We start from the raw sequence: 72,089 nt of genomic DNA on the forward strand, positions 1-72,089 counted from the left end.
GCATGGCATTGTGTCCATCACAGCCTGCTGTGGAAAACTCTATGTGCATGGGACATCTGTGCGCACTATTTGAGTTGAAGTCTAATTGGCCAAGAGGCCTTCCTAAGGGTAATTCAGTTAATCCTATTAGGCAGTGAAATCTACACTGAAACGTGAGGCTTGTATTTGCAGCAATATTAGAATGTGATACTTATGCAGATGTCTGAGGCATGGCTGTTTATTTATAACTCTCTCCTCTGGATGGAGTGGAGAGAGCTTAGCTAGAGAGGGGTTAACGTTCATGCAAAAATGATTAGGAAACACCTCAGATGGCCTTTGGTTCAAATACCCCAAGATGGCCATTGGGTATGCATGAGCGGAGACTCTGGCAGTGCCCATCCCATGTCCTATCTGGCATGATAGACACCATGGCAGATAGGATTAGTAAATGTAGCCCAGGTGAACAGCATTCAAAATGCCTGCACTGAAAAAGAATAATCAGTCTCAGATCCATACAAAGGAAGAAAGTGAATTAGCAGAGTTGGTTGTATGGAAAAAGCTGCCTTATATTTGATCTAGGACAGTAGGTTGTGTTGTTGCCTACCGAAGTGTCAAGTGTTGAAACGTGACCGGGATCAAAACAGGTCAAGGATTAGAGAGCCACTAGACTGATGTTGGCCAGGTCAATGTAAAGAAATAAAAAAAAGAGAGTGCTTAGAGGCCTCTACTAAAGCAGACTGGAGAAGAGGAAAACCTCATTTTGGATGTGGGCCAGTTGAAGGCTCTAGGTGGAAAATGGGAAAATCTCTGCATTGAATGAAATACTTAACAATGATCTTCATACATGCCTGAAATTACACGGATTATCCACAATCAGCATATAGCAGTGACTTCTGTTTCGGTGGTAATCTTGCACACAAGTGGCTCTTGTAATCTAAATGCAGGATCAGAAGGTTTAGGCGGATTTGGCATCTGTGCCTAGAAGCACCTTATGCATGAAGCGATAGATCTGTAAGATGAAACAAGTGGCTCACATTTCCTTACTGCTGCTGGTCTGAACTGATCAGAGATCAGCTGAGTTTGGGAGGAGAGAGTCGACAGCAGGTGTGTGGATCTGTTGTACGTCAGCGTGTGCCTCATTCTGTAGATTGGATAGACTGAAAATAAACCAGAAAGCCAAAATACAAGGTATTTAAAAACTGCAGTAAAAAAACACTGCCATGACTAATATTGTAATGTATAATGTGTCGTCTAATTTGACAATGATGGTTTTCTATATATATAAAAACTATTATTCATAGAAATATATTTTATATTAATACATATTCATGCAATTTAAATATTACTTTGATACTTTATCTGTTTTGTTCCAACCATAAAAAAATGTTGAGAACATAGCCACAGCAAAACTATTGCAACACTGCTTTATTAATGCATGAATTGCATGAACAAATCGAGTAAATTATTCATTTATTCTTTCATTCCTGAATTTATCTGAATTTTTGAATTGATTCTTTACTTTTTTTTTTTTGAGTGACTGATTAAAATGAATCACTCTCGAAGACTTGTCACTTGTCGTCAATGCTTTATATAACCTGCAAAAAGTTTTAGTAATATATAGGTATATTTTTACAGCTGCAAATGTCTATAAAGCTGCTTTGAAACAGTACTGTGAACAACAATATAGAAATAAACCTGAAAAAAAAAATCTGCTAAAATATTGGATGATTCATTATCGTTATCTTGGAATTATAAGGTTTTATCTGCATTCTGAGCTTCAGATTTTTTTGCATTGCATATACTTTGTAGATAGAACCTTTTTGTTTTATAAATAAAAAGTCCCAAAATGTATGTAACTTAAAAAAAAAAATAAGAATAACCTATTGTAAATCAGTTGTCACAGAATAAGAATATGTTACTAATTTATTTTGACAAAAATGTCAGCACCTTGTAATTCCGAGGTGATGATATGTAGGTCATTGGTGATTGTTCCACTTAACAGATGACCAGTTTAATTCTGTTGCTCTTTTGTAAACCAAGCTTCTGCCAACCTGGCTGTTTCCCATCTAGAGTAGTGGGTTACTGTGTCTGGAGATAGAGAGCTGTAGTCCTGCTAGATAGTTCACTTGAGGCCCATTAGGAAAAACAGCTCCAAATCTGTTGTACATGACAAATAGAGCATCTTAGCCGTTTCATCCGTTTGCTCCTGTGACTGAGAAGTGAAGTGTAAAGTGGGACAGTTTTTCTAGCTGAGTGAGACACAAGGGAACCTGGCACCAAGAAGTAGGCTAACAAATTTCCACCAACAGGCCCTTTGTTGTTTATGGAAATGACACAAGGCGGAGACGACAGGCATTTTCATGTGACGCAGACGTGTAAGCACTGTGACCATCCACACAGACCCTGCGGTGCCCCACTGACCTAAGATCACTTCATAACATTTTGTTAGCACCCTTCATTGTACTTTTTTTGGGGGGGACATTTTCAAACACTCAAGCAAAAATATCTGATTGTTTAGTAATTAGTTTAGCATTCACTCAACAACTAATGCCAATAATCCTTTGTAAGTTGTCTGCTATAAAGAAAAATAAAAAAATATTTTCAAATATTTACACTTTTATAGACTTTATTTCTCACAGTGAGCTCTTATCCCATAACTCCCACTCATATCTCATAATGTGTCTTTATATTTTACAATTGCAACTTTATTTCTCATAATTGCATGTATGTATTTCATAATGTGACATTATTTCTTAACTTGAACTTGATCAAAATAAACATATTTTGAAGTAGAAATAGGCTTCTACAGATTTCCAAATCTAGTTGCCTAATAAATCTGACATTGTGTACTACAACGATGGTTGGTTTTTCGATGAATTACTTTGTTCTTCTTTTTTAAGTCACTTTGAATAAAAGCGTCTGCTAAATGCATACATATATAGATTTCTTTGAATGCTTTTACATAAAAAAAAGAAAAAGAAAAACAGTTGTTTAGACACAGCTGCACAATGACAGAACTGACTACAGTATGCATGCTTGATTGTTATATTGATTTATATTATTATATTATATATAGATTTTGGAAAGATGACGTCCTTTCTTCATAATATCTTACTCATCAAACGTCACGACCTTCGACTGAAAGTCCTTACCTTTCGACAATGCTTTTTAATCTATTTTCCTTAGAGTATGAGGCTTTCTGCAGAACAGGGGAAATTCCACACAGAATCATGTGACCTACCAGAACAGTAAATGGCAGCTTTATTGGCAGTTGAGTTCCTCATTTGTGAGTTTACTCTGATGCTTTGATTTCACCTTAATCTCTTAATTATATTAAATGCAGAATCATAGAGCTTCATCTGATTTAACCATTGTACTTTTAATGGCTTGCTTTGTCATATACAAGAAAGTAAGAATATAACTACTAAAGTTCTGAACTTGAAAAACACATTAAATATGCTTGAAAAATACATGAATAAAATGAATAAACTATGATGGCAAACTCCCCTCTTGTACTTTCCGTGACATGGTGCATCACCATAGAAACATTCCAATTTAGTAAGGACACTGTTACACGCAGACTGGAAAGCGACCAAGAAAGAGATCAAATGGTACACCATGAACATTTTACATAGCCTTATGGTGTAAAATTTTATGATAGTAGCATTTCAAATGTTCCTGAGTCTATCTACTTTTTATGTTAGGTCTTAATGTTAATATAACACCGTCTCTTAAGCTACAGCACCTAAATTCCACTGTCTCTTGATAAACTGGAACATGTCGAGCTGTCTTCTGGCCTGGCAGGAGGGGGACGGCATGCTAACTATACCTGAGCTCCGATTGGAGTAGCTTATGTAAGCATATAACACTTTAAATGGCCATTTCATTTTTCCATGCACAAACAAAGCTAGAAAAATGTCAGCATTTATCTGTGTGTGTTTGGTAGTCATATCGGGCTGACTACCAGTAGCAGGAAGTGGCTAATATATGGTAAACACTGGTTGAATTGGTTAGGTGCAGTGGGTTCACACACACATCTGTCCACACAACCAAGCCAAGTCAGTTTTCTAAAGACTACGTGTGAAACCGAATCCTTCTCCCAATATAAAGTTCTCCACTGGGCTCTGTTGTTTTTAGCTTTTGGGAAGCAAGCATGACTGAAAGCAGGTTGCCGTAAATAGACTCCGTAAATGTGGCTTGGCTCATGTGCTCTAGACTGAAGAATTCCCTGCACATTTGAAAGGAGCAGACAGGAGAATACAAATCTGTTTCTGTTGCACTCCCTTGTAAGTTGCTTTAGAGGAAAGCATCTGCTAAATGAATCTTATATAGACTGTGTTTTTGTATGAAGTTTAAAATGCTGTGAAATGAGAGGAATAGGCAAGACTACGAGAAAAAATAAAACATGGGCCTTTGGTGGATTTAGTTGGACACCAGCTATAAAAAAAAATATATATATATATATATATATATATACACACACACACACACACACACACACACACATACAAATGTATATCCAACATTTAAAAAAAAAAAAAGAAAGAAAAATTTTTTAGTCCTGACTCATAGCCAAAGCAACTGTGATCAGAGGGATTTTCTGTGCAAAATGTGAAATATTGTTGACACACTGATAACAGCCACAGGGCCCCTTAAAAGTGTAAAGCTGTGTGTATGTGAAAATGAGAGCTGTATGCTTAGTGAACCATGTGAATCTTGATTAAATATTTGTCAAAATAACACCTACATCTCCACCCAAAAACGGAAAGCATGTTTTACAGTTTGACTTTTGATCTGTTTATTCAGAAGTCGGCAATAGAGACATGTGAATTAACAACATTTTACAAATGGGAATGTCAATTCAGTCCGTAGAAGTTGCCATGTGATTCTGGTTGTTTGTAGCAGGTTCACATGCCGATGTTTTGCGTATAATTCAGTAAAACTCACACACCTTTTAGACAGCTAATGGTAGTAACAAAATCAAATCAACAGGTATTATTTAGGCTACCAAATAGCAACATTTTAATAAAACATGCCCCAAATCATTCACATAAAAAGGAAATGATACAATTTGTAATAACCAACATGTCAGAGTTCATTTGTTTTCTAAATGAGCCCATGCATGACACAAAACATAGCCGGAGGTGACAAAAGGAGGATTTTCGGTCATTTCTCAATAGAACCAGCTGCCTATTGAAGCTATTTGTGAATGAATCGGGCTTTTTGCATTATAAAGTCTATAAATCTGTTTCATAATACAAAAACAAGAGTGTTGAAATGTATGTTCTCAAATCTGTTGTTTTCAAAGGGTGTACTAATCTAAAGCTCCCTCTTGTTATGATTGAGGCCAAGAAAAATTTTATAACTTTTTAAAAGATGAGTGTTATTATTATTATTATTATTATTATTATATATGTGTTTTAAATGTTGTTCTTTTAAATAATTGATTAAACTGTATTTTTTAAATTATAATTTTATTTTCACAAAGAGTGTGAATATTTTAACGCATGCAGATTGCGCCCTCTTGTGGCTATACATATTTTTCTAATTAAACTTTTCTCTTTAGATTTACACAACAGCGACACCTGTCGTTATTTGCCAAGATTAAAATTAAAACCACTAAAGAAGAAAATGCAAACTTTACAGAGCTTCCATGTAGAGAAAATGACGACAGTGTTTGAATGAGTTGATTCTCCCTGCTTTAAGCTGTTTTTTTGTTATTGTTGTTGTTGTGCCTTGCTGGTTAAAACTACTCTCCCCTTTAGGCAGTAAAGTCTTTATCTGGTCAGCAAGGTTTTTTAATTGAAGTCAACAGTTCAGCATATATACATAATTTTATATAAAATTTTCATTATTAGAACTGCACTTTTGGCGAGGAATTTTCATTAGGTGACGGCTCCTTTAAGAGAGTACTCATTTCCACCGCTATGACGTCAGAACAGTAAGACGCTGGGCTGACCGAAAGTCGCGAAGGGCCAGTGCTCGTCTCACAGAGGAGTCGGGTTGGAGCACACACTATTCTCGAGTTTTTAATTCAATATTTGTGGTTTTAATTTGCTCCGCGGCGCTTTTGAAAAGCCCGAAACACTTCTAAGCCGTTTAACCTTGAAGTGGTTTTATGTAAGTCGTCTTTTTAACTCTCTGAGCCCTGAATTGCTGGGTTGACCCTCGACATGGATATTAGCTAGCTTTGCTAACGTTAGTAACCAAGAAACCGAAATAACGGCGCATCAGAGGGTCAGTGTCAGAGTTTTATCGCTTGAAACGTAGTTTATGTGCCTTGAGTCGAGCTCTCTGAGGCAAATCTTCGCCTTGGGTGTTGCCAAAGAAAGATTGAAGTTCGGGAGAAGTAACAGTTAGCTAGTTGTTGAAGTTAAGGAAGAAAAGAGGTGGGAGATGTTGACTAACGCCAACAGTCCGCCGAAGTTTCCAAACCAGCAGCAGCAGCAACAACAGAATCCAGCCCAATTCATGATGGGAAAAACCTCACTTCAGATCAAGAAAAATGCCATAACTGACGACTACAAGGTCACTAGTCAGGTCCTAGGGCTGGGCATCAATGGCAAGGTTCTGGAGATCTTTCACAAGAGGAGTTCGGAGAAGTATGCTTTAAAGGTAAAATTGAAACGCTTATAAATCTACTGTTGTACATTATGAGCATGATTCAAAAAAGGACATCTCTTTGTGATTGTGTAATAGTAATAACACACCTCAGCGGTGTTTTCTGATTGTTTAAAGGACCGACTAACGTTACCACTCTCTTATATTCATGTAGCCCTTAAATCAGTGTTTTATTCTTCATTTGGAATGTTTTCTTCAGTAGAGTATGTTTAAGGGATTTAATAGTAAGCAGGTAGGCCTTCTGCAGGTGTTCTTCCAGGGTACACAGTGATTTTGTGAGAGAGTTAATCATTCATTTTAGGAGCACAATGGAAATTGGACAGCCATCTGTTTTATTAAGAACCAGGTGGCAGGTTCCTGTTCCAGCTGGCCTTTGATAATAGCGACTGTGTTGGGCAGCATGGCTTGGATGAGAGGGCATATAATGACTTAAGACATTCCACCTCCATCAGGAGGAGTGTTTGCTTCCTTTAGACTGACGTAAATTCCCTCGTTTACGCAAAACAGGAATGTGAATCTTGTTTTGGTCCAGTGATTGTGGAATGGGTGTGGCACTTGACTAGGTAGTCAATTGTGTTGAAGTTGCCACGTGTTTTTTGGTTATTTGTAGAAGGTTGACACCAGCATTGACCTGCATTTGGTTGTCCCAGATTTAGTTATTTGGACAGTTACTAACATGTTTTTAATTTGGAAGTTTCCACCAAAAAAGTCACATACTTTTTACATAACCTCCTAGTGGTAGCTAACAAACTGGTTACATACTGAATTGACCTGAAATTATCAGGTGTCATTTAGACTATATACGTTAGGACTTAGTTCACCCACCCTCTAGTTTGCCCCAACATGACTTCTCAAAGGTCAGAACAATCCACTTCTGCGGTTGGCCTCTTCCCACTCACTGTCAGTGCTGCTATAGCAGCAGAGTAGAAATGCAGTGTTGTTCATTTACTCCCCATTTGTTTGGTTGAGGTCTTTTTAGAGACGTTCATTATTAGGGTTGAAAGTTATTTTGAAGCCACCCCAAAATAGTGATCACATAGACCGAAACAAATCTTCTTATTAAAGGGGACTACTGTAATATCCAGCTTCATCTTGGTGGGATAGGATGATTATTTGTTGAAGGAAAGCCCTGTTGATCTTCCAGGGCCACTGATGATGTAAGCACCCTGGCTGGGTTTCTGTCATCGTGCTTGATCTCTGTGCTCTCTGGTGACAGATCTGGCTCAGCCCCACATTCATCCCTTCCACACGACAGGGCTGTTTTTAGCTGCAGAAGAGAACTGGATGCTTATGGGAGGCTGGAAAAGAGAGAGGGTCTATAAAGCATGAGATGAATAATGACTCAGAGTAGTTTGGAGAGTCCATTAATGGTCTGTGTTAGGGACATAGATGTTCAACCACTACTGTGATTTAATGTCAGTGCATCAGGGTGCCTTTAATCTGTAGGATTGGGAAAAAATGAGTCATAGCGGAACTGCCTGTTAGTATAATTAATTAGACCTGATGAGCTGTCCACTCCACAAAAGAGCACAATTTTGTTAACAACTGTGCATTGCCTTGTGTACATGTTTGGGAAAATTCGCTTGTTCTTACTAGGGCTGTGACGGTGGCACATTTTAGTGGTAATGGACCAACTACCGTCAGTGGTGCGGTGTTCTAAGGCTATATATATATATATGTATGTATGTTTGTGTGTGTGTGTGTGTGTATGTTTGTGTGTGTGTGTATATATATATATATATATATATATATATATATATATATATATATATATATATATATATATATATATATATATATATATATATATATATATATATATATATATATATAATTATATATATATATATATATATATATAATTATATATATATATATATAGTGGGGATCGAAAGTTTGGGCACCCTTTGCAGAATCTGTGAAAATATGAGTGATTTTCAAAAAATAAGAGAGATCATACTGAATGCATGTTATATTTGATTTAGTACTGTCCTGAGTAAGATATTGTACATAAAAGATATTAACATTTAGTCCACAAGACAAAAAAAATGCTGAAATTATTAAAATAACCCCATTCAAAAGTTTGGGAACTCTTCGTTCTTAATACTCTGTGTGGTCACCTGATGATCCTCGGCTGTCTTTCTGTTTTGTGATGGTTGTGCATGAGTCCATTGTTTTTTCTGAACAGTTAAACTGAGCAGCGTTCTTCAGAAAAATCTTTAAGCTCCTGCAGATTCTTCAGTTTTCCAGCATCTTTGCATATTTGAACCCTTTCCAGCAGTGACTTTATGATTTTGAGATGCATCTTATCACACTGAGGACAATTGAGGGACTCAGACACAACCATTTAAAAAGATTCAAACATTCACTGATGCTCCAGAAGGAAACAAGATGCATTAAGAGCTGGGGGGTGAAAACTTTTGAACATGATGAAGATGGCCAAATTTGTCTTATTTTGTTGAAATATAATTTTTTTTCCATTTATTTCTGCCCTTCGTAAGCAACAGAAGATACTTGTATGTTTCCCGGTACACAAATTAAGTACAATTTACCTTGATCTTCAAATTCCAAAAGTTTTCACCCTTGGTTCTTTATACACGGTATTAAGAACCAAGGGTTCCCAAACTTTTGAGTGGGGTTATTTTAATAATTTCAGCAATTTTTTTGTCTTGTGGACTAAATGTTAATATATTTTATGTACAATATCTTACTCAGGACAGTACTAAATAAAAAGTAACCTGCATTTAGTATGATCTCTCTTATTTTTTTAAAATTACTCATATTTTCACAGATTCTGCAAGGGGTGCCCAAACTTTCAATCCCCACTGTAGAGAGAGGCCTATAATTTTTAAACAAATAATAAATGAAGCTCAATCATCTATTAACAAACATGCGCGTTTATTCTTGCACTTTCATCAATGAACATGCAGCCTGCAAAACATTTTTTTTTGTATTAAGCACAATCTACTTCATATAAACAACTTCATTTTAATGAAAAATAAGAAATGAAAAAATATATAATCATAATCTGAAAAAAATACTATTATAAACTATGTTCGTGGATAATTCAGCAGCAAAAGATGCTCTAGATTCTAGAAAAATCCCGGGTGCACAATTTTATAAAATCTAGTGAAATATTTTATTTACAAATAATTGTGAATAAATCTAAAATCTGGTAAAATGTACACATTGCTCTTTGTGTTGTAAAAAACATTAATGTAAAAATATGTATATACATTTATATAGAAATATTTTTATTTTTATTTTAAATGTATAGAACAGTAATAAAGGCAGCAAGATATCATAGATAGGACAGAATAGTATTATAATACTAAAGGCGCCAATACAGAGCGTCAGAAATATAAAAACTAATCTGTTGCTTTACCACACTACTTGAGGTAATCCAAAATCACTGTAATAAACATATGTACAGTGGGGCTCAAAAGTTTGGGCACCCTTTGCAGACAAAAAAAAGAAATGCTGAAATTATTAAAATAACCCCACTCAAAAGTTTGGGATCCCTTGGTTCTTAATACTGGGTTCTGTTACCTGATGATCCTCGACTGTCTTTCTGTTTTGTGATGGTTGTGCATGAGTCCCTTGTTTGTTCTGAGCAGTTAAACTGAGCAGCGTTCTTCAGAAAAATCTTTAAGCTCCTGCAGATTCTTCAGTTTTCCAGCATCTTTGCATATTTGAACCCTTTCCAGCAGTGACTGTATGATTTTGAGATACATCTTATCACACTGAGGACATTTGAGGGACTCAAACACAACTATTTAAAAAGATTCAAACATTCACTGATGCTCCAGAAGGAAACAAGATGCATTAAGAGCTGGGGGGTGAAAACTTTTGAACACGGCGAAGATGGCCAAATTTGTCTTATTTTGTTGAAATGTAATTTTTTCCCATTTATTTCTGCCCTTCGTAAGCAACAGAAGATACTTGTATGTTTCCCGTTACACAAATTAAGTACAATTTCAGTAAAGCCGATTCTTTGATTAGTACTAAATATCCATCACCTGCTTTTAAATGGAGCAGCACTTACTACACAGGGCCGTAGTTCGCTGACAAGCTGCGCAATACCTCGCAGATGAATCGCATGCGGTTATAAACGCGATATTGCATAACTTGTCAGCAAACTACGACTCTGTCTATTAATTGCCGCTCCTTTTGAAAGCAGGTGATTGGCATTTACTGCTAATCACAGAACTGGAGAACCAGAAGTGATAAACAAAGTGATACAAAAAATAAAATATGTTTAATGTTTAAAATGTGGAAACCACTCATTGCATCACACCATCTCCTGACTGCATTATATGTATTTGTAAAATAGGGGCTTTATGGAGAGTGTGTATACATGGTTATAAGTATAACAGTTTATAGTTCAATCTTTATAGTTATACTAGGGATGCACGATAATATCGGCACAACATCGGTATCGGCCGATAAAAGCTTAAAATGACCATTATCGGTATCGGCCGATATTAATATTTCTGCCGATGAGCCAAACCGATATTCTCCAAGTGAAATAATTGACCTGTTTTTCAGATGTGAATGTCTGTCTACATTTGTAAAATAATACATTTATGGTAGAATCAGTACAGAAGAGATACATGGATTTCTCTTCAGTAAAATTAAAGTTTAAATATATCAGTATATATTTGTAAATATATCAGTATATATTTTTATATATATCGATATCGGTATCGGCATCGGCCAAAATTATTTAGAAAATATCGGCATATCGAATATCGGCCAAAATCCAATATCGTGCATCCCTAAGTTATACATCAACTTTGAAGCAGATGCTGATTGATAGTTGTTAAATGATTTTAATGGAACCGGAAACGTTAGGTGGAACCAGAACTGGAAAATTTCTAACGATTCCCAACCCTAGTCTGCACACGCTCTCTTTGAAATGTCATCGTTCCCACATTTCTTTTTAACATCTTCCATTTATTGCTGTTTCGTTTGTATTTGGCCAGTTTGGAGAAAGCCTCACAAAAACCTGACCAGCCAAGAACTTGAAGACACTTGTACAAATGCGGATGGTTGACGTGAATTTAGATGGATCCAGATCGGTGATGTACTATTTGGTTTCCCAACAAGGTCCATCACCCAATGCAAAATGAATGTACTGAATGCAGAATAAACAATTTTTCCTGCGCTCAAACCTGCTAATCTAAATGAAACGCTTTTCAGATGATTTGTAAATAAGGCTACCATAGACTTATAGTCTAAATTAAATTTATATTATGCAGTTGTCACGGGGACTCTCACAGCCCTAGAAATGAACACATTTCCTGATTTCATATACCTGGAATTTTGGCTTGATCCACCAGTATCATCACATTTTGCAAATGTATGCATGAGCTAGAAAAATTCAAGCCAAGGAATAATTAGCTTCGAGGACTGATGTTTGTTAGACTGTGATGTTTAATTCATGAACATGCAGATTTAAACTTGTCAAGGATCTGTGAAATCTGCGATCAAAGTAATCTTCCCTTCTGACTTTATCAAAGGTCGGTTGGGAACACATCTACAATAAAAAAAAATTTTTTTAAAACGCACAAAATGAATCCCCTCACAAGCCTGTAAACCTGGAGATGCTTTTTTTATTGTTATTATTATATATTTTTAATTGATTTGTGGTAGCCCATTCTATAACATTTTGGGTGCAAGTAACAACATATCCTAAGAAGATTGCTTGACAGGTTCAGGATCTTGTTTTTTTTTTTTTTTTTTTTTTTTTCAGAGAATAGAAGACAGTACTTTTCCTCAATTGTTCTTTGTTTTGCAGATTTGACCTTAAATCCTTTTTATGTGATTATACCATATTTACTTCCTCTTTGATCCGTATATCAGACATATAAGCCTACGGTGCATCCTCTGATATATTTTGCTGATTAAATCTAGGATTAAACACCACATGGTGTCTGTTCTTAGATGCTTGTTTATAGCTTTCATTTTTCCTGTCAATGGGATCTGTAATAGTCTGAGGTACATCTGAGTTTCCCTTACCTAACTCTCTCGCTTATGGCAACATATCAGATTTTGATATCACTGCATTACAATAGAAAAGATTTTGACTTGCTTTGTTTTAATACATAATGATAGCTCAGAAAGTAACTTTCATAGAAGTCTTAAAGTAGTAAATGTTCAAATTATTAATTGGAGTTCGATAATGATCTTGATGAGGTTGGTATGATTTCAGGGGTGTCATGTAATGCAGCGCTGTTCTTAAGCACAGAAACTAATAAATATCACATCATCCTTTGTTTTAAGTACATGAGAGCTGTAAAGTACACTAATACAATGAAGACTAAAGATGCAATGTGCCCAAAATTATATCCTCCCAAATTGCTTGTATTTTTAGAGCAAAGGAAAATGTCAAACATTCACATGAGGTAACCCTGAATCAGCCTGATTTGGCCTGTATGTGTTCCTAGAAACTAGACCTAGTCTGTCGAATAGCCTAGATTACAGGCAAAATGTCAAATGTTATTATTATATACTGTATGTATCATTTCATATGTCAGGCCTGTGTTGCTTTTGACTTCCCACTGTTATGATTCAAGATTATTTCTATCATGGTCTTGTGATGAATCAATTCATTTGTTTATCCTTGCTTGATTCTATCTTTTGTTTATGCTATGCCCCCTGAGCAATAGGATAAAGTCTTCTATGTTGTATCATAACGCCCCCTGAATCTTACTTCTAAAATCAATCAATGAGGGAACTCTTTATTTTAAAATCTTTATAAAGAAAGGCTGCTGACCTTGAAGTTGTCATTGCTTGCAATTATGTAACTGGGATCAGCGCTAAGGATTTTTTCTATGTTATCTTATTCTAATAAATAAGCTTATGTGACACCAATATTTAAGATACCAATTAAATTTTACAATTCTCTATTTCAATTTCGATGCCAAAGCAACAATCAACTAGTCAATTAAACAAAGCTTAAACATTATTAAAGACAAATGACAGCCAGTAAATAAGAACAATTGAACCAATTACATGTAATAGCACAATTAAACATAGACCTATAGCAGAAAAATAGAAATTTAATGGTGCTTTAGGTTTTCATGTTTGTAGATGTTCAGGTACAGAGATTGAAAAATCTCACATAAAATAACAGCAGTGGCCCGATCGGACAAGTGACAAATCCGTCTACTGTCCTGAACGTCTTTCACGCTGGCCACCGGGCATCGGGCAGTCCTTATTGTCGAGCCCTGTGTAACGTTTAGTATTTGAAATGAGGCAAAATTTTCACTTTTTTTTTTTTTCTTTTCTTTTTTTTTTTCTCAGTTTCATGATTTCCCACAGTGTCACTATTAAAATGCTGAACTTTCAGTGGTTTATAATTTCTAGTTTGCCACTTGTTTCCTGTACTGTAACCACAATCAGGTCAGTTTTAGATAGCTTCAGCTGCAGTGGTGGTTGCTTCAGCTTGCCTTTCATCAACCTGTCACAACAGGGAATGTACATGTCAAGAGACATGTAAACTTGTTTACACAAGCCTTTTAAAACACTTTATCAGAAGAACATGGTTAAATGCTGGAATACACTGCACCCTGTTTTTGCCAGTTTGCATATTTCAGTTGACCGATTTCATAGAAATTGCTTAGTGTATGGTGGTCACAGACTCCATTTGATTCAGTTCAGTCAGAGCATATCAAACATGTCGATTTGAGAACACATTGTTTTCATGTCATGAATCTCTTACCAACAAGGCCCATGTTTCTGCGGGAGTTGGTTGTGATCAAAATGACTTTAAAGTCTGGTGGTGTCTCATCCTCAGTCATTTCAGTTTTTGATGCCCAGTATTTTAAGATCTGTTCAGTTCTTTAAAATCATGTAGTGTATTCCAGCCTGAAATCTGATTCGGGGAATGTTATATTTAATCTATGCTAGAAAGACAGTGACAGTTCTCTGAGGGGAAAAAAAGCTTGCGATGCAAGGCGATGGAGTGTCCTTTACACACTCTTAAACAAGGAAGTCATGTGATTCACCATCTCTGAGTGCTGGTTAAAATTGGTTTCACTTTATTTGATCTGCAAACCACAAGTATTGGACATTTATCAACAACAAAAACAACAACAACAAAAAAACAGGGTCAATTATTGTGTATTGTAATTGAGTTCTTTGAATGCTGAGAGGCTTTTAGGAAAAGATCAATCTTTATTCCATCTCTTTTGTTAATCCCTGTATATTTGCCGTTAAAGACTTTCTGCTCATTCATAATTTGTGGTTAGCAAAAGGCAGTCTTTCTGGCATGTTGGAAGGAAGTTGAAATGAACATGGTTTGTTGCTTTTATAGATATGATAAACAAATTGTGAGCTAACAAACAGTATGGACTTCAAGGTTCAGCTCTGATTGATAGTGTTACTAGATTTATTAGCTGATCTCAGATAAGATAATCGAAGGAGTGGATCATTCAGTCATAACAGATATATAAGGATGTGGATTTAAAGGAAGTAGGCCTTTTTTTTTTTTTTTTCCTCATAAATGTTTTTGTTGTCGTTGTGCTTATGTGCACATACTATTTGTACATTACAGCATTTGTGTGATATTCAGTTATTGAATAAATAATTAAATTATTTTGTTTTGTAAATTTAGGTTGTAACTGAATCAAAGTTGTAAGGTTTTTTTTCCAAATCAAATCAAATGTTGCATTCACCTGTCCAAGCAGAGTTTTCACAGGTCTGTATTGTGGCTGTAATAATATTTATATTAAGTGAGGGTTGCTATGGTGTTATTTAGCCTTAAGTAAGTAGTGGAAAAGCCACCTGGTATTTTTGCATGTGGTCTTAATGAAAGTAGTGACTTTGTTACATGAAAGGTGTCTAAGCGTTGCCCTGCTGGCATATGGCTGTACTTCTGCTGTCTCTATGACATTGTTGACTGTTAAAAGTTATTGTTCTAGTAGTACAACAACCACAGAGCCACACCTGTGGCTAAATAGGCAAATAGCTAAATCATTTTTCTATTAAGTATTTTAAGTTGTGTTTTGTTTTTGTTTTTCTCGGTGTGAAAAAATGACTTTATTGTGGTCATATTCTACCACTTTAGCTTTGTGAGAAGGGAATCAATTACCAATGTGCAACCTCTTTGTGAATGCTCCTTTTTTCCCTTATTACAGTAGTCTTCAATCACATTTTCAAAGTGACATCTCACATATCTCGCAGACATTTTTTTATTTTAGTAAAGATAAAGCGTTTTTACTCTGGGAGTCCAATCTAATGAATATGAAGTCAGCTTGTTAGACTTTGACATGAGCAGTCCCCTGTGTGGCCCTTCCTCCATTTCCATGGACGTTAATTGACCACATCCACTAAGGAGTTTCCCATCTCTCAACCAGTGAGACAGGTGGAAACCCCCTAAGGGAAAAGCGATGACTTAGCCCAATAGATAATCATGACTGCTGAAAGTATCATTATCATTAGCTTAGTGATGGTGATTTACACCAAAATGTCATCTGATAACGAAGGGAAAATACATCAGCAAAGTGTCATAATTTTTTTTGGCAGTTTTCAGATTGCACTTAAGAGGAGAGGGTATCAAATGGGTCAGTGTATTGAGCTGTAGTGTCTCAACACAGCTGCGCAGTCAACTTGAGGAAGTGGGGACAGGATGTTTGGCGGACTTGTAGAAGTGAAACTTCTAACTGTCATACTTATTCTTTTACACGCAAGGACACCTGGTGGAGGAATCTTGTATTGTGAAGAGAGTGACACTTCATGGCCACATTTGCTTTCTTTTTGCATGAATAATAGCATTTCATTAAAACTTGATTGTCAGCTACAGGGGTCGTCTTTATTAGCCATTATTGATATATTTGAAACTGTATTTGAAAGCATGTAAAATTGCTCAACCTTGCAAAGCTGTAATCAGTGCAGCATTTGATTTCATTTCGCCTTATTGAATTCCATTCAATTCTTTTCCAAAGGGTCAGTGCATGATATTTGAATTCTCTATTGGTAAAACTTCACAGGTCAGAGTTGAGCAAAATAAATGCACAGTGGAACTTCCCCTTATGTAATTATTCTTTTGTTTTCCAGTGTTTGCATGTGTATGACTGGAAGCACTCTAGTGTGACTGACAACTTTGTGTTAATGTACAACCTTGTAAGACTTTTTAAAGAGTAGGACTGGGCATTAAGGCCAAAAAAAAAAAAAAAAAAATCACAATAAAAAAGGTCATATCAGTTCAATAATTAATTGATAATTATCACAATAAATGTCACATTTATTTATTTCTTTGAAGTCTAAACACAGATTTTTGGTCTTAAAGGTTAGTTCACCCAAAAGTGAAAATTAACCCATACATTACTCACCCTCAAGGCATCCTAGGTCTATGTGTTTTTTTTGCTGTTTCAGACATTTTCAGTCGGAGTTACATTACAAATTGTCTTTGATCTATTAAGCTGTTTAATGGCAGTCAGCTGGTGTTGCAGTGCTTCAGTCTAAAATAAGTTAAATAAAAAGCACCCAATTTTAGTTGCTGAATATTTTGTGCACCCCTAGTGGTTAATAAACAGAACCTTATGCGTCTTGCGGAAGAACATTGTAGCCGGATCTACTTCTCTCGTTTTATGTCTATGGTGAATAACGCAGGTACAGGGCTACTCTGCAGAAGTACCTACCCAAACCAGTCTAAATAGTAGGAATATAAACACTTGTTATAGGTGTACCGTAGTGATTCAGGACAAGCCAAAAACATAGTTTGAAAATGGATTAATGGTGTATTCGCTTATTATATAAATGTAGTAAATTTTGAACACCAAATTTAAGGACTGCAGCTTTAAAACCACACATACCACACACACAGCACAAGACAATGGTAAAAGTGCCAATTTTCTAGGTAATTGTATGAAAAATAGTAGGCATGTCTAAATATGTTTAATATGCAAAAAAAAAAAAAAACGCTATTGGTTGATAACAAAAAACACATTTCTGCCACAATACCATGGCACAGCTTTACTAAATTAAATCCATGGTAAATAGCGATTTGTAGATTGAAAATCCTTCTGACTGTATCATTGTGCACCTTTTTTATGTATTTAATTCTTGTCTAAAGTCCTCTGGTCAGTAACTACATTTACTTTCACCCAAATAATCCTTTAATCTTGAATGATGGCTCAAGATGCATACACTCTACAGGGACTTTTTTCGCTGTTTGTCGCCGAAGGTTGGCAATGAGGTTGCTGGTGGATAATCTTACTAGTGGCTGTCTTGACAGTGAATTAGGTTTCTTGCCACTAAATACAAACATTTTAGAGGCAAAAGACTAAATATAATATAAAAATGAATTTTAGAGAAACAAAGCCTACTTTTTTCCATTGCATATGTTTATCTAGGGGCTGTGAGGAGAACGATCAAATGAGCTCTTCTTTCCTGTTGGTTGTTGCCCCAGAATGTCACTCTCCATTTGCTTAAAGTTGAAGGATTCTGAACTTTGTCATGTTGCTGGGCACACCCCATCCAGTCGCCAATTGCTGCTGTCGCGCTGGTCTCTGTTCCAGAGCATATGCATGACTGCCCAATCAGCACTGCTCTAGCCACTGCTAAACACCCACCATTTAAAAAATAAAATGAAAATAAAAACCTGGGTCAGGTCAATAGTAAGGCCAATTAAAACTAAAGAAAAACATAATGTAACTTAAGCTTCGAAACAACGATGGACAACGAACAAAAAAATTCCAATGCAGCAAGAGCATCCCTTATTGCATGTTCGCTATTCACAATTCAGAAGACCGTACACACAGCCTATGTCTCTGAATTGTTCTCATACTCGCTCCTCTCTTTCTCAAGTGGCGCGAATCCCACGTCACGGATGAGCCGTTCACACTAGTCGCACTCACGCAGCCTGTTTTGTAATGCTCGGTTATATTCGCGCGCGCACTGCACCGCAAATCTCCACAAGCTCATCTTGCAGTATGGATGAGGCGCAGCGCACACGCGCAACCTGCGTCGACTTGCGCCTGGCTCAGCATTTAAAACCATTGTAAATTCAGTCTAACTGCTTGCTAATTCCCTTTGGATGAAATGAAACATTCAGCACATTTTCCACTTGTTCTTAAAATCCCAAATACAGTGTAACACATGCAATACTTGAATAATTGACTAAAAAAATAGTTCTTTATTTATAAAAAAAACAAAAACAAATCTTTCCAGTGAAGTTCTGTAATTAACTTAATTCTGTAATAGTATGTAATAATAAAAACCTTCATATTCATTCGGAAGGAGGAGGCGGGAACCGGCGGTTACAAAAATAAACCCAAAACACAAATAAAAAGCAAACACAACTAAAAGCCCAGGCCTGGTTCTCTCTCGTCCTTCACTGTCATCGTTCCAGTCTTATCTCCTTCCATCTCCTCTGTGGGACTCGAGACCTGTGGTGGGTCGCAGGTGTCACTCATTTCCCAATCACTCCACCGGCCTCGCTCATTCCCACATCCCTCGGCCCCGCCCCACTCGTCACACAGTAGTTATACCATTATAATCTTGTCTGCTGATTTTTATTTATTTATAATAAATAAAAATATATAGAACCCCTCCTAAACCACAATTGAAAAGTGAATGGATTTCAGAGTTATAATGGGAATTGAATTGGTTTTAATGTAAACTATAATGGAGTCTATTTGATGGAACAACAGTAATTCCTATTGGAATAATGCTAAAAACTAAAATTTTGTAATGGTTTAATGGAAACTGTAAGCACATTTTGCTGCACATTATTGACTATTGAGCTGAAGCTTGACTTTGCAAATTTAAAATCGCAAATCAAATCGCAATATGTCAAAAAAATCTTCAGTCAGACTGAAAAGCCTTCATGAAAACATCTCAAGTGATTTGATTAAGCTTGGTCTGAATAAAACCGAACTGTGAATGGGGTGTGTAGATCAAAAAAACAAATTGGATTCATTCTGATTGGCAAAAATTAGTAAATGCTAACATGATGAATGAAAGTGTGTTCCTTTTTTTGGTTAGAAGAACTGTTAATTCTGGATCTTAAATCTACTAGAAGAGCATGGTTTGTTAACAAATAAAGTTATTTGCATACTTCAGTTGGCGATTAGTTCAATCTGGTCCTTGACCTACAGTGGTTAAGAAAGTTTGGGCCATCCTTAAAAATATTATTGTTTGCCATAACCCGACCGACCCGGTCAATTTAGCACCGACTAAATGTTATTTTTATTTTTTTTGCTTTTAGACCGACCGACTTGCCGATTGTAAATTTGCGGTCTTTCTTCAAAGTCATACGGGTTCGGGCACCATAGTACATCTAAAAAAAATCATTAAAACAGCTAGACACCGCTTTTACTTGGCACGAAGTTCTTGAAAAACTGTGCCCAGATCTTTTCTCATCCATTCTTCACGTCTAGTTTAAAACCGTGACCGTGTCGACTGTCACTTTATGTTCGAAAATCTATTGCACGAATCAACCAACACAAGTTTCGAGAACGAAAATAGGAAATTAATTTTAACGACCTTCTCTCGGAGCGCGTCCAGGTTTTTTTTTTTTTTTTTTTGAACAGGCGTCACAGCAACTGCAGCTTGGGCACCGTTTAGTTTTCTGTTGTGCCAGGACACACACAAATAACAGCAAATAATACTTCTGCACAATGTTTCTCTTTTTACAACAGAATCTTTACATTCCTCCTGCCTGTTGTCCGTGGATTTACCTATATTTTGTTATTTGCCATATAAAACTTATTTAGACATGCAAAATCGGTTCAATGAACACTTGTCACTCAAATCAAACAGGATTTTTTTTAACAAAAGTGACAACTCAAGAAAGCGAAGTAAACTGTCTCTCATTGTAGGTAGCATGTAGCAATTCTTCTCACCTGAAATTCATGCAGTAAACATGTTTTTGACAAAGATTTTAATTTGTTTTTTAGTCCATATAGCCTGCATCAAAATGAGGTTTGCAATGATGCGCTCGAGGGTTGAAGACCCAGTCAGTGACACCACGATATGCTAATTTGTTTAAATTCATACTTACGTCATCACCATCACAAAAATGTACTTTTTTTTTACATTGAAACTCAAAAAAAAAAAAAAAATAGACCGACCTACCGACCCTTTAAAAAAAAAAAAAAATACTGTTACTGCAAACCAAAATATTTTTTAAGGATGGCCTTGGTAGACCCATTTTTAGGGGATCTGTGCATTCGGATACAGTTGACACTCTAAAACCAATTCAATAATCTTGTGAATGAATAGGTTCCTTTTCTAGGAAGTTCAGTTGTCATCCATTGCCTGCAGTGCCCGTAAGTACTGTTGTGGGTTTCCAGATATTATGTTGCTTTGGCAGCAGGGTAATGAGCTCTAGACGCATTAAATTTCCACCGCTTTTCATGTGAGTACAAGCCCAAGTGTCTGGCCCTAAACCATGCGTACGTCACAGGAAGAAAAGAAAGGTGTAACACATTAAAGAGCTGTAGTGTAAGTGTTACAAGCTGTTGGTCATGGTCTGGAATGGGATACGAATGGAATCTGTGATAACAGGAAATCTAACAAATAAGAAGACTTTTGTAATGTTATTATATGTCATAGACAAAGCTCCTTTTGAGTTAAGTCAGAGGGGTCAGTGGCAGATGTCTTTAATCAGATCAAGACATTTTGACACAAACATGTTTACTCTGACATGTGGATGGCCAGTCATCACAATGAGCAATAGTCTGGCATCACAAACATGAATGTATCCCAAACACGTACTCGGGCACAAAGAGCGGATAATACTAAAGTAAGATAGTAAGTAGCTTACAGGCTGTTGTCTCCTCAGTCCCTAAACAGAAGCAGGTGGAAGATGCTGGCCCTCCAACTCCAGCCCTCCCTTCCCACCCTCTAGAAACCTCTCACCCTGCTCTTTTGTGTACGTGCGGAGGAGATCTTTTGTATTGGGGCTCAGGAAGGTGAATGGGCCACATCTGCTATTCTCCCACTGAGCAGGCGGAAAGAAAACCTCTGATAACAGATGGACATTATTTTCCTGCAGATCCTCTGGTATTAAAAGAGTGGGACTAAAGAGCAGAGATAAAAGAGAACTTTTCAAGGCTAACTCAACATTTTTACTCATTTTATGTGAACTTGTCTCTTCATAGTGTGAATGATATGTACTTACCTGTACACAGATGTGAAAAATTGACAAACGTAACAAACAAAGGTTCTTGATGTGTGCATTGGTACAGTAGTCTTGCTTTACTGTAATGCTGTGTTAATGTGCCTGTAACAAACCTTAGGGTAAAAAACTTATTTTTGAGTAAACTATCCCTCTACATGCACTTTAAAAGTTTGATGTCAGTTGGTGCAATACAAATTTAATCTATTTAAGATGCAATTTAAGCACTTTGTCTGAAAGACAAATATAACATTTAATTCTTTAATTACACTTGTTTTCTTTGTAAAACTGTATTATACAAAAAAAACTGCTTTTTCTTTATAACTGTACTTGTACTTTATAAGCGCACATTTTATTGCAGGTGTTTGCAATTTTTGTAGAACTGAACATGACTGGGTTTGTTAGCAAAAGCAGTTTTGATTAGAACCTTTTAATTGCTGTTAACATGACTACTTTGTATGTTTGCCCCAAACGTTGTGCCCCTTTGCCACCGTGGGTGTCATATTTGTTTGCATTTGTATATTTTGAAGTTTTAGCAGGTTGTTGTTGATTGTCAGGATATTAGCAGGATATCAAGGGTGCTTTGGGGTTTGGCAGTGAAATTGGAGCACCCTCGGCCCCACCACATGTTTCATTTGAGAAAACCAACACCCTCCCCCTCTCACACGACACCACACGTGACGCCAACCCTTCTTTCCTATCCCCTTCACATGCAAAACAAGGCTCGTGCCACCTGCCATATGTCCCTTCCTCCCTGTCACTCACTCACAGTGATCCATGTCAGATTTGTTAATGACTTTTAATGTCTTAGTCACTACAGTCTAATATAGATGTTCCAGTTGCATTCCTATTTACATAGTCACAGTATGCACAGTCTTTAACCTTACTCAGAATGACCAAAATTTAATCCATATTCCTGGTGTAACAAATTATTTAACATTCAGGTGGCAGATAAGTCTTTGTTTCATTTTATTTTGATTTACATTTTTAATCGCAAAGGAGTGCTTATATATATATTATATATGCATGCATGCTTTTCAAATTGGCTCTTCGAAATGCATTCTTGACGTTTGAGAAATATTGGTCTTCATAAAAAGCAGGCATTAGTCCAGTGACGGCAAGAATTGGTCTCTGTTGGCTTGGCAACACTTTCCGTTCATCAGCTTGGCATATAATTACACGTGGCGCTTGACAATAAGATGTCTCACCTTACCAGACTGAGCTTTATTTTATACCTAGATCCAATACCCTCAGTGTGTTCACACCTGCCACAGCTTCGTGTCATCTTGTTCTTCTTGCATAATTAGGGCTGTACAAATTATGGAAAATATCTAATTGCGATTGACAGATATTGCAATTTGCAAAGTCAAGCACATTCACTGAATGAAAGTACATTCACTCTCTGACAGCAGATGGCACTAAACCGCAGAAAATGAAGCCCTTACCCTGGAAACCCCCTAAATAAAGCAACTGTTCTACTTTCTAAAACATATTTAAATAATTTTAAATAGCCATTCAGATTTTGTGGATGCACCATATGGTTTTCATCACAGCGCCAAATACTTAAATGTTTAGACTAAATAGGCTATTTATTTTCAAACCTTTTTCTTTTTTTTTTTTTATCTGGGCGTCAACATGCCCTACATATTGTTTGAAAGTGTTTTTATTCTTTATTGTTCATTCACACTTAACATTAATTAATTCATTAGGTCCCATAGCATGAAATTTTCACTTTATGAGGTTTTTTAAAATTAATATGAGTTCCCCTAGCCTGTATATGATCCTGCAGTGGTTAGAAATTTCAATAGGGGTAAACCAAGCCCTGGGTGCCCTGCTCTGCCTTTCAGAAAATGAGAGCTCAGACGGCCTGGAAAGGTTACCTCCCCTTTCTCTGCTTTGCCCGCCCAGAGAATTTGGAGAAAAAATTTATTCAGTTTATTTTTTAAATTTAATTCAGTCACAATGTCAGGCTTTACATCATAGACTGTATAAAAACAGAATTTTATGATATGGATTCGACAGCACCGCCACAAACAGTGAGTAACAGTGTTCATTAATGCCTGATCTGTGATCAGTGATTTCTGATGGGTAGCTAATTATTAGACTTTCTTTCAAAATTGTTTAATACTGTTTATGCATCAGTAAATAAACCAGTGACTAAACGATCAACTTCACATTGTTTCTCTTCGTACCATAGTATGAAACAAACCTGTTATTTAAATTGTGATTTAACTACAGAGAACGATCAAAGAACGATCCTTTGTTTGGAGCTGTCAATCACATATCGCGACTCGCGAGTATATCTGCACACTTGCCCAAACTCCCGTTATAATGAATGACTCTGTTATGCTGCACAACGACGCTCTTACTGTATTCATGTCGATATTGTGTTTGCTGTTAGTTGTGGTGAAAGCATTTTATGAGAAAAAATGTGTTGCAATGAAGAGATCACTGCATTTAGGCGATAAACAGACTCTGTCTACTCAAAGCTCATCACTGCAGCGATTCATGTGATGGGAAAATATCTACAAAATAATGCTATAATCAACACTACCACGATTCGTTAATCTCGATCGTTGTAATAGTAAAAAAACTTAGTAAAAGTATTTGAGAGGGGTTCCACATGTAATACACATTTCTAATGCAAAGATGTCAGCCAATCACAACAGTTGTCATTTACTCCAAGTCTCACAGCAGACACGCCCCTTCAAACAGAGCATTCAAGGCAGATGATTTAAATCAGGATATAAATATGCCTTTCATTTCAAAAATTTAAATATACAAATCTTACTAACAATATGGGTACACCTCAGGAAACATAAAAAAGAAAAGAAAATAATCCACATCACGGGACCTTTAACAAACTGCCAATGAAACATTCTTCTGAAAAGTCATTAATCTTAGGTATTCCAATATTTAATAACATGTTGTTAAAATCTAAGGATGCAGCAGTGTTATTTATGAACTAACATTTTATATATATATATATTCCTATGATGTTAAAGCTGAAATTTCAGCATCATTACTCCAGTCTTCATTGTCAAATAATTTCAGAAATCATTCTAATGTGCTGGTTTGGTGCTCAAGATTTTTTTTCTTATATTAAATAGAAACACAAAAGTGACGACTTTCAAAAACATTAAAATTTTAATGATTCTGCAATTTTGACTGGTAGTTTGTTTGAATAAATCCTCTAATGCTGTTAAATAATAAAACATTGTTTGCAGTCATTAGTGTTAATTTTCTCAAGGGTTTATTGCAGCCAGCAAAATGATAATATCTCTGCGATGGTTTGGATGGAAGCGTACTATTCATTAGAAAATAATTAGAAAGTGGGAACCTTCCTGACTACTTGAGTAGATAAAGCTTGTGTTTCTGGGTCAGAATGGTTTTAAAATGATGGAAGAGGTCACATATCAATAAAAGAAAATGATTTCTAATATATTTGGTTCCATAAATGGCATTATTAATCTTTCTCACCCATTTTAATAGCATTTTTCCTTTCATTTTAAATGTTTGTGTGGTGTGACAAATTATTTGAAACTGCATGCATAATAGTTATAAAATAGTTTTTAATCTAAAATTTAGTTTAAAAGTCAAACTGCTTGGATATTATGTCATCTACCCTTTTCCACATCAAATCAGTCACTGAACGGAGCTAGACCTTGGTATATGTGAGTACCAGTAGTCTTTTTTTTTTTTTATGAGGTTATCCCTTCTGTCAAAACATTTAACAAAACTACTATACTAAATTATGGTATCTGAAATGAGTCAAGTAGAAGCGGAGTCATTCAGGTCAATCGCATTCTAGACTACTAAATATCCTACAAAGATGAACAAAAAAGCTCTTGTTCTGCTGAGCATTAGTGAAATGCCACCTTGAAATGAAACATTACAGCTATCTGTCTGTTTGAGAACCAGAGGGCTTTGGTGAGAGAAGGCTTTGTGACTGCTACTGTGTGTTGTGCAATGTGTGGGTGATGTGTCTGTATTTTCACGGATGAGTTTTACATGCTATATATATATGTATTTCTGTTTTTATTTACATTTGTGATAACCAATCCTCTCATCAGACAAGTTGGTCTGAATCACACCTGTAGACATGGTTGGCAAGCAAATGAAGGTTCCTGGTTTAGCTCTGCCAAATAAGCTGTTTAGGCCCTTGTAGGCTGGTGTGTGGATATGAGCTTTCACAGGCATGATGTGGGCGGTGAATCAGGCAGGAATCCTGAGACCTCTAAGCTGCCTATATGGACAGGAGAGAATGTCTGCCGTCTGAAGCCCCCAGCCCCCCACCCCCCCGACCTGAATAGATTCTTTCCCCTGCCTGTCATACATAACTGTGTGCTGCAGGACAACATGCCTTAATAGTGGTCAATTGCTTATGTGTTGCTTACAACTTGTCTAATATACTTAAGATGTTCCAGATCTGTCTTGTTTAATATCCTGTAAGCCTGTGGTCTTTTCCTTAAAACAGGATCTTTTGTCTGGAAAAAAAGTGTCTTATGTCGTTTTCATTTATTATAAGAAGTATCCTGTTTCTGCTGTCATGGAATATTTTGGCCCTAAATCTCTCTCCATTATTTTAAAAGCAGGAAAAAAAGGTTTTAAGTCCCTGTTCCTCACACTCCAAATTCCTCTTTCAGTGATTAACAAAAAGGTTATATTCAGTTGGCTTTGCGGCTGGACTATACATTCATGTTTCAGTCATTTCTATATTTGACATTTGAGTCTATATTTGACTTTCAGTGATGTGATTGTTCTTAGCAGTCTTTAAACACCGCACAAATTTCCAGGGCTCTAAAATGTAAGTTGGGTGTGAAACTGAATGAAGGACATTTATCTGTTGTTACATGCTTTACATTTGGGCAAAACAATGGCTTAGTTGACTGCAGTTGATTTATGTCTTCGTCTTTGATAAAATGGGATGTATGGCATTTAAAGGGATGGTTCAGCCAAAAATGAAAACCCATTTAAAATGTCATGTTGTATAATATAATGAATAAAATAAAAAGTGTATGATGTTAGTATGACCATTCACAAAAATATGCTGCCTAGATCTTGATGTAATTAGGGGTGATTACCTGTAGGGGGAGGCAAAGCTTCAGAAATCTGGTTGTACTGCATTGTGACGTTAGTGGCATTAGAAGAGTATACATTACTTTCTTGTCTTTTTTTCCCTCATTTATAAATTTAGCATACTGTATATATACACAAACGCCTAATTTATAGCATTTCAACTCTGCTGTACTTGACAATAAAGACATCCAATTCAATAATATATATTAAAATAAATATAAAGAAGCACAAATAATATACATTTGAGGAAAAATGGTTATAAATATATAGTTATAAATTGTTGCATATTTATTGTTTTGTGCTTTATTAAAAGTAAACATTTGTCACAAACTTCAGTTATGAATAATCGCTGTCACAACTAAATAACTTGGTTAACTCTCATTTTCATTCTCTCTTTAAGATGCTTCACGACTGTCCCAAAGCTAGACGAGAGGTGGAGCTGCACTGGCGGGCATCCTCATGTACCCATATCGTCAGGATTGTTGACGTCTATGAAAATCTCTACCAGAACAGGAAGTGCCTTCTTATTGTAATGGAGTGGTGAGTCATCAGCGTCAGTTTAGAGATCAAAACCTCCTATTTTTGGGTTATTTCTGTATTTCTCTTCCCTTTTGGACAGCTTTCCATTTAGAAGCAATTTATAATTCTGTGAATATAAATGCTCCATACATAAACAGTTCACCTAGAGCAACCCTAGATTAGGTTCTTTGCTCAATGGTAAATGCTTGCAATTTTTGCCCTTATTCTTAACCATCTGGGCTCTAAATTTATTAAGCAAGTTAAAAGAACTAGGCTTTAAGAGTCTTATTAAGAGATTATTAAGGGAACAGAATGTTAAGTTGATGTCCTGTATCATTAGTAAAATTTGCCCAATTAAAGTTTGAGTAGACATTTCATGAGCAATATAATGACTTGACATTTGCAGTGCACCCAGCATTGTCTGATTGTGTCCTGAATTGCATTGTCATGAAAACCTTGATTCATTTAGTTACCCTTTCTGCACAGCCCCTTAACTCATTTGTAATGTTTTGCTGAGGTTTCAGTGCCTCATCTGTGTAAATAGTTTACCAGCAGGTGTTTAGAGGTTGCTTACGGTAAAAACACATACACCTATGTACCCCTTTCAAGTTTTTAGTAATTTCAGAAGTCCCCGTCTGATGACGTACCTTCTAATGTGGTGACCTCTCCTTCAAATAGTCTAGATGTAGTTGCATAACCAGATGCCGTTGTTTCCCACATTTGCAACATGTATGCTAGCTGCCTGGTACCATCCTTCTCTGCTTGCCACCACTGTGCGCTCCTCCGCAAGGCAGTTGAACCCTGGTTGCTTTATTGGGACGGTCCCTGCTGTAATCAAAATGCAAGTCGCATGGATGCAAGTTCTCGTATAATGACACAAAATAATAATGTTTTGGTTAAGTCTGCAGTAGACTACTTAAATTGCAAACTACTGATATGATTGTTTAAAAGAGTTCAGGGAAGAGAGAATGGCAATGCCGTGAAAGTGGAAAGAGTTTTTGTATGTTTTCACATATGGTACGTCAACATTTATAGAAGATCTGTTATAGAAGTCAGTTCGATTTGAGTTCAGAGTTCGCTGAAACATTCAAAGAAACTTGTCAACTCTAACACAGTTTTGCTTTTGAAATTTAAACTAGAGACATTATTAAAACAGTTTGTTTTTCAAGCCTCGGGAAGTGTTGTAAAATGAAATTAATTAAAATCATTGCAATATTCAGAATTTAGTTTAATTCTATATTATTGCCTTCATGAAATTTCCACAAGTTTATTTTTTTAATATATACTTTTTAAACAGTGATAATGCGATTGCCATAAAAATTCTTACATCAAGAAGGACTAATTGTCATGATATATTTCCTTATTTAAAATATAATTACTCCTATACTCATATGACTGCATAAGAATTACTTATAAGACTGTATAAGATCTTATTGCCCACCCCTTATTGTTAATATTCAGTATATATCTCCCAGACTGTGCATTAAATGCTTTGTATGTATTATTTAGTATTGCTTCCTAACTCAATTCAGGACACCATCTTCGTCTAGTTTCAACATGATTTGGCATGATCAACATGATCTAAAATGCATGCTTTCACTGAAAACATCAAAGTGATGTGCTTGTGACATCTGCATTCAAGTGTTTGATCTTGAAGTCACACCTTTATTGTATCAGATATAATGATGTGAGGATCAGAAATCACACACATCTTTGTTCCATTTCTTTGATTTGATCGTTCTCTTGGTCTCACGTATGCGCTGACTCACACATTTTCTTCACCGCCTGTTTTGTAGGAAGTCAGAAACTGTGTTTGTCACCACTGTTGTTTACCAGCAGATGTGAGCTTATGTGAATTTTTAGGTTTTTAGGTTTATTTCCTTTTTGTTTTTAACTGTTTTACTCAGAGATTATGCACATAGGGATAGACCTGGATGATATACTAGATTTTAATGAGATGTTTAATGACAACTTATTGAAAGGTTTGATGACCTGATGTGTTTTAGCATGTTAACTGTCAGCCTTTTTAATTCCTTTCTGAGATGTTCTCTCTTAAAGGGATAGTTCACCCAGAATTCTCTCATGAATTACTCACCCGCCATCGTTCCAGTCACGTAAGACCTCTATTCGTCTTTCGGTACAAAAATTAAAATATTTTTAATTTAATCCTAGAGCTTTCTGACCCTGCAGTCTTTATTTTAGTTTTCTTCCTGCACAAAAAGTATTCTTATAGCTTCATAAAATCACGGTTGTCACATGGACTGTTTTAATTCTATCCTAACTACCTTTCTGGGCCTAGTAACATTTCAGTTAAATTGCTGTCTATCAGTTTTCATCAAAAATATCCTTGTTAAAAATAATTTGTTTTCCGACGATGAACGAAGGTCTTACGGGTTTGGAATGACATGGGGATGAGTAATTAATGACAGAATCTAACTAACTTTCTGTGTGAATATCCATTTAAAGTGGATATTCTCTACTGTCAAGATGGATTTTCAATCAAACTTCTTTAATAAATGGTGCTACGTGAGAAAACTGTGGAAAAAGGGCTGTGGTGTTCCCTTTTGCCTGAAACCTTAACACCGATAATGCACTTTTGATTTTGAAAAGCCTCTCTGTCTATCCATCTGTCTGTGGGCAGGAATACAAAAATGCAGAAATTTGATCTGTAATTTTTTACAAAAGCCCCGAAGTGGTCAGAAGTCTGCCGGATGTCCCTTGTATGTAAATTCACTGCCAGTCAACAATGACACTGACTTTCAATGTTGTGACAACTGACAGTTTGGAGTTATGAAAGGTTACTGATCTTTTAGTGGAACTCATTTTTTGGAAGGTCAACAAGATGCATAGTGTGGATTTTGATTACACCCTTGTGTTCTCCAGAAATTTTGAGTTTGCAAAGTGTCTTAATCTAAATGACTAATGAACAGAAGAGACAACTCTGTTTCTTCTTGACCTCTCTTTCCTGTACATTTCCACATTTCTGCACAATTAGAGCAGTTTTGACTCTTTGCATTTCATAGATGCTCTTTGTTTGATAGGTGCAAAAATAAATCCATACATTTCTTTGATTCTGCTTTACAGTTCATTGTTTCCTATTAAGCACAATATTGTTTCATGGATGATGTAAGATTTCATGCATCTTTTTGATGTAGGAGACTCATAGGGAAGTGTAGAGTTTCTTTAGAAACCGTTGATTCTGTTTGTAGGAAGGAAATGTGTGTGAGAAGCTTCTAGATATGAGTTATCTTGTGGTGTCAGTGGCTCATTGGGGTATCATTAACATCTTATAGATTCATCTATATGTAATTGCTGATAGTCATAATGCAAATATTAAAATAAGCTGGCTGAAGGTCTATCATAGATTGCAGAAGATCATGAATAGGTTACAAGAAATCAGGCCAGCCACATCCAGCTACTCATCACGTAGGAAACAAAATCTACAGGTCATCAAAACTGAGTGTGCAGCAGGTGATGGAAATGGAAAATGCCAGAACTGATGTTCAGCTTCAAATATGGCTTTTCTAAGAAAATTTACACACAGAAATGATGGTGCAACCCAACCCTTTAGTGGGGCTTTGGTGTTTTGTACCATAAATCACATGCTTTTGAAATTTCAGCGCATAAGCTTAACACTTTTTTTTTTTTTTTTGGCACATTCAGCTGTATGTTGACTGGATGGGACACAAAGCGTCTTGAGGTTTAGTTAAACCGAAAGCATTAAAACGTGATGTGGTTGTTCAAAGCCCCCGTCTCATAGGCTTTCTCAGTCAAACTCTTACTGTGTTTTCTTCTTTTGTCAGTCCTTTGATGATTTCACCTGAAACTTGCTGCACTTCTACATTAGCTGTGGAAATGAAACTTGTCTTGCACGCTGTGGCCCATAGTGGAGATGCATGATTCTTCACATTTACATAGAAGTACACGGTTATCAGCAGTTTGCACTCTCTTTCACGAATTATCATGCTTTATCATTACAGTAGCGGATGTGCTAGAAGCAAACCAAGTAGATCAAGTGCTTTTCAAGTCTAGTTATCAAAGTCATAACCATGCAGTCTTACCCAGATCCCTTTTTTTTTTTTTTAAAACCTCATCCACCCCACCCCCATCTCTGATGAGAGACAGATAGTCTTTCTAAGCCCACTAACCCAGTTTCTCGCAACTGGCAAGTTTTCAAGAAATGTTGCTCACACGACTTGCACACCAAGCAGTGGTTTGCTATAATCGGAAATGATAACCACAATGATTACATGGGACAAAGGTGAAAAGAATCCCCCCTTGATGTGTGTGTGGTTAAGTTGTATGCATTTGAACAAAGTCATTATTTGTGACTTTAAGCACGTATACGTTTGAACTATCAATGCTTTTAGAGGAAACCGCAATAGCTTCCTGACGCCATTTTTATTTCAAATCTACTGTTGCATATTTAGCTGAATGTGTGGGTTCATATAATAATAATAATAATAATAATAATAGTAGTAGTAGAAATAGTAGTAGTAGTAGTAGTAGTAAATGGAAAATATAGTAAATATATCTTGCACTTTTCGTTTACTTATGTTTTAATATAATTACATAATAGCCTAATATCTTTGTTGGTTTTTTTTTTTTTGTTTTAAATAATCTTTTTTCTCCACTAATATGAAGTTACTTCAGATATTTTAATATGTCAGTTGATTTTTGCTTTATTTTGTAGCATGGATGGTGGTGAGCTGTTCAGTCGGATTCAGGACCGAGGGGACCAGGCATTCACTGAGAGAGGTAACGGCATTGTCTACTCTCTTATAAAGTATATATAAACATGTTTAAGAATGCCAAAATAATAAATAGACCTGTTTACCATAATACCTTATTTAATATTTTTTTCAGAGGCTTCTGATATCATGAAGAGTATAGGAGAGGCCATTCAGTATTTACATGCAATAAACATTGCACACCGAGACGTCAAGGTAATATTCTTACAACGACGATATGATTTTTGCCTTCATGGTTTTCTTAACTGAATATGCCTGTAAATTCACTTTGCAGCCAGAGAACCTCTTATATACCTCTAAAAGACCCAACGCCCTTCTTAAACTGACAGACTTCGGCTTTGCAAAAGAGACAACCTCACACAATTCTCTGGCCACCCCTTGCTATACTCCTTATTATGTTGGTAAGAATATCAGAATGATCAATATTTAGGTGTCAGGATGGCCATTTGATCCCATTTTTAAGTATTTTCATCTTTTCATGTTATAGCCCCAGAGGTTCTTGGTCCAGAAAAGTATGACAAGTCCTGTGACATGTGGTCTTTGGGTGTCATCATGTATATTCTGTAAGTGAGTCTTTCATGTTGTGCATATGCCATTTTTCTCTGTCTAGACCTCTATTTAAATGGGTTTGCTACTCTTGAGATTGTAAAGTGTGTCTGATATAGCTCAACTCTCACTTCATTCAACTTCCAGGCTCTGTGGTTATCCACCTTTCTATTCCAACCATGGATTGGCTATATCCCCTGGTATGAAAAAACGAATCCGCATGGGGCAATATGAGTTTCCAAATCCTGAATGGTCGGACGTTTCAGAGGAAGGTATCTGTCAAGTTCTGTTTTATGAAACCAATTTAAGAAACCGTTCTTAGAATGCTGTTATCTTCAACTCGTTTGTTTCTAAGAATGATTATAGATTTGAGTGACTCACCTTTCCTATTTTTGTAGCCAAGCAGCTCATCAGAACATTACTGAAAACTGAGCCGACACAAAGGATGACCATCACAGAGTTTATGAACAACCCCTGGATCAATGTGAGTTGTTTTCACAGAGTTGATTCTGGGTTGATCTAGACCAGGGGTTTTCAAACTTTTTTTTTGTCAGCCGAACCCCTTTGACCTAAATTATGTGCTTGAAGTACCCATTGAGATTTTAAATATTTCAATTATTTAATTGCACATTTGTATGTTTAACTTGAAAACAAACAAACATGTATTTATCACTTTTAAAGTTTAAGTTGTTTTTACATAGCAATTGTTATTATTACACAAATTATAAAAAAATCATAATCCTTCATTCACAATTTTTTTTATACAGGGTTTCCCAAAAGGATAATTATTTTTTATACATTTAAGATTTTACATTTACATCACATTTGTATTAACCTATATTATTTCTTTGCAAAAAAAATCTAATTATTATAATTTTTTTTTTTTTTTTTTTTTATTCATTCATTAATGGTATTAACTTGTAGGCATACCAAGCCAACTCATGAACCCCCTGTAATAACCACACAAACCACCAGGGGTTTGAGAACTTCACTTTGGGAAACCCTGATCTAGACAAATGGCTTTCTTTTGTGCTTTTATATATGGGTTACTATGTTCTATGGTTATTTATGTGGCTATAGCAATCAATGGAGGTGCCACAGACGCCCCTACACACCAGCCGTGTTTTGAAAGAAGAGAAAGACACATGGGAGGAAGTCAAGGTGAGGCCTCCCACAACATAAAAAAAGTCATTTCAGAACGTCTCCTGCAAGCTTTTTGCAGTCAGTGCACCTCAGATCCATATCTTCTTTCTGTTTAATGCTATTATGTCTCTGTTCTACAGGAAGAAATGACTAGTGCCTTGGCAACAATGAGAGTCGACTATGAGCAGGTCAAAATCAAGAGGATTGAAGACTCTTCCAATCCACTGCTGATGAAGAGGAGAAAGAAAACCAACAATACAGCTGCTGAAAACTAGACGCCCGCTTGCTAAGGACACATTCACTCTGTTGCACATGCGCATACATTTTACACCCATACATCAGGTTAAAAGTTTGAATTAAGGAAGCAATAACTCCACAAAAAAGTGAAAGCAAGTTTTTTTTTTTTTTTTTTTTTTTTAATCACTCAATATCTTTAACTAACCACTTTGCTACCAAAAGAAAGGATCTGCACCATTATGACACAAGACGTCCAGTTATTTGCTCCAGTGTTCCCAAGTACTGTTCTTCACAGGGTGTTTAGTGGGGTAATCAGAATGCTAAGTTAGATACCATTAGCATTTTATTTTTCCATTTCCTTTTTATTTTAATCCAAAGCCATTAGTAAATGAGTTCATGAGTTATACTTAACACCGTTTTAATGCTAGCTTTCCTGTTTGTTCTTCATTATATTTGTCATTTATTTCTGCACTTGAATGCTTTTACAGTAAAAGACCGTACTGGTGTCCAGAGGAAAATGTATTTTTGAAAAGACTCTGAATGTAGAGGCACTCTGTTCTTTACTGTGGAAATGTATGTGAGTATTGTTCAGGGTCACGTCAAGTAAAATACAAGATCTTTGTTTGAGCTTTAGATCCTAACCCTAACCCTGGTCTTAAGATTGAGAGCAAAACCTCATATTGCCCTGCTTTCACATTGGTTTTGGATTAGGTTTACCATGGGAAGCCAATCCAACGCATTGTTTCGGCCCTCTGCTTGCTGAATGATACTCTTTACACATCTTTTTTGATTTGCCTTGAATCGATTCTATGCATATTTGTTTCCAACTAGCTTTTCCCTCAGAGATTTGTAAAGAATGGTAACCCATGCTCTGGCATTTCATTTTACATATACCTGCTAAAAAAAACATTAGATATATTCTGCTGCTTTTTAATCCACCACCTTGAACCGCAAGACCTGCTTGTATTCTAAGTATATAATGAATGAATTATGAAATGGATTCTTTGTGATGGTTCTACATGCGTTAGCAGTTGACTGTATTCTTATGCCAGTGCATTTTTTTTGTTTGTGTTGTGTTTTCTATACATACCATGCAGTAAGTGTTTGAATGTACCTGTTGAGAGCAGTTTATAGGTACCAGGTGTTTGATAAAGGAACAAAGAAATGCCCCCTTTGACCTAAGGCCTTGTGTTCTGAAAATGTTTAAGGGAAATTGGGAATACTCATCCAGCAGACGGATTTTTGGCTGCACTGATTGACATATGCTGAAAGGTTGAATTTTGTTTTATTTTTCTATATAGTTTTTTAAAGCTTCATATTTGTTGTGTGATTGATCCTCTTTTTAAGGAAGTGATTTAATGCTCACAGAGTTGAACATGCAATGTCAGTATACTCCCAAGCCGCAGATATCGGCTAAATGATTTCAGTGCAGTTTCTGCTGTTTCTTTGATATTACCCCTTTGTGGGATCTTTTCCATGCATTATACATATATTTCTCGAAGCAAAGATTACAATATTCACCAAGTTGGAAAACCAATTAGAAATCCCACAGAATTTTATACTAACGGGGGAAGGCAGATGCTAGTTAGTATTTAACTGCTGTACTTATTTCTTGGTCCGCTACAACTTTGGATTAAAACGCCTAAAACCCAATTTTCTGTGTCTTATTTAAACTTGTACAATTATGTTAAGACCACCATTTTTAGTATGAACAATTTCAGACCTGTGTTTGTGGAATGTGTTAATTTTCTCACACTGACTTGTCAAATACCTCTCTTTCACTTTCTGAAATTGGTGATACGTGTATATAATGTAATTCAGTTCTCTTCGTCTCAAACCAAGTAATAAAATGCAGCTTTATCATGAGATCTAATTTTCTTTTTATTCTTAACTAATTACACCTTTCTCATACAGTTAACCTTTCCCGCCCATGTTAATATAACAAAATGAGATGTACTAATAAGCTCTGTAGTTGATGGAAAACGACTACAAAGAAAAACCAGAGTGCAAGAGAAAATGAAAAGGCAATAGATGTACTCCGTTTTGTTTATGAACCGAGATGGGCACAATTACACCAAAAAATATTTAGTTACAAATACAAGCTCATCAAATGTATTTAATTAAAATACAACAAACCTGGTGTGAGAAATGTATTTAATGAAATTGCAAGTAATTTGTCCTTTGTAAACGCAAACAATATCAAGCTATCAAGCGCAAGAGGTAGTGCCATTACATTAAAATACATGTATAAGAGAAAAGTGTTTTCCCCTCTTGACATCTTATAACATATTTATAAACAACATATTGTTTAACCATAACACTTTGCAAGGCAAGTTCATTTATATAGCACATTTTGTACACAATGCTAATTCAAAGTGCTTTACATAAAGTAAATAATCATTAAAAAAAACTATAATCACTAAAATAAATGTAAAGATGATTTAAAAATGTATTCAAAATTATTATAATACGGTTAAAAAAGAAAATGATCATACATTAAATACAGTGCAGTCAGTTCAGACATTGCACAGTGCTAAACAAAAGAGATGAGTTTTGACTTTAGATTTGAATGTGACTAATGTTTTTTAGCAGATCTGATCTCTTCTGGAAGCTGATTCCAACTGCGGGCAGCTGTTTTGTGTGAACCCTTGATATTTTAACTGACTCGATCCTAATGATCTGAGTGGTCTGTTAGGTTTATATTCAGCAAGCATATCTGCAAAGTTTTTAGGTCCTAGGCCATTGAGTGATTTTTAAACAAGTAAAAGTACTTTAAAATCAATCCTAAATGTAACCGGACTGGTGTGACGTGTTCAGATTTTCTGGTTATGGTCAGAATTCTGGCAGCAGTGTTCTGGATGAACTGCAGTTGCCCAATAGTTGTCTTGGGAAGGCAGATGAGGAGACCATTACAATTGTCCAATCTGGTGGTGATAAAGGCATGAATAAGTTTCTTCAAGTCTTGACTGGAAACGAAGCATCTAGTTCTTACACTGTATTTGAGATGATAGTATGCTGATTTAGTTACTGCTTTGACATGACTGCTAAAACTAAGGTCCGTCTCTAGAATCACACCAAGATTCTTGACTTGATTTTTAGTTGTTTGACCCCTAGAGTCAAGTTATCCATTCACCTTGAGAACTTCATCTTTGTTTCCAAATCCACCCACATTCATTGATGCTTCAGATCTGTTTTCAAGATGTATAGGGGGTGGTAGAATACCAGTGTTTGCAAGCCTTGTCATAGCTGAATCTGGGGTAGAGGACGCCACTGTAGCAATATAAGAAACTTGTGACAATCTGATGTCTTTTTTCCCTTTGGGTCTCGCTCCCTGTTTGTGCCTTCGATTAGTGTGTCGATCAGTTTTGGCTTGTTCCTCTACACTTGGTATATAACTGTTGTGATTCACTAGATTAATGCCACTCACCGGCTGTGAAGTGGTCCATGATGACAGTCTGCTGAGTGTTCTACCTGTTTTGTAAATCCAGCAAGTAACTTTGTTTTTTAAGAACCACAATCCTTTGTAGAAGTTTGCGGCAGTTCATTTTATCTGTCCGTTCTCTGGAATGTAAGCTGCTGGCAGTGGGAGGCCAAAGTTCCTGTTTTTGTACCTGTTTTCCTGCATTCACTTTTCAATAATCTCTGCATAATCCCAGCGTTCCATCCGGTTTGGGAACAAGATGGGAACAAGACACAGAGAACTCCAGGGACTAGAACTAGGCTTGGCTAGACCATTCTCCAACAAGTAACTCACCTCCTGATGCATAACAGTTCTCTTAACTGCATTCAATAAGCATGCTGCTTAGGCTGCAAATGCCTAAAATAAGAATTCAGGTCTTTTAATATCTCAGAATTTTCTAACCTCACACTCTGCTGACAAAAGGACCACACCATCCCCGCCAGCATCCGAAATCTCAGAAGACTGCTTCAACTCCGCAACTATGGCAACAGAAGAAACAGCGGGCCTTCCAAAAGAGGATGATATCTTCTTTGTTATGACTGGAGCTGATCCATGCTAGTTGCTGAGGAAATACATCAACTTTGCACTATGGATCGCTTTTCAAAATGGGCGAAGCGAAGTCCAGCCCCGTGATCATCACATGTGGTTTCCGCAAGCCCGCCGGATGCTCCTTTGAAAATGTTTGATGAAAATGCTTGAGACGCGGTGAGTAATTGCGAGTGAATGCAGCACCTCTTTAAAAAGTTATACTTAATATATTAATATACAAAATGCACAAAAACTTTTGTTAAGAGATGTGTTTACTCACATCAAATGTGCTCTGGGATGGCTCCATCATCAGGTCTTGACTGCTCAGCTGAACTGGAAGCAATCTTCATCAGCTTCTATCTAGAGTTTGCGTATTTCCAAACACAGATTTAGTTCAGCATGATCACAGAATTCAATGATGAAATGTCTTTTTTGTCACAATCTGTATTGTCAAAAGTGTATATATAAATAAAGATGACTTGACTTGATGTGCTTGGGCTTTCTCTTGTGCCTCGTACTGCAAGTGGGCTAAGCAGACTTTCAGTTGCGTGTCCTCTCTGGAACCAGAGGAAACTGGTGAGCCCAGAGACTGAGGAGCAATGTAACCCAGGCATAAACTTCCACAAGTCTCATCCCCAGCATTTGACAGGGGAAGAAAATTGAACTCACACAAGATCTGCAACACTTTACTCTTTATTTCTGCCTTGCAATTCTGTTTATTCACGACAATCTGATAGTGGTCCGCTATCAGCAATAGATCTTGCCTCCTACACAAATTAATCTGTTCAGACTGGTAATAAAGTTCTGCAAACTAAAGACATCCATAATGCAGAACAAACAGACAAGCAACCAGGGATGGGCAGTACTATTTTGCATTTTCTATTTAAATACATTTAATCTTTAGTATTTTTGTAATTTCAAAATACATAAAATACTTTTTGCCAATCAACCTGTTTATAAGACTACTGATTTCTTGTATCAGCAAGTATCCAAAAATAATACAAATTAAAAATTACTAAGATTAAATGTATTTAAATACAAAATACATCTGACTTTTCCCAAAGGTATTTAAATACAAAATACAAAATAATATTTAAATACTGCCCATCTCTGTAGGTAATCAGCAGTCTAATAAGGAGGATGATACCTTATGCGTTTTGAAAATTAAAAAATACTCATATTAAATGTTTTAATGCAAAATACATTAGATTTTTTTTTTCAAAGGTATTTTCAATACAAAATAGTATTTTGTATTTGAAATACATGTATTTAAAATACTGCCCATCCCTTCAAACAACACAATACCTCTCTGCATGAATATGCCAATAATGCATTAAATAATGCCCATTGTCACAAACACACATTTTCACAATTTCAGGGATCTGATGTTCCCGGACGAGCCCCCATAAAATGTTATGACTTTTGGTTCTGGATCTAAAGATATAAGTAAGTAATGTAAGAGTTAACATTTAAATTTGTAAATAATTTTTATACAATACTGCAAAAAACAGTGGGATTTATTATACAAACTTAAAGAGTTCAATAATAAAGAATTAAAGAAAAAATAAAAAGCAATATATATATATATGCATATTACAAAAGGCATAATAGCATAGCAATGGTTGTAACGTTAAACACACTGTAATTGTCACCAGGACAACAAACATCAACAAAGCTACCAACAAGGAACAGAAAGGCAAACAAAGTATGTGCGCAAGACACAGAGCGTTCACCCTGGTTTCCTTTTAAACTGTAGCGGGAGATCTTGATTGGCACCGTGGGCAGGACGTCACACAGGTTTATAATGATTGGCATCTGCTCAGACGAATGACAAACCAAAGGGGTGAGCCTAAGAGATTAACAGAGAATGGGAGGGTGAGAGCAAAACATATAGGCACATCCATAACAATGATATACTTAATGACATGGATTACTTGATGTCTTTCTTACAGTTCTGGACCTTGAGTAAGTTGCATGACTGACTGTAGAGGAACAGAAATCTGTCAGATTTCATAAAAAATATCCAAATGTATGTTACAAAAATAAACAAAGGTTTTAGAATAGTGGAATGACATGAGGGTGAGCAATTGACAACTGATTTTTTTAACCTGGATGTCATATGATTCACTGTATATAGCCAAAAGCTATGATAGGCTATACTTGGCAGTGCTTTTAACAGAGGTGAAGAAAGATCTTTTGTCATGAGCCGGGTTTGACTCTAGTGTTCTTTTCTATTTCATGAAGTGCTGTCCTAGACTTAGCTGTTCATGATCACAATCTGCTCTCACGACTGCACTTTTTCCCTCTTTACGCTGATTTACCTCTCTATTTTTCTCAGCATGTTACAAGGCTTTTGCCAGATTATTATGCTTAGCTGCCAGTCTCTTGGCTACTCTATTGCATCTATTGTGAGATGTAGTCAAGTCCAGTCTAGCCTTGCCCAGTCGTGTCCGATCATGTGACTTACCTGGATCTCTGCCCAGTCTCCAAGTAACCTGTTGCCAGCTGTTTGTTCTCCTCCGGATGCTGTCCTCCGGCCTGTACAGCCTGAGAGGTAGTCGCACCTCGCCCAGCAGCAAGTTAAGTCTACCTCTGTGTTCCAGTTCTTCTGTGTTATTGTCCAGTTCTGTGACTGGCGGATACGGCCAGTGAACGGCAGACTGCCTGAGTTTATTTTTGTGAACAATAAACCCTCTTATTGACTTGCCTTTGCCTCTGGGTCCTTTTGTCGTGACAGAATAATCTGGCCAAAGAATGAACCCAGTGAAGGAAACTCCAATTCGTTCAGTGGTGGAGCTGCAGGGGCACCATGAGGAGGAACTCACCGCCGTAAGGCATGCCGTGGAGAGCCTGTCAACCAATGACAGTTAACCTGCACCCTGACCCTAACGTTATTCTTCAGAACCATGGATTAACTCTCATTGCTGTTCTGGACAGCCCACAGATTGCCGAGCCTTTTTGACACAGTGGGAGGTGTTTTTTACCTCTAACAAACAACATGTGTCGAGGAACGCTCCAGGGTAGCTTTTAGTGCTCTCTCTCCTGACTGGGCAGGCTTTTGACTGGGGAACGGGAGCCTGAGAGATTGCCGCGAGCAATTTTCTTTCTTTAAGTAGGAGATGATAAAGGTGTTTGACCGATTCGTTTATGGACTTGAGGCATCTCGACAACTAGCAACACTTCACCAGGGTAGGCAGTCTGTAATTTTGTCAAATAAATACACGTTAAATAGTATTGTTTTTTATTATCTGAGCTTTTTTGTTTGTTTGTTTGTTTAAAAAAATGACAAATAACAAAATATGTACATAGTAATTAAATATGTATTTCAAATGCATTTAATAAAAATATGTCCCATCTCTATTTATGAAGAATTAGAAACAGTTCTTTACTCAGAAAGGGTATCACAGTGAGTTAGTGAGTTTCCTAATAAATGTAGTTTTAATATATTTTTCTGTTTGGGGAAGCACCTAGCATGCACGGTACTGAGTGATGGCTTTTTTTTTGCATTATGTGACTAAGTAGAGTCTACAGCAAGACCAGCATATTGAAAGCATCACTCAAGATGTTGTCTCCTATATTTTACAACCCAGATTCAGAAGAAGTAGATTGTATTAGTTAAACCACATTTCTCGTAGATACGATAGATAAATACGCCTACATTATTTTAATTTTATTTTATTTATTTATTTATTTTTGAAATATTACTAATCTTTCTCACTCAAAATTTAAAGGGATATTTTGTAACCTATTTTAGGTAAAAAATAGGAAAATTAACACTTTTTTATAAAAAAAAATTAGAAGTGAACATTAACAAGTGTTAAACCAGTGAAGAGAAGTATACAGTTTTTTTTTTTTTTTTCTCAGCGGATGCATTTTCTTATTTTGTTTGTTTTTATATAAAAGTATTAGAACATTATTGTCATGTTTAAGTAATCGTCATTATTTTCTTGTTGTTTTCAGAGATGTTAATGTTTTATTCTTGTGTCCTGTTCTATAAACATTGCAACATTTCAAGTTAATGTACAGCCCCAAAAAGATAGCTTTTAGCTTAGCATTTGGGCCAAGTTGTTGCTGCCTAATTTACTTTACAAATTTTTCATGAGTCTTCAAAGTGTCATCTATCTAAATTTTGCAACACAAATGTGCCTTATGTCAAAATGAGAACCACTGTAATGTTGAATGGTCAAGGTCATGGCATGAATGCCTCCCACTATGATTCTGTGACAGTCATTTTGGATAAACTTTAAAAGTACTCATCCCACGCTTGGAAAATTATATAAACCTGTGAGGCACTACTCTTCAATGGTTCATGTCTTTTTTAACTAACCGTAAGATCTGTAAGATGCTATATAAATTACCCTTAGGCTTTAGGATATTTTTCTCTCCTTTAAACCAAATGATAAAAATGCACTAGGAACTCCGTATACATGCATTCAGGAACTCAAGTCATGGCTTACAAAAAAATGTTTGACTCTAAATGAAGGCAAAATGAAGTAATTCTGTTCGGACCTAGTGGCTCTTTTAATGCCTGTAAGGGTTAGGGTTATGTTTGAATGTAACTTTGGTTCCTTAACTCAATGGGTTACTCCATGTGCAAACAATTTAGGTTTTTGGTTTGATTCTGGTCTAAAGCTCGACAAAAAGTTCCTGTAAATGGAGTAGTTAAAGTGTGTTTTTTTCAATCTTCGTTACCTTGCTAAAGTTAAAACTTTGTTATCAACAAGGAACTTCAAAAAAGTAATTCATGCACTTGTTTATTCCCATTGAGACTATTGTAATTCATATATTATGGAATTAACTGCTCATCCATGGAGTGTTTACAACTGGTCCAAAATGCAGCAGCCAGGCTTTTTACAAGAACACGTAAATACCTGCACATCTCTCCTATCTTGAGCTCTCTCCAGTGGTTGCCTGTAAAGTTCAGGGTTGAATCTAAAATTTTTAATCACTTAATAATCTTGCGCCAGTCTACCTCACTGTGTTGCATTCACAGACATCAGCGAGAACACAATTAGGTCGGGGAATTTATAAATGTTATCCATCCCTAGGTCCAGACTGAAACATTGTGGTGACCGAGCTTTTGTAATCTCACTGTTGCCATTCAAACAGCACCTTCTTTGTCTGTTTTAAATCAGTGCTTAAATCTTATTTATATATTATTTAAAAAATTTTGTGTACTGTTTGTTTTCTGTGTATTTTATATTATTATCTATGTAAAGCACTTTGGTCAACCCTTGGTTGTTTTAAAATGTGCTTTATAAATAAATGAAAGAAGAAGAAGAAAAAAAAGCCCATTTGGTTTTTAGCTAGCTGAGTCATGCCATTGTATAAGAAATTATTCATCTTCATGTTTTTAGTATACCACACCTAAAGGGAAATCACCCTTCAAGATTTATACTCCCACATCACCCCCTATTCACCCCCTAAACGGAGGCTGAAAATTGACAGTAAAAAAAAAAAAACATTGATAAAGGCTTAGTTTCAGAAATAAGAAAGTCATACAAGGTTTGACAGGTTAACTGGCTATGTATCCATTTTCACCCTAATACCATTAGTTGAGTCTTTGAAAACAATATTAAAAGGCAAAATCTTTTCATAACCAATGCATGCCATTTCAGCAATACACTAGGGGTTTGCAAACGTAGTACAGCTTCTTTGTAAGCCTTTCTTATCCAGATGGACATTTCCAGAAGGTTTCATTAATCTCTTTGCAGACCTTTGAGATTTATCTCACCAATCCAGTTTGGCAGCTGTGGATGATTATGGCTGTGTTTTCCTTTCAGTATATAAAATAGCTTCAATATATTAAAACTTTTAAAGGGGTCTTTAAGGGTGAGCTGAAAAAACTAAATTCAAATAGATGTGGTTGATAGTGTTGATCATTATCAGATGGGCAAAGCGCATTTGAAACCATTTTGTATTAAATGTAGTTTCATTGTTGGTAAACAAACTCAAAGTGTTTTTATGTCAAACATTTTTATAGGCATATGGCCAATGGAAAGGAAATGACTGCCAGCATGCCAAACAGAAACTTAAGCAAGAGCATGTCACTCTTTCAGAATTAAAAGTATTGGTAAAAATACATGATACAACATTTGTATTTCAGTGGATGTATACTGTGGTGTTTTTATAGAAAAAAAAACCTGTTTAAGTCCACCTTGTATCTTCCTTGTTCCATGTAGTTACGTGGTAAATACAACATTTGTAGGCTGTAAAATAAAGTGCTTCTTAGTTCCCCCCTTGTTCCATGTAGTTACAGGGTAAGTGGCTAACACATTGCTCTCAAATAATTGTTTATACAGTAGGTCATACATATACAGTACAGACCAAAAGTTTGGAAAAATCTTCTCATTCAAAGAGTTTTCTTTATTTTCATGACTATGAAAATTGTAGAGTCACACTGAAGGCATCAAGGGCTATTTGACCAAGAAAGGAGAGTGATGGGGTGCTGCGCCAGATGACCTGGCCTCCACAGTCACCGGACCTGAACCCAATCGAGATGGTTTAGGGGTGAGCTGGACCGCAGACAGAAGGCAAAAGGGCCAACAAGTGCTAAGCATCTCTCGGGAACTCCTGCAAGACTGTTGGAAGACCATTTCAGAAGCTCATCAAGAGAATGCCAAGAGTGTGCAAAGCAGTAATCAAAGCAAAAGGTGGCTACTTGGAAGAACCTAGAATATGACATATTTTCAGTTGTTTCACACTTTTTTGTTATGTATATAATTCCATACATAATTCCACATGTGTTAATTCATAGTTTTGATGCCTTCAGTGTGAATCTACAATTTTCATAGTCATGAAAATAAAGAAAACTCTTTGAATGAGAAGGTATCAGTTGCCCACATCATAATTCTGTTTGGTGGGGTTGAGTTTACAGGAATAAAAGGCACAAGGATATAATGTAGGTGGGTTACCATGTCGTTGAGAGAAGAACTGCCCCAATGCCAGTGGTGGATGCGTCCACTTCCAAAGTGAACTCTAGTTCTGGTTCGGGATGGTACAAGATAGGTGTGGTTGTAAATCTCTCCTTGAGGTTTTGAAAGGCTGAACAGGCTGCTGAGGACCATTTGAGGTGTTGACTACCCTTCTTAATCATAGAAGTCATGGGAGTTGCCACTGTGTTGAAGTTACAAATGAATCTCAGATAGAAGTTGGCGAATCCTAGAAAGTGTTGCAGTTCTTTTAAGGTGGCAGGTAGAGACCAGTTGACAATGGCTCGTACCTTCTTGCTGTCCATGGCTACCCATCCCGAACTTATCACGTACCGAAGGAATGATACTGTTTCCTGGTGAACCTCACACTTTTCAGCTTTGGCATAAAGCTGGTGGTTGATGAGACATTGTAAGACTGCCTTGACCTACTTGACATTATCCTTGTAAGAATCTGAGTAAATTAAGATGTCATCAATGTAAACAATGACCCAGCGATTTAACATGGCTCTGAACACGTCATTGATGAAGGCCTGGAACACTGAGGGACTGTTGGCAAGCCCGAATGGCATAACAAGATACTCAAGATACAGCATTCAGCCATCTAGTGCTGCCACTGCCAAATGAGATACACAGGGGACAAGAGGAATATTGTGAGTCTTTGCAAAACTAGCGTCAATGAAATTTCCTGCAGCCCCTGAGTCAATCAAGCCATAGCCTCAGTGATCTGCCCATTAATCTTTAAGGGGACTGAAATCTCTAAAGCAGTGGAAGAACTGAGAATCGAACTCACCATAGAAGCCTTGCGAGGTGGACAAGTGGGGCAGGAAGCTCTCATGTGTCCAGATAATCCGCAGTATAAGCACAGATTCTGGTGAATGTGTCTCTCTCTTCTCTCTGCTGAGATGAGTAAAGCCGATCTACATGGATTCTGTCAGGAAGTGGCGATGAAGTGCCGACTGGAGCTGAAGACAGCCTAGTCTGTCGATGAGATTGAAGGAGGTTGTCAATCTCAAATGGCTAGATTAATTAATTGATTTAAGGATTCCTCTTGTCTTGACAGACTAATTCAGACTGCAGTTCCATGCTCAGACCTCTGCGGAAGTGTAGTTTGAGAGGATCCATATAAGATTGTTGATAGGTCATACATACTATGTAACATTAGAACATTAGTTTCAAAATACTTACAGTGGAAATCATAAGTATTTATTTACTGATTGATTTTCTTTATAATATTTTCCTCTTATACCTACACTGAGATACTGAATACTATATTTACAAAATAAGTTACAGTGTAAATTCTGTTTAATTACACAGTACATTGCAGCTTGTAGCCAAAACTAAAGCGTTAACAGAGTATTTGTTCATTTATTTACAATGGACCCCTTAAACTTGCACTAAATTGTCTAGATCAATACAGTGACAAATTTTCTAGGAATTTTGCTTTATTTTTTGCTTTTCTGTTGAGTGTCAAATCGCTCAATTTCTCTGAATATACTGAGTTTGAACTATGATTTAAGAGCACTTAACACTCTATGCTAAAGTAGCAGTTCTAAGAATTTTTAATGTGTAATGATGTTTCAAACCTGAACTGAACTGTGAACTTTGTTAACTGTCACAGATAGGATATGGGTATGCTGCATGTATGGGCTTGAAATGCACACAGAGTGCTAAGGCTTACAGGAAGCTAGTCTCGCATAGTCAGACCTTCAGACTTGACAGCAACATTTAGCCAGCGGTCTAACATGAAGTCTTTTGTGACTCAAACTCCTTCGTGAATCAGTGGCAGCAAGATGTGGCATGACCATCCTCAACAACCTGGTAAGATCACACTGTGGTTTGGTGGCTGCTTGTTGCGGAAATGAAGCAGCTTCGGTTTTCCTCTTACGGATAGTCAACATAGCCTTGTGCAGAATGAAAAGCTAAATCACACATTCACCCATTTTCATTAGTTTATGGTAAATGGTTCAGAAGCATCAGTTTGAGGATAGCAAGAGTTGAGAAAAACGTAGATATGCTCAATTGCACATCCTGGATTTGCACCTGTCTGCTTCCGACCATGATAGTAGTGCAAGGTGGTGCAAGAACTGACCCACTGAGTTCATTAGCAGTATCCAGTTCCCATTTTACATCCTAAAGTTTGTATTCTCAGTTTTACTGTGTATATATTGGCTGTTCAATGTCAGTGAACACTTTCTGTCACATCATATCAGTTGAAAATGACTTTGGTAGTTCAAATTCAACTGAACATTTGTCTTTAATTTTTAATTGCTTAATTTGTCCAATTTAACTCTTTATTTTTATTTGTCATCCATGTTAATCAAACCATAAAAGAGAGAAAATCTCTCACTGATCTTGACTAAACCACTTTTGTAATTTTAATAAGAGGAAATATATTATTAAATTTTCTCAATGAAGATATGCAATGATTTTATAAATTAGATTTCTTTATTCAATGTACGTATAGCATTTCTTAATTATTTGTTAATCATCATCTTTTTTAATCATTGACTGTATTTGTCTTCAGCAATCATGATTTTTTTTTTTTTTTTTTGGTCTAGTTTTTTTTTTTTTTTTTTTTTGTGATGTTGGCATTGGTGACAAGTTATGACATTTCTATGGTATCAAACATTTTGATAACATAAAGAATAACTATACTGTGATAAATATTTTTACCATGAAATAAAATGACACATACCGTGATATGAGATTTTGGTCATATATCCCACCCCATCTCCATACATTGTGTAGCAATGTTGTGCATATTGTTGTGCATGGAGAGCAGGACAGCTTTCATCTAAGTTTGAAGGCATCTAAATTCTTGTGATGTGCATTTAGTTGATGGAAAAAATAAAAACAAAACTTTAACAAATCTGTATCTGAGAAATATGCATTGCAGTCGCCACATATTTCTCTAAATCTGTTCTGCATCAGAAGTCCTGATGTTTTGGTGCTTTGGAAGCCTGTATGTGACTAGTTTCATTAACAGTTACCTTTATGGAGAAACCCTGCAAGGTTTCATGCACAGCCTATGATTGTTTGCTGTTGATAGATGCACAAGTTTATGACTCTTTGCTCTATTATTTTGCAAAAGCTTTCAATTTCAACTGCTATACCAACCAGCTAACCACCCAAGGCCTTGCTTAGTGTTCTGTCACAACTGAAACTAGCGTCTTGTTCCCATACTGTTTTGCTTACTCAGTAGATCACGCCACAGCTGCAGGTTTAAAGTTCCACAACCTATGTTAGCTGTTACATAGTTAATCTCATTAGGGTGAGATATGCATTGCTGCAATTACAGTAAAGGGTTGACTGCTAAGCTGCTGGTAACTGCTCTATTTAGGTCAGTTTTGAGGTTAGCACAGTCATGTTTTAACCCTAACCAGCTCACTTTTACACACCCTTTAAATTATAGTGTGAAATGATAAGCCACATGAGCACTGTCTTAATGATTTGTCCTTTTAGAGTGTAGATTTGGTTACATTTATGCTCAAGGCTCGACATATAGTGTAGGAAGTAAACAGAAGACCAGTATGAACTCATGTCAACACGAGGAAGACAAATAACCACATTAACCCAAAAAGGAAATGTCTGTTGCATTACTGAGTTGCAATAATTTATTGATGACACATTAATGTAACAAATTAAATACAAGCATCAGAAATAAGTAAACAATACAGTGAAAAAAACTAAATAAATAAAGTTCACAAGACATAAATAGCAGTATTTACACAATAGATTCAAGTTATTTGAGCAAGTTGGCAAAATGCAACTAGTTTTTTTAAATAAGCCTCATTTAAGTCAATGTGACTTAAACAACATCTTATGGTTTTAGTTGAACCTAAAACATTGCCATTGTGACATCCAGAAACTGAAGGGGAAGGGGAAGGCATTCCAGTGCATCATAAAGTAGTGTGATGGAATGATGACGTGCAAGCGTTTAATATAAATTAAAGGGTGAAGTCCATTTGTGCCATATCCTACAGTATGTGATTGATCTGCCCATCGTTCCTTTTCAGATTATTCAGACTTGACTCAAGTCATGATGGCACCATCTAATCCACAGTGACACCCTATTAGTGCTTGACTCTCTTTGATGCCAAATACTGCTCGATGTACTTAAAGAGCATATCAAGCTCTCCCATGGCTTTAATAACACCTTTTCCATTCATCTAAAGAGAAAGAGATTTTGTCAACCTTTGGAATAACTTAATAATTGAAAAAATGAGTAGAAAATATTTTTGATTGTGTAATAAGTTACTCTTATTAGCATTAAGTTGCTTACTTACCTCTTCATATGTGTTCTTTATGCTGGCGAACTCAAAGGGATTTTGGCAAGAAAAGTAATTCTTCTGTAACATACAGAGATATGTGTTATTTCATGTAGTTTGCAATGTTAAAGACACCTTCTTTGCCTCACCATATCATTGCACAACAAGTAGGCTACTAGGTATTTTGGTCGATTTGCAATAGCTCTTGCCAATAAAAAGCCACATAGGCTTTCTACATATGTGCACTATTTCGACATCCTAAAGATGCCTGAAGTACGTTTTTCAAAAAATAACGGTCACCATCATAACATTACACATCCTAACTTTAGCAAGATATATTTAATCAGTTCCCTGCTTAAAAAAAACGCCAGCCTAAACTAGTTTGTTGCTCTTGCAGATTGTGAAAGTAATGTATCATCCTTTAAACTTATATGTTAATGATTAAAAGACAGACTTACACATTTCAGTATATCCCGCTTGAGATCCTTAAATATATTTCCTATGGAGTTGATTGGTGTTTTTGAGTGCAAGTGGTCCTTCTGGACAGCTGTTGGCAGAATGGTGTCCAAGTAGAAGCGCAGAATCTCATTCATGACATGACAACCATAAGGACTCTGTGGATCATATATGAGATTTCTCCTGTTATGAGCAGTTTCAGACACCCACGGTTATCACACTTCACCACTGCTGTAGCAATGTGCGGATGAAAGATGTTAGGCGGGATTTTAGTCTGGTTAGTACACGTCTTGCACAAAACCTTTGGTTTCAGTATGATTACTTCTGATGTTGCTAACTTTTACATTTTAGTAATTGTTGCTATACTACTGTGGAAGTAAATTAATAAGTTTAGTACTTACGTTGATGTGCTGTTGCACGTTTTCATCGAGTAATGGTGCCAAGTCATCATTGGACTCCTGAGTAGAACAAATGTAAACAAAATCCTTTTAGAGAGAACCTCAAACCTCAATATTGCAATAAAAAAAGCAGTAATAACTTGCAGCTAAGACTTAACTCAGTTTATTTGAGCTGGAAATCAGTCTAAATATACTTACATAAAACTTCTGTATTTCTCTGTATGCAGAACGGAGCTCCTTCAGTCTCATTGGAAAGCCCTCCACAAATGAGCAACACTCAGACTTGCAGTTGACTCTTCTACACTGAGCACTGTCAGAAAGCAGAAACATAACCAGAGCAGAAAGGATGACTCCAGTGAAAACCATTCTTAAATCCTGTTTCTTTCTTCTTGATTTTTTTTCTTGATATTCAGCCCTCAAAAAAGGAGATGTAAAGAAAAGCTTTGGGGTGCCTTTATTTTATACCCCAGAAATCCCAGGGTTGGTGGGGGGGTGGGTGGGTGTTGACTTACTGGCATTTACTGTTGACTTAGACTATGTCATCAGCTTGTGCACAAACCATTTTTTTTTTTGTTTGGAACAAAGATATATATATATATATATATATATATATATATATATATATATATATATATATATATATATATAGATAGGAAAATTTTACTGTTTAATTCAAGCTGATATCATCAATAAAATTTGTTTATTTTCTAGAAGCTGTTTTCTATCTATCTATCTATCTATCTATCTATCTATCTATCTATCTATCTATCTATCTATCTATCTATCTATCTATCTATCTATCTATCTATCTATCTATTTTCTATCTATCTATTTAAATAATAGTAATAGTAATTAAAATAAACAATTTTGTCGTCCTTATATGATTTAATCTTATCCATTTGTTTGCCGGTTCCGGGAATCTCTCAGTTTCTCAGACAGAAGCACTGAACTAGTAGACGTCTCATCTCTGGCATTTATTTTTACGCAGATGGTGGAAGCCATGTATGCGCATCAATCGACCTCTCACAGGTAAGCGTAAAATCACACATACAGAGATGACTGTAAGGGGTCCAGTGTGGTTTTCTGGGTGACAATTAACTCCTAGGTATTCTAAACCACAGAGACCTTTTGCATTTACCCTGGCCCATTGATTCTAAAATAATGCACGCCAGACTCCTGAAACTCAATTTAAATTTTGGGCCTCAACTACTACAACTACTGGGGAAAGAAATACTCCTCTCGGGTACAGTATTATTTTTGTTTGTTTGTGTTAAACTAAATTGAGCAATACACATTAATTAAGTAGCGTGAGTTATCCAGATTAACTGACTTAAAAAAACACTCATTAATTACTTAACAAAGCTGTAAATAAAAAAAGAAATAAATATTCTTCCTATTTTTCCAATTTATTGCATGTAGGCATGTAAAAATAACACATTACGGCACTTTTTAAATGTCTAAATCTAAATCAAGCTGGCTTAGAAAATGTTTAAAATAAAAATGTTATTCTATATTTAGGTCAAGCTTCTTCTTTCCTTATGATTTCATGAAATTAAGTGTCACTTAAAGCACGTAGACTTATGTCACCAAATGACAACTCACTTTTTCTGCTTCTGCATATTCTACGGTTCACAACAGACTGGTCATATTAAGCTGAAAATTTTGCAACACCCACAGTCAGTGAAACTACAGTACATGTTGCACAACCAGCGAAACTACATTTAGTGAATTAATTCCGAAAGAGAAGTGTTATACAATGGATTGAAAATCAACCAAATATAAGGATACATATGCATTTTATTCAACCCAAATCAGCTATATGCTATCTCAAGGCCAATTATGAGTCTCAGATGTTTTTTGGGGATTAATTTTGATATGCCCCTATACTTTTCAGACAGTTGACTCAGTTAATGCAATGCTGAAAGATGTTTCTTCACATCCCTTGAATTCTCTGAATTTTATTTTGGTGCAGGTTATTACAAGAATCAAGTGTGTGTTATGGAATTTCATTAGCTGTCATTAACTGAGTAATGTAAACATGAATGAGCTAACCTGTTCCATTACTATTACGCTAAGCATTGTTGGCTGCTTTTAGTCTGAGGACTAGCGGAGTAAGCCAAACCCATGATGCAAAACTGGTGGTTTTCTTCTCTGCAGAGTGGTTTAGGTAAGATCTACATGAGACTCACTGACAGGCACAGATTACTGACGGCGTCGATTAGTACGTAATGGAGGGCCTTTGGATAAAAACACAAAGGAATTTACAATGTGCTCCCGAACGCATTTGAGCAGCAAAACATTCATCCCGTGGAAAGCCTGAAACCGAGAGAGATTTGATCATCCTCCTCTTATAATAATTGATTGTATGTGTGCATGTGTGTGTGGGAGAGATAGAGATTTTGACTAATGAAGCATGTGTGTGTGGGAGAGAGATTTTGACTGACTGATAAGGGTATTGTCAGTCCAATGACCGTTTACCAGTAGAATTTTTGACTTCAGTGATTCATCACTGTACCACTCCTGTATCTAGAATATCACAGTTCTGAGACAGCATATTATGACTTATTCAGATGATCAGTATATACAGCTATTCAGCTGGCCTGTTTTGATCGTTTGTAACTGGTTTATGCTTTAGCTAAATCATTTTTTTTAAAAACTGTCTAAATACAGCTCTAATACAAAGAAGAAGAAGAAGAAGAAAACGGAGAGTAATAATGGTGCTATAATGCTTTGTTTACCTATAGGAGAAGATATATTATTAAAGGGATGGTTCACCCAAAAAGGAAAAAATTTCATTATTTATACACCATATTGTTCCTAATATTTTTATTCTGTGAAACATAAAATAATTTGAATAATATATATTTATTTTTATTATTATTTTAAATTTGGGTTACTTTTGCCACTATTCTATTATTTTTACGAGTCGGCTGCCTCCCCCTTAATTATCATCGTCACCCCGTCCCTTAATCGCCGCCCTTCGCCAGGCTCCTGACAGGGGTGGGTGTGTGAGAGAGGGGGCGTTGTAAGAGCCAGGGATGGGGGCGTGTAATGGGGCACACCTGCCGCAAATGGAGCCCCATCACCGCCGCTGTTTAAATGGCGAGCTCGCCTCTCCTCGAGAGACCCGTTTCGTCCACCGTGCATGCACACTGGTGTCCTGTTGGGTCCAGGAAGAGTGCGTAGAGGGAATACTGCGCCGCCTGATGAGACGTGAGCTGCCGGACCCGCGGTCCAGACGAGAACCGCATCCGTTACAGGGCCGACGAACCAGGATGCCGGGCCGTCTTGTCCATAGACAGTAAAATAAATGGACACAGCGACCCCATTGGAACTCAGACAAGTGAAGGCCATTTTTAGCGTTTTTTAGCACTTCCGTTTCTGACACGCAGACTCAAACGAAGCTTGACGACGTCAGCAACCTGTCTGACAGATGTAAATCTTCTAAGTGGCTGTGCGTGCAAACTGCCATCGTTAATCTTGCAGAGACGGCGAGCTTGAGCGGGGAGTTCTTTGTCGTGAGTGAGCAGGAGTAAGTATTCTGATTAATTATTTTGTATAGTATTTTAAAATGTAACGCCAGTACGCCATATTAAGTTAATTTCCTGCGAGCTTCTCCTCCTGTCTGTACGGTAATGCGACAGAGAGTCGAGTGGTTATGACGCAATCGTTAGCCTATTTTTTACAAAAACTGTTTATACTTGGCCATAATGTAACATAGAAGGTAATGGAGCCCTTTATACATTGTCGTGTATCTTTAGAAATAAATAATGGACAAACGGAGTCTTTAAACGCCTCAGATTTAAAGTTATTCGCTGTCAAATAGACGGCAAAAAGAATGGGAGTCAATGGGAATGCTAACGCAAGTGAAGTTCTGCTAAAAGATGGCAGCCCCCACCCGACTTCAACTTCCGGTCGAGTTCCTTGCGCCTGAGGTCTTGTCCCTACAAGCGCCGCGGCCAGCGAGCATGATGTAGCCGCTGGAAGAAGTCGCAGCCCCTCGCGCCCTGGACCAAAGAGGGTAGCGCGTGCGGCCGCCGGACTCCGCCCCTTACCTGGATCCTTCCTTCCTGAACCTCTCGAACGAATCAAGCTACACTCAGTGGACACCAGTTTCCTGTTTCTATTGGACACGCTTCCCTTTTGGACACTTTGTTCTTTATTTTTATTTTTATTTTTGGCCTGACGCCACCCCACGGTGTGTCGTTTGCTCCCCCAACCCCCCCCCCCCCCCAAGCGACAATGTATATCTTTGTCTGATCAAACAGTTGACGATAGTCATTGACTTCTGTAGTATTTTCCCCCATACTAAGGAAGTCAACGTTTTCTCATACAGGTTTTTGAACAACATCGGAGGAAAAAAAGCAGGAGCTTTGAGAGGAAAGCTAAAAAGGATGTATGAGGTAAATGAAACGCCTCACACTGAAAACATGTTATTGATACAGGTGTCTTTTCTTCCTTTTCCTTATGAATGATTCATGTGCTAAGACAGAAAATATGAAACCGCATTAAGATATGAAACTGTCTAATATAGATCAAATTCTTAGTTAGAAATCACCCATTTAAAGGGCTTCCTAATGTAGTATCTAGAGTCCTGGGCTACATTTGAACAGCTGTTATTCTCAATATACAGCGTTTCTGATCTCAACATTACTAACAGGAATCATTTTATTCTGAAATCTGAAGTACCATGATGTTAAATCTTTGCTTTCACACATATTCTACATTAATTGCATGCATTTTGAATTAAGTTAAATGCACCATATCTGTTTGATGAAGTCCCACAATTCATGGCTACGAATGTTTCTGTTAAGCAATAAGCAGTTTCGACTAAAAGCATGCCAAAACACATCGACATAGATTATAACATTAACTTGTTATATTGGGAAGTTAGAAAAGCTGTAAATTCTATATTTATCCAAATGATTTAATTGATCATATGATTGTGTATTTGAACTGATTCCACTCCCGTATTAATCAGTCATCTTGTGCCATGCATGAAAACATTCATAATTTCTGTTTCTGGGTGATTTTTATTACTCCATATATACATATCTACTTTAGTTTTATTCATTTTTTTTTAAATAGATCTGAAATGTTGCAAATACAACATTTTGATGCAAATCAAACTGCTTTTTGTTCATGAGGGTCACTGCCAGACCCTAGTTTCAGTGTCTTTAAAGGAAATCAAACAACACATCATTCTGCAGCAGTTTCAGTTTTGCAAAATTTTTTTTTCTTTAGTTTAACTGTTTAAGGTGTCAAAGCCACTGTTCTCATGAGCGTTCCGTATTGACGCATTTGAGCACTTACTACGAGGCGGCTTGTAAACCGGCACATAGATTGAAGCTATGGCTCGTGCCTTTGCGGGCACTGGTACACATATGACTGAGGTTGCATTCCAAAACAAAACAAAATCCGTCTGCTGAAGCAAATATATGCATGTTTTGCTGCATAAAATCTCCTCCCTTCCTGTCTCTTGAACACAATGTGCATGAACATCAAGAATTCTTAAATCTTAGTATGCTGAGTTGCAAGTTTGTTCTTATTTTTTTTTAGAAAACAATGCATGTTAAAATCAAGTGTTAAAACACATATAGCCATAAATATTACGTTCAAATGGTTAGGATCAGTAAGACTTGTTCAATGTTTTTGAAAGAAAAAAATAAAAATGTTATTCTCAACGTGCCAGTATTTACTTACTAAACAATTCAGTATTGTTGAGAAATATTATTAAACTTTATAATAATAATAATAGTTTGAAAAATAAATTATGTAATCCTGTGATGGCAAAACTGAACTTTTAGCAGCCATTTCTCCAGTGTTAACTTTCACATGAAAGAAGAAATTATTCTAATATGTTGGTTTAGATAACCGCAGCAAACAATTCAATAGAACATTTATTTGAAATAAAAATCATTTTTTAACATTAAATGTATTTTCTGTTACTTTAGACAATTTTATTCTGAATTTAAAAAAGTATTGATTTCTTAAAAGAAAAAAGAAATCCACTCAAACTGATATTTTGGCACAAATTCATCAGTTGCTTGGCAATCATATTGGGAGGGAGATAATAGACCGAAACTACATTAAATGCACTCCCAGTGAGGATAAATATAGTTCGTTCAACCACAGTCTGTTTTGTGACATCAGTTATTAGTTGCTGAAAGCACGAAACCACCAAATACAGTCATTTAAAAGCTAAACGCAATATTTTTCCATATTGTGACCATATTGATCATGGTACCATTGATTCATATTAATGACTTGTTTCAATGATATTTTTGTTGTGGCACTGTTGGGTTGCAGTTTGAAGTTTAGTGTACAATTTAGAACTGATGTTAAAACAGACTTTGTAGCGAAAACATATTTGATCTTCAAGAACACAATTGTATACCCCGTACATTTTAATATGTATAAATTAATAAAACAGCCGAGTTTGTGTTTATGACCACAAGCTTCATATAACAAAATCTTTTTTGTGACAGCTAGTAATAATAGGTTTGGTTTCAAGAAGTGGTCTCAAGAGACATGTGCCACATCATGTGGGCGGTATAAAGTCATGCCATGTTGTGTCATGAATCATGACACCGGTCTTATTGGCAAATAGTATAGTAGGGCGCGGGTACTATTCTGGGTTTGAAAAGTCATTATATTCAGTGCTACAATGCAGTCGAGAGCTACCTTAGGTGCTTAGCATGCAAATTTACTCAAAGTCCTGGGAAGTTTTAGAGGAAGTGTATTAAGTGTGCTCTGTAGGTTCTTTCCCATTTGGTTAAGAGTGACCTACTGGACTGCACGTTTGGTTTTGACCATGCAAAACAGATGTTTTGTAACTGCAGAAATTTTAAACCATGTTGCATATTTTCATTACATTTTGTGTATTTGGTGACCCTGGCAGGATGGGCAACAATTTCATCTAACATTTGAGGTGGACAATAAACATAAAATTTCTCAAGAGCAATTTTTGAAGGGAGCACAAAGATGTTTTGCCTTTTTGCCAAATGGCCTTAATATTGGGACTTTTTGTAATTACTTGGCGTTTTGGTGCACTGAAAAGTTCTCTTATGTTCTTTTCTCAGTGATTTTATTAGGCCAACAACACAAAGCAATAGTTGAACAGTTAAATACAAATGCTTATGTTTCATAATGCCTCTCTCTGCAAGTATCGTCGTAAACAGACACTTAAGTGAAAATAAACGGCAGAGAAAGAAAATGCATTTGTAAACTGTATTGTATCAGGATATCTTAAAAGAGAAGTGGCGTAATATTCCTTCTCTCTGTTATTCATCTTAATCAAACAACGAGAGAAAATCACTCATTGCTGTTGACTAAATCACTTCTAACTTTAATTAGAAGAAATGGTTAAGAAATGAATGGTTAATCAGTGATTTGTTCGGTGCACCTGTTCAGGTAAACCCTATTTAATGGAAACAAAAATGTCCTCTCAAAAGTGTCAACATCTGAAAGCATTGTGCTTTTTTGGGTCCAATAAGTTTTTTTTTTTTTTTTTTTTGGTAAGGGTATTTAGGGTTAGTGTAGGGGGAGATGGCATAAAACCCATTACTCCTCACCATAATGATAGGAAAACCTGTGTTTGTGTGTGTGTGCCTAATTACTGTAACCACTTTCTGCTGACAAATTGGTATCCAGAAAGCAAAACTTGAGAAAAAAAATCACCTAAAACCTCCCTTCGAGGACGTCCTCATTTGTAAAACTGTGTGTTTTGCTATTTGTGAACACAACCGGACACAAGGGAGGGGAACTGATCAGAAGAAGGGACACAGATGGCATCAAATACACATTTTACATAACATTATGCCAGGTGATACAGTATATTGAAGCATTACCATGGTAAAGACTGCATATTACTATAACTCACCCTTCATCTGAAAAATCCAGCTAGAATATAGATTCAGTGAGGACATATACTGCATTGACAGTAAACTCTGTTCTAGCACAAAACCTTATTGCCATTTCATACCTTTTATCACACTTTTTATAACACACTGGATAAATACTTTTACAAAAAACATTACAGATTTTATGTGAGATATGCAAGTTAGGTAATGTAAGTGTATTTTCTAATTATTGCCTGTATTACTGTAATTATTTCATAATTTGCTCTTGAGTGAACTGATCGTTAAATGTGGTACATTGAAAGAAGGGTCACCGTGATTTTGCCAGGTAAGACATGTTCCTGGATCAACATCTTCTGATGATCCTGGATCAACTTTATTGTCCATAAATACAGACTTAACCCAATCCCTACCCCTAAACCTAACCTAAAATTAGTGGGAAATGATAGCTGATTAAAAAGGATGTACAAGCACCTAACCCAGACTGTTAGCCAAAGACCGATATTTCCTGATGAGTTATATCTCAATTCTGATTGGTTGATAGGAATGTTGTTTCAGGATCAAGAAGGATGTTGATCCAGGAATGTGTGGTAATTGGTGAAATCAAGCTTGCATTGAAAGAAGATCATACTCTTGTGTTTTGGTGATTTAATTCAAATGTTCTCATTACATATAGACAATGACCTTTTGTATGGAACAATGACTATACGCAACTACAATGAAATCACAAGATCAGGTTTTTAAAGAAAATGAAATAATGTCGTGTAACAAGTGTTAGCAGTTTAAAGTTTTGTACTTAGAGTTTTGAAAATGTACACCTTACTTGTGAAAATAGTACCAAACCAATTAAAAAAAAATTGTATATTTTTTTTTTTTTCTGATTATTTCTTATTTCATCACTGACTGCTTTTATCTTCAGTGAGCTTGAGTTTTTCTATTTCTTAGGCTTGTTTTTTTTTTTTTTTTTTTTTTTGTGAATTAAAATGACACATATCATGATATAACATTTTGGTCATATCGCCCACACAGTGGTATTACAAGCTAACGTTATTATTGCTAGCATAAAGGACTCGTAGGGTCTTGACCTCCCTGCAATTTCTGCCCGTGCCTGGCAGTATTCTGTAAAATGCATGCAGTTCAATACTATATATATTGCTTTGCTTAATGTGCTTTGCTTGCTGTTATTTTTGGTGTAAATTTATGTGTCAACTGATCAGCAAGATCTAAAACACAGGAAATTTCCTGTTATGCTGAGCTGGTTTCAGTGAATTCACTAAGTTTTTTTTTTAAAGCTGTTATGAAAGTGATTAATAAAATTCAGACAAGTCAGCTTTGCAGTGCACGTTTTTTTAGTACCATCATCAGCTATTTTGAATGGAATAATTCACTGTCACTGGAAAACGTTGAAATATTTGAATGTTGTGCGTGTATAAATGTCTCCATGACGTTAAGATGTACCCTCTCCTACAGTGCAAAGTAAATTATCTTGGTTTCATCTTGCACTTTCACATCTTTTAATTTTGCACAAAACTGTTTCTTATGCTGGCATATGAGATTTACAGTATCAACATCCAAGTTATTTATATTTCACGAGTTCACCCTTACATCTAATCTGAAGGGAAATAGAAGGCATATTTTGGCGTGCTGTCCTGGGGGAGGGGTACGGGCCTGGAGCATAGCCCAAACCCAAATAACTCCCCCTATCCCTAACTAATTTGGGATAAATAGATTAGAAGTGAGGAGTTGGGGTGGAGGAGGGGTGCCGAAAAACTGTCGTGGGACAGGAGGTAGGAAGACTGGATATATATACACCACTTGTGTGCTATTTAAAATGATTAGCTAAACGAGATGCACCTGTACCAAATTGGATGATTATCTGATGAAACCACATTTAATGTTGTTCAATGAATGGTAAATCTATTAAATTATAGAACAGCACAGATTTTTCTGTGTTAAAGAAACAAAAACAATTCCACAAGGAAGTCTACAGATCTTATTGCCTCTTCCTGTTAGATGACAGATTAATTTAAATATTAAATGTATTCATTGTTTATTTGTATTTAAGCTTTAGCACATTTTTAAAGCAGATTGTTCTTCCTAATGATTGGTCACTTCACAATTAGGCAGTGGTGTAGAAAGTACCTGAAAGCCAAACAGTACAGATATCTTAACAGAAAATTACTTTGGTAGAAGATGAAGTCACCGTTTAGAATATTACTTGAGTGAAAGTCTTATAGTATGTGATATTTATTGTACTTAAGTACAATACACTTCTAATTATTTTTATAACATGGCATGACTTTATACTGGCATTCATGCCCACATGATATGGCACATGTCTCTTGAGACCACTTCCTGAAATCAAACCTAGTATGAGTAGCTGTCACAAAAAATATTTTGTTATCTGAAGCTAGTGGTCATAAATTCAAACTCGGCTGTTGAGTCATTGGCTGTTTTATTATTTTATAAATATTTAAAGTAAAAGTACAAGTAAATACAAAATGGGAAAGAAGCAAATAAATACAATATATTTAAAAACATACACAGCTTGAGCAGCAAGATTGTGTTCAGTTAACCCAATTTTTTTAAACTTACATTTTTGTAAAAAAATGCGTAAGCATAGTATGCCTGCAAGCCGCATGCTCTTTCGTTTAGAATTCATGATAAGGAAACGCTATCAAGGTACAGAACGGCCCGAACCACAGCATCTGGTTCCCTATTCAGGGAACCATGGTTACATACGTAACCGAGATGTTCCCTTTCACGGGTCACTTTGATGTCACCCTGCGGTGACATCAAAGAACTTATATCATCCATAGAAGATCCACTAAGGAATGAATGCGATGAAGCCACTTCCCTCGTGGAATGAGCTCGAATTCCTAAGGGCGAAGTGAGCCCTTGCGCCTCATATACTAAGGATATAGCCTCCACCAGCCAATGGGACATGCGTTGCTTTGTGACAGCACACCCTTTATTTATACATGATATGGCACATGTCTCTTGAGACCACTTCCTGAAATCAAACCTATTATGAGTAGCTGTCACAAAAAATGGGTGGTAAGATTAAGAACATCCATTACTTAGTGTCTTTCATTCCAACATAAAAAAAAAATCACATTTAGCCTACAGTTTAATGTAGGTCAGAGGGGACATGGATGCATTTAACCTGCAGTTACAGATGCATAAGTAGGCATAATGTTTTGTTTTTAACATAAAACGTTGAATATTTGATATTTGGCTAGTGGCTAGTGACTAGTGACAAGTGACTGTTAATGAGTGAGTATTTGAGATTCAACTGATTCATTCAAATGGCTGATTCATTCAGAAACAAAGCATTTGGCTGTGTCAATGAGTCAATCACTGAATCATTTATTCAACCGATTCGTTTAAAAGCTGATTCATTCAATATCTAAACACTGTCCATCACTCAGACACAAAACAGTGCTGTGATAACTTTGGAACTATTTTCATTGGCAAAATTGAGCAAAAACAAGCAATATTCCCTCTAAAATGTAAGTCACTTAATGCTTTACTGAACTTGTATAAAATTATTAAATGTGTTATCACGCTGACATCTGCAGAACAGTAAACACACCCATTACAAATGAGCCAATTGTTGCATCCAGTGGGGTTATAATGTGTTTTTATGCGTTGCATCACGCCATTTAAACATAAAACCATGTCTGTATTTGTGACTGGAGAAACAACAAACAACAAGCTCTACTCAACTACACTGCTCTAAACTCACGTTTGAATCATCAGTGTCAAATCATATAAACGTACTTAAGCGCCGGCATTTTAGACTTCTCTCCCAGGAACAGAAAACAGTCCTCCATAAAATGCGTTGCACACATATCTAAGTATTTGTGTTGAACTATTCTGGACGTTTTTAAACGAGGCGTTTTAGGAGGGTGTAGACAACTCCTAAGTTTTATAAAGAATATCTCTTTGGGTTTGAGACTTGAGTCTTTGCAGCTTTACAGATCTTTTTCACGAACAGCTTGTAACACTCCAAAGAGACAGGAAAACTTGAAATCACATCATGATCCCTTTAAGTACTGTAATGAAGTATTATTACTTTGTAACATTACACCACTGCAATTAGGTGGAATGTTTTATTATTTCCACTGGTATGCGGTTTGTATGAGTAAATATAGAAATGCAATATTAAACTGGATTTACTTTACTTTCATCCTATCAGTAATATTTAGTAGTCTAAATGTATGATATCCCACTAGCAAATCTTTTTTTTTTTTTTTTTTGTGAAAAGTTTAACACCACTACTGGCCACTAGATGTCAGTAAGGATGCTTGTTGGAAGTATGTAAGGTGCTGCTGAATTAGGAATAGCATACTACTCTTACTTAGGCTCCACCATTGCCATGAACCCACATAGGTTAAGTGGTTTGGAAAATAGATACATAGATGAATAGATGATACACTGTTCATACTATATTCTTCTGCTGTTTCTTAGCATAGTCAAGTGGTATTCCCAAATCAGTTGTACAGCAGCATTTAACAGAAGTGTTGTGTCATTCATTTTCTTTCTATTGCTTACCACAGTTTTGCTGTTCCTTTCCATTAATAATTAAGTCAGAATTTGACGTGGTGTGACGCATTAGTGCCTCAATATCTGTTTGTTTGATATGAAGAGTCATGAACTTGTTACCTAAATTGAAAGTCAGTGCGGTTTATGTTTCTGTAGCCACCTGATATAAAGGTCTGTCAGAAAACACAGTGATCACCTGCAGAAACAATATGCGTCAGCTCTTAACATAAGTGCGTTTCCGTTAGCATAAACATGACAAACACATACGGTTACTTGTGTTTACCGTAATGATGCAAAACTCTTCATATGAAGCATCAGTTCTTGAGTGATGAATGGCTTTCAATTAATCTGAATCGATTTTGTGGGAAAACAGGTGACTCATAACAGTTTGAATTTATCTTTATTTTATAAATCACATCTTTTTTTATTAAGGCAACAATTCAACGGAAATCACAGATCACAAACTGACCAAGGCAGCAAAGGCCTACCAAGGAAGCGGGACCTTTTTAAAACTGTTTTTAGAGTCAAGCAGTAAAGATACTTTATTCTTGAATCTATACAGCCGTCCCTGTTTTAGAACCGTAATAAATATCTTTATTGTGTGTCCTGTCAGTCAGTTATATCTCTTACCTTGCTACATGTGGTTTGAATGCCTGTGAGTTCTAGTGTGGGATCTTCCCCGCACTCACAGTGTGCTTTAGCATGCTTTTGGATAGACAGAAGCAGTGACACGATAAGATTAGTCTGCTAAAAGCTTTCCAACTACATCTCTCTATCTCTATTCCTGTGCTTACACCTGCCTCTATCCTTCACAAATATTCTAACATACACAGTTCATTTCATTTACAGTTGCTTCTTGATTTATAGATAATCAAACTTGCACGTCCATTTATTTGCAGACAGGTACAGTATGTAGGTCAGAGTCAGTAAAACAGAAACAATAAGAAAAGTCCCAAATATTGTAGCTTACAAATTTTTTATGACTCAACAGTGTTTTAGCCAGAGACCCTCTGCAGGGATTTCGGATGCCATTCAAATGCCAAAGTAAGGTCTTTGACCCCTCGACCTTTGTAAAAAGATTTGCGAGTTACAACAGTTTGTGGGACTTTTCCAATTTTTTTTTCCAGTCTTACAATGAAAACATTCTTGAACTAGTAGTGTTATACACACACTCGCAAGTCCTTGGTGACACTGAAGAACGCTGGTGGTTCTGTGATGTAGGGAATATCTGCTGGTGTAGTTGATAAAAACTATATGCGTGTAGAAGTGAAGGAGTTGCCTGAGGAAACAGCAGCTTTCTGTAGCCTAATAATGGGGAAGACACATAAATCACAGATATTTTGATAGATCCATTTATTCTACCAAGGTTTTGATGTAAAAAAAAAAATCTGTTATTTAAAAAAATGTTACCTGTAAACTGTGCATCATATCTTTTCTAAGTAATCTGATTCCCTTGTGATCATCTCCTGAAGTCTGTCAAAACACAAGATATTATCAGATTGCATTGCCGTTGTACTTACTACATAACCTCAAACCACAGATGCAATAAAATGAGGCCAACTCAAAAATGGCTTTGTTTACATGTGAATTATCTGCTCCGTTTTTGCCAGAGATATGATTCATCAACTTGACAAACAGCTGAAGACATTGGCAGGAGTTTCCATAGGTTGACTGAAATATTCCTTTTGCTCTTTTCTGTTTTGTCATGCTTAAAAGTCATCGGCACATTGAACCCAAAACCGAAATATAAAATAATTTCTTGCTACATGCTGTTCTTTTGATTTAGCCATGCAGAGTCCTAGAAGAACTTAAAATAAAGCAATAACCTGTTGGGTGACCTGTCAGACTCCTGTTTGACGTCATCACTAATGACGACGTTGTTATGGTGGGAAATTGACTTGGCGCATTATACATATTTAGCATGCATCTAACCACCAGCAGATATTTTAACCGAAGGAAATGCTAAAATTAATGCATGACTTAGGCTAGACTGTAAATGTGCTCACCATGCTTTGCTGGATGTGCTGGAAGTGTTACCTGAGTTCATGCTTGTGTATGTTCACTTTTCTGTATGCCATTACCTGGTCCAGGTGTTTTTCTTCACAGAATGATGTGCATCTCTGCATGATGATGGCAGGTTCTCTCATAGTGGGATAGAAGGGGAAATTCTATTCTACCTCCCTTTACGGTAAAGGAAGTGCAATAATAAACCTTTAAAAATTTTTGGGGTAAAATTATTTAAAATTATTGAAAGATTTTTCCTATGCATACCAAGGCTGCATTTATTCAATCAAAAATACTGTAATATTGCGAAGTATTTCTGTTATGGCAAAGCTACATTTTAACACGACATTACTCCAGTCTTCAGTGTCATGTGATTTGTCAGAAACCGTTACACTTAATATTTTTGTGAAAAAGCTTTTTTTTCTCCTCTTCATTATTCTTTGAGAAAAGGAAAGTTTTATTTATTTATTTATTTATCTTTTTTTTTTTTTTTGTAACAATGTAAAAGTCTTTACAATCACATATGGTCAAGTTGAAAGCATCCTTCCTGAATAAACATTAATTTCTTTCAAAATACATTAGACTGAGAATACATTTGATGTTATTTTGTCGGGAATTAAATAACTGTTGGGAATTTAGAAAATTATATATAGTAACTTTTCTAAATAATAATGAGGGAGAAAGACTGAACACTGCTTTTACTCATCATTTCGTCATTTGATTATTCTTTATTTAGCAGCCTTCATTTTAAAGGCACTTTACTGTATACACTTACCACAGGGACAGTCCCCCGGGGGCCTTCTTGGGGATAAGGGACTTGATCAAGTGATAAGCGTTCGTCATATCGCTTCTGAAATTTAAACCTAGGACATTTAGTACGAGCTTTAGCTTTACCAACATCTCTAAATCATGTGTGTCTACCATTGCAACTGATAAAGCCTTACTGAAAAGTCGGAGTTTCCTTTTTAATCATGTGTCTTTTTTTACCTTTCAGCGCAGCTCACATGAACAGTTGCGTAAATAAAATTTCCTTTAGTGACCAAAGATCATTTTCATATTTGACGTTTCGTTTATTTATATTCTTTTTTTTTTTTTTTTCCTAAACGTGACAACTCATTTCTTTACGTTATTGTGTTATGGGACAAGTTTGTTTACTGGTTATTCTATGAAATTACCAGCATTGCTTATTTTTAGTACATGGTACATTTAGACCAAGTTCATGGTCCAGTAGAATGCTATTTCTGCTACGCCTGGGCTCCACTGACAGGAAATAAGTTCAGACCTTTCTTGCTCTGTTTCCTGATGCTGCAGGCAGTTTGATTTCTTTTTGTCCTTCCTAACAACGGTTGCTCTGAATGCTTGCCAATCAAACCAGTAATGCAGCAGTACAGGTAGCCTTGTGTGGAAATACTTCTTACGCAGCAAGAAAACTAATTACATGAAATTCTTGTTTGATTAATAGTTTAAAAATGTTAAAGATTTTGAAACAGTAAATTAATTTGCAGTCAGTGAGCAGCGAGAGAATACACTAATAAAACACTAATAATTTATCATTAATAAATATTACTATATAAAAAGTCCCCAGTTGTACTGTTGCATTATGTTAAATGATTTAGTGGTTCATTTGACCTATCCTGAAAGTTCCACGGTTTCTAATGATAGATTTCATAATTTCTGCATATTTATTTATTTATATAATTATTATTATTATTATTTATTTTATTTATTGTTTACAGTTCTTTTGTGTGTATATATATATATATATATATATATATATATATATATATATATATATATATATATATATATATATATATATATATATATATATATATATATATAATTTTTTTTTTTTTTTTTTGTTTTTTTTTTTTTTTAAATAGCATAAATCATTTGGAGAACTCAATATAATTTCCATTACTCAGTGTAATGTACAATGTTCCCACAAGGTGTCAGTACAAACATAAAAGAAAAATGTACCAGTTAAATTTTTTTTGTTTCGTTTTTTAAGAACAGTTCACTGTAAGAATCGTTCAAAGAAACCAAAATAGTTTTTTTTATGGCATCTTTGCTTAAACCCACTTTTGGAAGCTTCGTTTTAAAGACTGCTTGTTGTCTAGTTTTATTGTTGGATTCTATGTTATGTTATGTTATGTGGAGTATGGAATAAAAATTCTACATGCTCTATGAGAGATTTTTTTTTTTAAAGTGTGTTAAATGGAACATTTTATTATATACATATTTATTAATATAGAATAGTGACACAAGGTAAAGGCAGGACTACACACAGTACCTTAAAAACACAGGCACATTAAGGACATTTTCAACTACACAGTAGTTACGTTATTCCCCCATTTATCATTTTGTTTCATTGTATTTTAGTCTACTCCATATATTCCTCAATTGTAACTACGCTTGTTGTCTGTCACACAATACGTCCATTAATGTACCTTTATTTTTAGGGTTTTATTAATTCCACTCAGCCATAGCTGCTGCTTCTGATTTGTGTAATTACATAGAAACGTTTAATGCAGAATACTCATGCTCAGTTGTATTCAAGGCAGGAAATTCAATAAATACGATGCATTGAAGGATTTTAGGTTACGCAGTGAAACATTTCTGAACATAAAGGGAAAAAACTGCATTCATTGCTTGTATCTCCGGTACTGTTTGATTCAATCAGTACTGTCAAGTAGACAGGAAGGCCTGGTTGTGCACAGGCATTTATGAATCTGTTCATCACTCAAACTATTTTACATTACTATAGCATAAAGGTGTCTGAAGCACATGATGACATCTGAGGGGATAGGAGGACTCAAGTGATTGCCATCCAGACGCAAGTATCTCAATTTAGGTGCATCGTTGTCATCATGCATGTTGAAAGAGTTGGAAGGACAGATCTCAGTGCCGTTTAAACCTGCAAAGATAAGCAAAGGTATTATTTTGGAGGACATTTCTGTGGCACAGTAACAAATTGAAATACAATGAGGTACATACTCTCAATGTTATTGTGGTTGAGGTGAAGTTGCTCCAGCTCAGAGTTGAACAGGGGAATAGTGCTCAGCCTGTTATGGGACAAATGCAAATCCAACATCGTGCTGACGTTGAATACCAACTTTGGAAGACCTTTGTCGCTAAGATGGTTGTGGTTGAGTCTCACAAAGGCCAGGTGTGTGAAATCCTTAAAGTAATCCCGTGGAATCTCCTCAATGTTATTTTTGTCCAAGAACAGTTGGAAGAGGCTCTTCGGTATGTTCACAGGCATCTTCCTGAGGATGTTGTGGGCCAGGTTGAGCTGAATCAAATTCTTCAGATCTTTGAAGATGTTCTTGCCCAAGCTGCTGTCGCCGATGTTGTTGTGATGCAGGTCCAGAAGTGCGAGATGTTCCATCTTGCTGAATGCTCCTGGAGGGATCTTTGATATTTGGTTGCGGCTGAGTCTAAGCTGCTCCAGACCGGACGGCAAGTCGCCAGGCACCTCCTTTAGCTGGTTCCTGTGCATATAAAGGTAAAGGAGGTTTGGAAGCTTCTCAAACACTTGTTTCTCCACCGAACGGATGCGGTTATTTTCCAGATTTATCCACTTAAGCTCAGTGCAGTTTTTGAAGGGGTCTGCTGTTATTTGGTCAATGTAGTTGTTCTGTAGGTACAGGTAGTGGGTGCGGAACGGGATGACCGGGATCTTCCGGAGGTTGCGGTTTTCACAGTACAGGGCATTTGGGTACGATGGTGGGCAGAAACACTCTCTGGGGCAGTCTGGGAATTCAGAGGGTGGGCCTAGGATCGGAGGGGGGAAGTCTGTGGGTTCCTGGGGTTCGAGTTCAGATTTTGGGGCAGGAGGAGATGGTTTCTTGGGAGCAGGAGGTTTCCTGGTGGTAGATGGACGGACGGGCTTTGGTCTTGGTCTTCGCTGGCCACAGACATCTGTGATCAGAAGAAGGACAAGAAGAGAGCAGTATGCAAGCCCAGCTTTCATGGTCCTGAACAGAGAAGCAGTAAGAAAACATTGTCATTGTGCCTAATCCTGTGCTGATCATTTCTTTCACAATTCAGTTTTTTATATATTGTTGAGGCATGTTCTGCAGGAGACGTGTCATGTTTCTGTGACTCTGTTTTTTTTTGGTTTTTTTTTTGCATGACAGAGCTACAGACTTTCAATTTTTGCTCTAAGCTTTGTCAGAAAGATTTAGAGGTTTCTCTGCACAGGCCTCTGATAAAGACTCTATTGTGCAATATAAGACCTACAGTAGGAAAGAGTGAGTCCTAATGAGGGAAACAGGCTAAACACCCAGGGGAGCTTAGAGGAGACCAATGGCTGGAACAGTTGCAGCGTTACTATGCTAGCTGCACTTCTGTGTGTCAGTTTTACTTAACAAACACCACCGTTTAATTGCTGATTGCTGGAACAAAAAGTACATTACATAATTGCATAGAGGATTAATACTTATAAATCTAGATCCAACAGATTAGCCAACCCACTTAGCCAGAAATGTGTTTGAGATGTTTGTCATTAGTTTATAATTAAGTTCGTTTGCAGGCAGTAAAAAGTATAAAGACGAGCCATGTTGCTTGATTTCTTTTCAGAAAATATGAACTCTTTTATTTTTTTATTCATATTTATTCACATAACCCATATTTCAAAAACTTCTTGTGTTAATAATGCCTCTTATAAGGCCAAAATAGTCTCATTGAGGATTCTTTATCTGCTTCTTAACTTCTATATGATAACAGCGACTGCTACCAAAGCTTCAGTAATTCAATATAAGTCTTGCTTGACTTTTAACTTTAATCCAATCCCATTCAAAATAAAGCAAGGACTGTCGTTTACGATTTTATGCGACATCTCTTTTGGGTTTATGTCTGAACTTGAAGCTGAAAAAAACATTTTTATTTAGCTTTTTTTTGGGGGTGTAATGGGTCTTTTCTACTTTGGAGTCACATGACTTTTGGATCATTGTCTTGATTACCCAACTGTGCTTAAGTTTCCATTTTTAGAGAAGGGCCCTGATGTTCTCTTTGGGAATATTCTGATACAAATCAGAACTCATGTTTTTTTCAGGGTTCTCATAATTTTATAAGTGATTTTAATGTTCTGGCAGATTGTCTGCTGGGACGTGATCTCAAGTTGAAGATTATTGTTCTTACTAAGGTTCAGTGGAAAATGGTTTTGTAAAATAAACCAACGGATACACTTCTACATCTTTTTTTTCTGCCCTTAGCTCCCTTTAGGAATTTCCTTTGATATCTGTTTTGTACTAAACTTGTGAAAAACTGTGTGGTTGAAACTTGATGGTAAAAATAAGTGAAATTATATTAAGTAGCTTTGATGTATTTGGGTCAATAAACCTAGTTGTTTATGTCTACAAATGTAAACACTGTGAGGCTTGTTTACACAGGGTTAAGATGATCTAATATTAGATTTGATTTGATTAGAAGGTGTCAGACCCTAAAAACATCCCTGTGCAACTCCATTGTTTAGTCTAGATAAATAATTTCACTGGAGAAATTGGATATTTTATGCACCCTATGCAGAGACTCACACTCAGGCACAAAACAAGGAACAGTGCACATGATCACGATCAGATGTTTGGCTGAAAGTGCCTGGCTGGGTGTCAGCTGCATGGTCATGGAAAGCAGGCAGCAGTGCTCGGGCCTTGACAGAGAGGAAACCTGGGAAAGTGTTGATTTGTTTCTATTTCTGCATTCCTGCTTTAGGTGGGGTGCACATGAGAGTGCGGTTCTATCTGGGAAGCTGATTTATTCAGAAAATGCTGATTGACAAAGCTAAAAGATATGTGTGACCATATAAGGAGATTTAGGTCATTACTAGGTATGAGACAAATGCATAATAACAAAAACATGTTATGAGTCAGTGCTGGCAAGACTCGAAATAGGACGGAACTGTTGAGTTTTAGATTTGGTTGAGAGATGTTGAAAAAGATATATATATATATATATATATATATATATATATATATATATATATATATATATATTAAAAAATCTAAGAAAAAGCTTCTGACATATCAGGTGCAAGTTTGATGAATGTAACAGATACCTAGAATCCCTATAGCCAGACTCTGCTATAAACTGTTGGGTATTTTCACTATTTTGTTTTCAGCTGGTTTCTCATGTCTTAAAATGTACACACTTTGATAGATCAGACAGGAGGATAGACCTGGACAGGTCAAAAGAAAGATGAACAATGCATAATTCGTGATTGTTTTGTTAAATTACATTTGTTTTTATAAATTTTTTTATGCTTTTATTATATATGTATTTATTACATGTATATGTTATATTATTGTTTACAAATGGTTTTATTTTAAAGAATTTTAATCATTAGTTGTTCAATTGTTTAGTTTTTCTACCTGTTTTAGCACCACAATCCGAGGTGTTAAAGTGAAAAATCGGAACATTAATTGAGCCCTATGAAGTAGTTGCCAGAAAAAAAAGAGTACCAGAAAGTACTTGAGTGTACAGCCAATGTAATCATATTTTAACAAAATGTTTTTGACACTTGGCTAAAGAAAGCAGACTTAGGACTAAAGTAATGGCTAAGTTCATGTGCCACAGATTTCCTGATTATTATGTATGTATTCATGTTGCTTGTCTCTTTTGAGACTGATTTATGGTTGTTATGAAGAAACAAAGAGTTTCTTACCTGTTGCTGGTTCTTGCCCTTGTTTGATGAATCCTCTTGCTGTCACTTCACTATCACAGAGTTCTGCTCTCCCACCTTGCTTTCTCCTCCTCTCTCACTCTGTTCTTTCCCCCTCTTTCCTCCGTACTTCCCCTGTTCTCCTCTGCTAAGCAGGCTGCCTATTGGGTCGTTCCCTCTTTTCCTTCTGAAGGTCAACAATTCTCCCTGCCCCGCCCTCAGAGAAAGTGCCTCAAATTGAATCGAAACATCCATGCTTTAACACCGCTGCTGTACACACTGATGCATGTAAATGGGTGTGTATTGAGGACCACAGGGCTGGTGGGACAGGGTGGAGATTAGTGCAGGAAGCATGGGGTCAGAATTCTTTCCAGCACCATTCTCTGCCCGATCACGTGGATCCTTCATCCTTTGATACTCCATCAAAATCATGTGCTTTTTATTTAGTATAACCACAGAGTACTGGATAGCTTCCTATTTTTGTGCTTTTTGCATACTTGTATGCCTGAGTTTCTCTGAAGTAAAAAAAAAAAAGGTAACCTCTCACACAGTTACTTTTCCTCTTTTTCTTTTTTCTTTTGGGTCTTGTGCAGAGAGCAGCAGCTGCAGAGCAATGGTGACGAGATGTGAAAAACATGGATTTTATTCCCATTGAGACCTATTTATCTCCCTCGCTCACAATTGCACGTTCACACTGTGATGTCAGACTCGTGCTTATATTTAAAACCCAAAAGGACTTCAACATCTGGAGTAGCAACATCTGTGACATGTTGTTTTAGAAATGTAAGTCTTAAGAGCTGCAGCACTCTGTCAGTTTCAAGTCTTAAAATGACTGTTTTGTGTTGTCTTCCTCTGAGATCGCTGGCAATGTCCCAGATTTGCACATCTGTGCTAAATGAGAATCATACATTCGTGGGCTGGAATTGCGGTCAGCTCCATTCAGGGATTGATTGGAGCTCTTAAACAGCCC

The 72,089-nt window shown here is 36.3% G+C and overlaps 3 protein-coding genes across 3 annotated transcripts; 1 reads left to right on the forward strand and 2 right to left on the reverse strand.

Moving 5' to 3' along the window:
- The first annotated feature begins 5,924 nt into the window (after nucleotides 1-5,924).
- On the forward strand, nucleotides 5,925-35,873 carry LOC113111235 (MAP kinase-activated protein kinase 2). The gene is made up of 10 exons (XM_026275830.1): nucleotides 5,925-6,594; nucleotides 27,210-27,349; nucleotides 32,022-32,086; nucleotides 32,195-32,274; nucleotides 32,354-32,480; nucleotides 32,567-32,642; nucleotides 32,773-32,897; nucleotides 33,024-33,109; nucleotides 33,706-33,786; nucleotides 33,909-35,873. Exons 1-10 carry the CDS (start codon nucleotides 6,376-6,378, stop codon nucleotides 34,041-34,043), a joined length of 1,134 nt encoding a protein of 377 aa, XP_026131615.1. The 5' UTR covers nucleotides 5,925-6,375; the 3' UTR covers nucleotides 34,044-35,873.
- Nucleotides 35,874-48,514: 12,641 nt separating this feature from the next.
- Nucleotides 48,515-50,513, reverse strand: LOC113111236 (interleukin-10). Its single transcript, XM_026275831.1, has 5 exons — nucleotides 50,246-50,513; nucleotides 50,051-50,107; nucleotides 49,652-49,807; nucleotides 49,212-49,274; nucleotides 48,515-49,094 (listed from the first exon to the last, which is right to left on the reverse strand). Exons 1-5 carry the CDS (start codon nucleotides 50,411-50,413, stop codon nucleotides 48,999-49,001), a joined length of 540 nt encoding a protein of 179 aa, XP_026131616.1. The 5' UTR covers nucleotides 50,414-50,513; the 3' UTR covers nucleotides 48,515-48,998.
- Nucleotides 50,514-66,646: 16,133 nt separating this feature from the next.
- LOC113111237 (prolargin-like) lies at nucleotides 66,647-71,290 on the reverse strand. Its single transcript, XM_026275832.1, has 3 exons — nucleotides 71,123-71,290; nucleotides 67,456-68,438; nucleotides 66,647-67,375 (listed from the first exon to the last, which is right to left on the reverse strand). Exons 2-3 carry the CDS (start codon nucleotides 68,432-68,434, stop codon nucleotides 67,212-67,214), a joined length of 1,143 nt encoding a protein of 380 aa, XP_026131617.1. The 5' UTR covers nucleotides 68,435-68,438; nucleotides 71,123-71,290; the 3' UTR covers nucleotides 66,647-67,211.
- Between the last annotated feature and the right edge of the window lie 799 nt (nucleotides 71,291-72,089).

Source organism: Carassius auratus, chromosome 11 (genome assembly GCF_003368295.1).
Source record: "Carassius auratus strain Wakin chromosome 11, ASM336829v1, whole genome shotgun sequence".
NCBI classification, from domain to species: Eukaryota; Metazoa; Chordata; class Actinopteri; order Cypriniformes; family Cyprinidae; genus Carassius; species Carassius auratus.

What these genes read in the sequence shown, in the direction of transcription:
- LOC113111235 (XM_026275830.1), top strand. Translation starts at nt 6,376, where the DNA reads ATGTTGACTAACGCCAACAGTCCGCCGAAGTTTCCAAACCAGCAGCAG. An exon ending in CGGAGAAGTATGCTTTAAAG is followed by an intron (nt 6,595 to 27,209) that starts GTAAAATTGAAA and finishes TCTCTCTTTAAG; the next exon opens with ATGCTTCACGACTGTCCCAA. An exon ending in TTGCACACCGAGACGTCAAG is followed by an intron (nt 32,275 to 32,353) that starts GTAATATTCTTA and finishes TTCACTTTGCAG; the next exon opens with CCAGAGAACCTCTTATATAC.
- LOC113111236 (XM_026275831.1), bottom strand. Translation starts at nt 50,413, where the DNA reads ATGGTTTTCACTGGAGTCATCCTTTCTGCTCTGGTTATGTTTCTGCTT. An exon ending in ACGTGCAACAGCACATCAAC is followed by an intron (nt 49,808 to 50,050) that starts GTAAGTACTAAA and finishes TATGATCCACAG; the next exon opens with AGTCCTTATGGTTGTCATGT. An exon ending in TAAAGAACACATATGAAGAG is followed by an intron (nt 49,095 to 49,211) that starts GTAAGTAAGCAA and finishes CTTTCTCTTTAG; the next exon opens with ATGAATGGAAAAGGTGTTAT.
- LOC113111237 (XM_026275832.1), bottom strand. Translation starts at nt 68,434, where the DNA reads ATGAAAGCTGGGCTTGCATACTGCTCTCTTCTTGTCCTTCTTCTGATC. An exon ending in CAACCACAATAACATTGAGA is followed by an intron (nt 67,376 to 67,455) that starts GTATGTACCTCA and finishes TTATCTTTGCAG; the next exon opens with GTTTAAACGGCACTGAGATC.